This window comes from Ahaetulla prasina, chromosome 1 (genome assembly GCF_028640845.1).
Source record: "Ahaetulla prasina isolate Xishuangbanna chromosome 1, ASM2864084v1, whole genome shotgun sequence".
NCBI lineage: Eukaryota > Metazoa > Chordata > Lepidosauria > Squamata > Colubridae > Ahaetulla > Ahaetulla prasina.
The window spans coordinates 167142871-167200626 of record NC_080539.1 but is presented as its reverse complement, the minus strand read 5'-3'; the positions used below and the strand labels follow the sequence as shown (position 1 = coordinate 167200626).

General features: G+C 40.7%; 1 protein-coding gene across 1 annotated transcript; it reads left to right on the top strand.

Moving 5' to 3' along the window:
• The first annotated feature begins 26277 nt into the window (after positions 1-26277).
• GABRP (gamma-aminobutyric acid type A receptor subunit pi) lies at positions 26278-55874 on the top strand. The gene is made up of 9 exons (XM_058180981.1): positions 26278-26333; positions 32457-32572; positions 34000-34067; positions 39330-39547; positions 40764-40846; positions 47064-47201; positions 47503-47655; positions 49047-49240; positions 55569-55874. Exons 1-9 carry the CDS (start codon positions 26278-26280, stop codon positions 55872-55874), a joined length of 1332 nt encoding a protein of 443 aa, XP_058036964.1.
• Positions 55875-57756: the final 1882 nt, after the last annotated feature.

The window sequence follows — 57756 nt, the reverse complement described above, 5'->3', positions numbered from 1 at the left end:
AACTAGTGTTCTGCAAAATAAAGCACAGCTTCCAATTATCCTAGTGCCCAAAATGTTTTTGATTGCATGTATTCCCTGAAATATTTTTTATAAATAAATATTATGGTGAGTTTTAAGTTTAGCTTTACATTTATGTGTACCCCAAAAAATGAAAGCCAGACCTGCTGAGAAACTCACCAGTTTGCCTTCTAGTAAATGGCGATATTTTTTTGGGCCATGCTCACTATGGCAACCATTTCATAAAAGTGCTAAGATGCTATCAAAATGTCAAATGTGCTCACTGCTCCAAAAAGATTGGGATTCCTACAGTAAACTTATATTTTGGCTTTGAATTGGCTCCGATGTAACATGTTAGTAAAAGGTAAAGGTAAAGGTTCTCCTCGCACATATGTGCTAGTCATTGCCGACTCTAGGGGGCGGTGCTCATCTCCGTTTCAAAGCTGAAGAGCCAGTGCTGTCCGAAGACGTCTCCGTGGTCATGTGGCCGGCATGACTCAATGCCAAAGGCACACGGAACCAGTGGTGGGATTCAAATTTTTTAACAACTGGTTCTGTGGGCGTGGCTTATTTTGGGGTGTGGCTTGGTCATGTGACTAGGTGGGCGTGGCTAGCTGGTCATGTGACTGGGTGGGTGAGCCTAGCTGCTCATGTGACCAGGTGGCCCTGGCTATGGGCATAGAAACTACTCAGAGGGCTAAAAAAAGTCATTTCTGACCGGTCCTCGCACTTATGACCATCCTCACATTTATGCCCATTGCAGCATTTTTAACAACCATGTCACTCATTTCACAACTGCTTCTCTTCACCACGGTTACAAGATAGGGTGCAAAATGTAAAATGTGAGGACAGTTGTAGGTGTGAGGACCGATCAAAAGTGTGAGGACAGGTCAAAAATAACTTTTTCAGCCCTCTGAGTAGTCCCTATGCACAAAATGCTGCAACAGGCATAAATGATTACCGGTCATAAGTGTGAGGACTGGTCAAAAGTGTGAGAACCTGTCAGAAACCACTTTTTTCAGCCATCTGGGTAGTCCCTATGCACATAACTGATAACTCTTTTCTTAGACAGCTTCTAGTTTAATAAATGAATTACAGCATTTACTGTGATGTTTCTAAACGTTGAACAAGCATCAATGCACTTCAAGCATTATCTCACAGAAGCATTTATAAGACTTGCTAGAGAACACCAATCCTGCTTCTTTGAATCTGTTCTCTTTGCCTAATTAGTAGACTATCACCACTGAAAACCTTCATGAAATAGAATTCTGCCTGATATTACACGAAACAAAGCCCCAACAAAAATAGGAAATCTAATCAGACTGGGTGCATTTGTTTCCTTTTGAAATTTTAAAGCAAACATGTGTTGCCCTACTTAATTAATATAGTTGTTATTAGGCCTTCAAAATGATGATGGGGATATCAGCCTTATCGGAACAACTAATTATCCTCAAAGGGTAATTTACAAGATAATAGTGCAGGGCAGGCCAAATGGATTGGACATTGCACAAAACAGGATTACTTTCAAAAGTTTTTGTATTTTTATCATTCTTTTCTTTTACAAGACAAACAATCTTGCCTCGCGGTTGCCTCAGCCCTAGTAATATCTGTTGTTTGTGTGTATATTTTATCATCATGATGAAGCCAGTAAAATCCATGGATGCTGTCAGAATATATATACCCTGTCTGACAACATGAGGTTATGTTGAGATTTACACAAAGAACTTTTACTTTGCCACAGGAGGCTTACGGAAATGTAAAATCCATTTCAGTTCATTTACAAGGTGGAAACCAGTCCTGACATCTGCTCATTTTCAAGCACAGCAAGGACAAAAGAAGTGCTCAAAAATTAAAGAGCACCAAGATGCAGACAGAGGAGATGCAATCTGTGCTATAAATTACATCTGGGGGTGGGTGGGAGAAATCCAACTGCTGTTAAATAATTTGCCATGAATATGTTTAGTTAAAATATAAGGCTTCATCCGTTTTAATGAAAATTCAGGGACCGTTCCCAGGCGAGCAGCCCAAGCAACGGAATGCCGTAATTTCTCACTGGCGATAGCCCATAAAACATTCATGCTTATGTAACAGTATTAGAGTTCTTATTCTTTTCAAAGTGAAGTTGCTATTTATTTAGTTTGATTTATAAAATTGTGAAAGCCACACTTTAACGATGCAAATTTCATCTATGTACACATAGGCATGCACAAAATGTTTAGCCAAAACTGCGAATGGAACCATGGATAGCAATCCAACCTCCATTGTCATGCATCCTTAGACACAACCAGGTTTAGGGAGTCTGATCATCATTCTTGCTGAAGGACACTAGGAAACCCATGGCCCAGTTTAGCCCTCATCTGAAATTATATAGCTGTTACTGACTGTGAATATGGTGCCTCTCAACCTCTTCATATCAGAAGCTCAGTAGAGGAATATTGTAAAATGGAATTGTATATAGAAAGCTGCCTCCAAAGATCAGTTTATTCTAGTGTGATAGACATGATTGGTGTCATCAGATCTTGCCGCTAAAATCTTAACTATGAATAGTTCAGCCTCAGGAATTCATTTTTATGCCATGTAGATGCATAAATCTATTGCAAAAATCAATAAAGGAGAATATTTGTAGCTCAGGGTTCAAATGAGGGGTCCTTGGTGCTCTCTGAACAGCTTGGTTGATTTCTTACAGACGTTTCATTACCCAAACTAGGTATCATCATCAGTCCTAGTCAAGCACTGACTAGCAGTGATGATGTTATTTAGTTTGCATAATGAAATTCCTGCAAGAAAACAACCAAGCTCAGGGAGCACCAAGGATGCCTTATTGCAACAATGGAGATATTTCAGGAAATGTGAGAGCGCACAGAAGAACTAATTCATATAAATTTAATTATTTTTATTTTTTATAAAGTAAAAAACCTTTACTTTCCTGTCTGACTGCTAATCGGTACTATCTCTGGTTTTGGTTAAACTGACAAATGAAAATCTTTTATGCAGGTATGTCAAGGAATTTTAGTAATGAGGATAAGTAATTACACATAGGTACAGAAGAACAGAGATCTCTAAAACAGACACCGATACTATCAAAAAGGAAGGAGGCAAATTCTTCATTTCCCCACAATTAGACACTTTGCAGAACCTGATCTCTGATTTACTAATACTCGGTGTATGTTATAATTCTTTGCTTAACTCTCTTGGTTGCCTCTTTCCCTCACTGTCATTCAGTGTTTTTCAAACTTGACAACTTTATTATGTGTGGACTAACTCCTAGAATTCCCCAGCCAACATGCTAGATGGGGAATTCTGGAAGTTGAAGTCCACACATCCTAAACTTGTGAAGTTTCAAAAAAATACTGCTATAGTTCTTACAATAGGCTCAAGCAGAGTTATAGGAAATAATGCACTCTCATTAATATACTCTTACTCCTATTTTTTAGCCTATCTGGATCTGATCAGTAAGAGATAGTAATAATCAGCGGGGGGATTCACTTACCTTCCCTACTGGTTTGCAAATGCAAGCGTGCAGTTGATAATTTAGTAACATGGTTGTTAAGTGAATCTAGCTTCCCCATTAATTTTGCTTGGCAAAAGGTGATCACATGACCTTGGGACACAGCAACCGTCATAAGTATGAACCAATTGCGAAGCATCTGAATTTTGATTACATGCTTATAAGAATGGTAAAGGTAAAGGTTCCCCTCGCACATACGTGCTAGTCATTGCCGACTCTAGGGGGCGGTGCTCATCTCCATTTCAAAGCCGAAAAGCCAGCGCTGTCCAAAGACTTCTCCATGGTCATGTGGCCAGCATGACTCAAGGCCAAAGGCGCACGGAACGCTATTACCTCCCCACCAAAGGTGGTCCCTATTTTTCTACTTGCATTTTTTTATGTGCTTTCGAAACTGCTAGGTTGGCAGAAGCTGGAACAAGTAACGGGAGCTCACCCTGTTACACGGCAGCACTAGGGATTCGAACCGCCGAGCTGCCGACCTTTCAATCGACAAGCTCAATGTTCTAGCCCCTGAGCCACCTCGTCCCTCTATAAGAATGCTAAAAAGGCTATAAGTGTGAAAAATGATCACAAGTCTCTTTTTTCAGTGCTGTTGTAACTCTGGTCACTAAATGAACTGTTCGAACTCGAGGACTACCTGTATTCCACTTGCTTAATGGATGTGCTTAATTTGTCGTCTTTCCTCTTAAAATCATTCCATATTCCATGTTGTCTCCTGCTTGGGTGGAGTTTGGATTAGATGATCTACAAGCAGGGGTGGGATTCAGCGTGTTAGGACCGGTTCGGGTGAACCGGATGTTAATTTTAATCTGGTTCGCTGAACCAGTAGTTGCAAGGACTGGCTGACCTCTGGAGGGCCTCCGGAGCCCGAGGGAGGCCGTTTTCGATCTCCCAGAGGCTCGAAGAAAGCCTCCGGAGCCTGGGTTCCTGTACCACGCCCCTCCCCTGCCGTGGTGCAGGAAGCTGACTAGGCCATGCCCCCATGACCACACCTACCCAGCAACCAGGCAGAGAAACGGTTGCTAAAATTTTTCAATGCCAGCCCTGCCTACAAGATCCCTTCCAACTCTGTTCTTCTGTTATTCCATCCACAGAAGACTAATTAGAACAGTTACAAAAATAGGATTGCTGTATTTCCCAGTTGAAGCACCAGATGTCACCAAAACCATTCTTTGTGGGCATGGATGTGAAGTATACAACCCTGGTAAAGATTAAACATTAAAACTGTCACCTGTCAATTTCTTAAACTTGGCGAAAGGTGCTGCTCTCTAGGAAATACAGCGCCCTTGCAACAAATAGCCATTTGATTGGCTCCAGCATCGCTAGCATCGTAAGTCTTCAGTAGCAAGCAATCCATCCTGTCCTGTTGCTCATTCATTGCAGTTCCAAGCCTGAGGCAGTTGAACTTGCTGAATTTGTGTCTGTTATCTGTTTAAAAATAAAGTCAGCCCTATGTGGAAACTCACTGCAATAGTCTGTCCAGATGGTAATGAGGGAATAAGGTGCTAAATCCCCTTGCTCTAGATAAAGCCACAACTGGCACAGTAGAAGAAGCTGGACAAAGGTCCCTCTAGCCACAGCTTCTGCTTAAGACTCTTTTAGAGTTAGTGCTTGCTGTCCAGAGATAATTCTGATATCAACACAGATCCCCAATGAACAAATAACAACTCCTTACCTGGGTTAGAGTCAGCCTGTTCCTTCCCATCCAGACATGTCTATGGATATTCTCACCAGCTGTCTGCCCTAAATAGAAGGTCTCTTTTCCACCAAAGTAGCCCATTTGATGCTCCCTGCCATATCTCCTTCAACCTAATTATCCCTGTCCATCTCCTGTTAAGGTGGACAAGTACTCCATCAGAAAGGTACCTCCATATCCCAGCTAGTCCAATCACCCAGGCCTGCTGTTTGAATACTACTTAGCTGGACTTTACAATCAACAATATGTAGACTTGCTCACATACACATACACTTGCTATAATAGATAGATTGATTGATTGAATTTTCATATTTTTGAATCACCTATCTCCCTTAGACAGGGACCCTGGGTGGTGCGTGATAAAAAGTTAAAATATAAAAGCAGCATACAAAAAAATAACAGAAATTTAAAAGGAGAATGGTTAAACACTGTTAAAATTGGTTAAAAAGAAAGGAAGGTCTCTCCAGGCACCAGCAAGTCCCAAGACTGCGTGCTGCTCTCGGCTCCCCACCTAAGGCTGTAGAGCCACGGTTTCACTCCTTTCCAGAAGGCCATGAGAGTGGGCGCCTGTTTCATCTCGGGGAGGGGCAGAACATTTCACAAGACGGAGACGGCAGAGAAGTTTCTCTTGCTAGAACCTGCCAGTTGAGGTTTTAACTGACAGGGTCTGCAAGATACCTTCCCTGCCTGACAGGGTGGGATGAGCTGATGTAATAGCAATAGCACTTAGACCAGTGGTGAAATCCAAATTTTTTTACTGTGGGCGTGGCTTGGTGGGCGTGGTGTGGTTTGGTGGGCGTGACAAGGGGAAGGATACTGCAAAATCTCCACCTCACTCCAGGGGAAGAATACTGCAAAATCCCCATTCCCTCCCTACTCCTGGGGGAAGGATATTGCAAAATCTCCACTTCCCACCCCACTCTGGGGCCAGCCAGAGGGTGGTATTTGCCAGTTCTCCAAACTACTCAAAATTTCCACTATCGGTTCTCCAGAACCTGTTCAGAACCTGCTGGATTTCAACCCTGACTTAGAGTTATATACCTCTTCATAGTGCTTTACAGCCCTCTCTAAGCAGTTTACAGTGTCAGCATATTGCCCCCAACAATTTAGGTTCTCATTTTACTGACCTTGGAAGGATGGAAGGCTGAGTCAACCTTGAGCCGGTGAGAATGGAACTGCCGAACTGCAGGCAGCCAGCAGTCAGAAGAAGTAGCCTGCAGTACTGCATTCTAACTACTGTGCAACAACAGCTCATAATGGAACAAAGATGGCCCCATAGGTAGCCTGGTCCCAGTAATACAAAACTGGAAGCTCTCTACCGCCCAGACACCCTCCCATTGGCATCTGGACAGCTGAGCTTCAACACCTGGCTGCTGTCACCATAGATGAGATGGGGCCTCTTGTGTCCTGACTCACCTTCCACCCCAGCAGATCAGTGGTGAGTTTCAAATTTTTTTACTACCAGTTCTGTGAGTGTGGCTTGATAGGCATGGCTTGGCTTGGTGGGCGTGGCAGGGGAAGGATACTGTAAAATCTCCATTCCCACCCCACTCCAGGGGAAAGTTACTGCAAAATCCCCATTTCTTCCCGATCAGCTGGAACTTGGGAGGCAGAGAATAGATGGGGGGTGGGGCCAGTCAGAATTTTTACTGCCAGTTCTCCAAACTACTCAAAATTTCCACTACCGGTTCTCCAGAACTGGTCAGAACCTGCTGAAACCCACTTCTGCAGCAGATCCTAACAATTCCATGGCAGGAAAATTTATGAGAAAAGCAGTCCCAGGAAGGTATTATTAAGTATTGCTCCACTTCCCACTGCAGGTGGTAGGTATTAAACTGGGTTGCTACTGCTTGTGTGTCCTGTTAGATTAAAAACTGGTTCTATGTTCTAGCTGATGATCGTGAATGAAGTCCTTCAAGTCCTTCTCAGATATATTTTTCCCCCCTGAAAATACACCGTACTTTTGTAGGCCCTTCTTGTCATTTGGGGCAGGCAGTAAGATGAGAAACTGCAACAGCCACAATTGTAGAGATGGAAAGCAGCATTACATGTGAGTACGTTTCTGTGCATGGGTGAGTATGAGAAGGAAAGGTGGAGTATATTGGGGTATGAGTCAGGATGGCAGAGGCAGGAAAGGTGGGGTCTGTAAGGGTGTATCCCAAAATTTATGGAAAGAGTCATAATTAAGTTAGAAATCACAAAAAAATATGTTCATAGGACATGCTTCCCCCTGGACTTCGACAAATACCTGACCTTAGGACCTTCCGCCGCGAACTTAAAACCTACTTATTTCGTCTTGCTGGACTCGCTTAAATTTTAAATTATCAAATTGATTTTATGGTTTTAAATTTTTTGTAAATTTTAGAGGGTAATATTTTATTTATAAGTAGCCATATCGAATAGGTTTTTTAAGGGTTGTTTTTAGTTTTGTATAGTTGTTTTCTTTCTGTATTTTATTCCTGGCTGTACACCGCCCTGAGTCCTTCGGGAGAAGGGCGGTCTATAAATAAAAATATTCTATTCTATTCTATTGCTTATTGAACTATGGTTTACTAATTTAATCCAGTTGTCTCCATTTACATATATTTAGTTTATAGTATAAACTAAACAATTATATTTTAGCCTAGTGTAGGAGGTATCCATCTCAGAAAGAAAAGGATAGACACCACATCATGGATATGCTTTGGAAATGCATGGCTGGGAAAGTTGGGTCATCAGGATGAGTAAGTCTGAATGTTCTGGAGCAGGGGTCTCCAACCTTGGTCCCTTTAAGACTTGTGGACTTCAACTCCCAGAGTTCCTCTGGGACTCTCGGACTTGAAGTCCACAAGTCTTAAAGGGACCAAGGTTGGAGACCCCTGTTCTGGAGCCTTTTCTATAGGCTTAACATAACTATTTTGTCTTTTAATTCTCCTTCTTCCCCCAACAATGATTTTAAATATCACCATACTTCTCTTTCCACTTGATCCAGGAAATGTTCCTTCTGTGAAATGATACACAGAATTGATCTTTCAGTGCTGGTGGGGCGGGGTGGGGGGTGGGGGGAAATGGACTCATTCACCGTCTTATAAACAATTACAGTAAATGTCACCATAGAATCTAGTCTGTTTTGGAAGACAAAGCATCTACTTCCTTGGAATGGACATTTTGAAAGAAAGCAAAAGCTCTGTGATGAGTGAAAATAGTAGGTGAAATTGTTTTCGGCTTTCCCACATTCAACATAATGTGAGAGATGCATTTTACTTTTCAATCTTAGTAACCAAAATGTCACATAACAAAACTCTCTATTGATGTTTGGGGGCTTATGAAGATTGATTTTGGACATCCGTCTTCAAGATTGTTGTCTCAGAGTTTTGCGGTTTCTATGGTGTTTACTACGTGATCTCCTTGAGGTCTTGCCTAGGTTTCCCTCAGGCACTATGTCCTCTGCATGTGGTGGTTTGGCCCATTTCCAGATACAGCAAACGTACCAATATTGTGAACATGTCATCCAGGGACAGTAGATGAGTCATACGCTTACCTTGGACAGAAAGGGAAAGATCAGTCAACATCTGTTTTCTAACATAGGCCTATCCATAACCTCCAGACTTAGAGACAGTTTACCTTATGAAGTGCTGGAAGAATGATGGAAAATGAAGGAAAATATTGGGTTTCTATCAAAAAGAAGGTGCTGAAAAAACAAGATGGCAACTCACTCTCTCTCTCTCTCTCTCTCTCTCTCCCTCTCTCCCTCTCTCTGGATTCCAGACTCTCACTTGAAAAATACCCATTGTCAGACAAAAATCTTGGTTGTCAAGTTCAAATAACATTTGAAGCCTTTTATGTAGCTCTGTGGGTATTGGATCACACAGGCATTCAGTTACTTGGGGGTCTTCCAGGAACTGATTTCGTATTGTCCCATTTATGGCTTTAAGCATGTTACATTTAGAAGCTTTTATGGAATTATTGTGTAGAATAATTTTACTATTATTACACATTGCTTGCAATTGTTTACCACCTTGGGATTTGTTTTCTAATTCTGAAACGTTTGCTAATAAATAAAATAAATTTTGTCTGGAGAAAAATCGTCAAAAGCTCTCAGGAATACATCCAAAGCCATCAACCACTGAGGGCAGCGTCCCTCCCCTGGCTGAATATCTGATTTCTTTGTTAAATTTTTATCTCTTAGAAGCTCAACATGTGTATGAGCCATGTAAATAAACCCCACTGATCACGAGATGTTCAAAATTTCCACCATGTCCTGCCCAATTTGCATAAGCAAAAGATCACAAAGCAGATTGAGGTGTGTCAGGTTCAGAGGCATCTATAAGGAGGCCAAAAGAGGACAAATAATGAAAGCAGGACTGTGATAGTGGAACACTATTTTCATCATTTTGATGAAAACTTAAGAACCTGTTGATTCCTCTGGACACGTGACTTGTGTTAGGCCTAGGTGATCTATCAGAATGCCACCACAATACCCATGTTGGCCATGAAGCCTTGAGTCCTCTCAAACACATAAACCTTGGCAAGGATATCAATATCTCCTGAGACCAGTGGTGGGATTCAAAGAATTTAACAACGGGTTCTCTGCCCTGATGACCAGCTGGGTGGGCGTGGCCATGGTGGGCGTGGCCAGGGGGTGTGACAGGCAGCACTCAGCCTCCTGCACCTCTTGGGAGCAAAAATGGGAAACGCTGCTCCTCCGCACCCCATTTTGGGCCTAGTAGGCCTTCCTGCAGCCTCCTGGGAGTGAAAAGGGGCCATGGGGGGTGCCCCCTGCACCCCATTTTTGGCCTAGGAGGCTCCCTGAAGCCTTCTGGGAGCCAAAATGGGGCATGTGAAACTCCTGAGAGGGGAGGGGAGGGGCCAGCCAGGCAGCAATTTAACTACCGGTTCGCCCAAACTGCCCTGAACTGACTGAATCCCACCACTGCCTGAGACTAAACCTGCACCGTTTCTGAGAGGAACCTCTGAAAGTTCAACTAGATAAATCAGCAGTCTCTCAAGCATAAAATGATCACAACTGTTTATCATTTTCAGATAACAGACTGAGAAATTAGATCTATTCTTTCTAATTTTAGGTGCAAGGTCTTCTATTTTTATTTATTTATTTATTTATTTTTCGTATTTTTATACCGCCCTATCTTCCTAGGGACTCAGGGCGGTTCACAGCCAGATAAAATACATATAAATACAGAATAAAACATACATTAAAAAACTTATTATAAATGGCCGAATAATTAAAATAGCAATACACAAATAAAATCCCCAATTAAAATCAATTCAAATTTAAAAATCTAGTCCAGTCCTGCGCAGATAAATAGATGTGTCTTAAGCTCGCGGCGAAAGGTTCGGAGGTCAGGAAGTTGACGGAGTCCTGGGGGAAGTTCGTTCCAGAGGGTGGGGGCCCCCACAGAGAAGGCCCTTCCCCTGGGTGTTGCCAGCCGGCACTGCCTGACCAATGGCACCCTGAGGAGTCCCTCTCTGTGAGAGCGCATGGGTCGGTGAGAGGTATTCGGTAGCAGCAGACGGTCCCGTAAGTAACCCGGCCTTATTGGAGAGAAAGGTTAGAATCCTACTTACTTTTCATCCAAAGATGAACAGTCTTCCCAATAAAATAAAGGATGCAATTTTTAATTATTTCCCCTCTACATTATTCAGATTTATCAGGAATCTTTTGGGAAAGACTGGGGGGAGGGGGTTGTGGAGCGGTGAAGGAAAGAAGAGAAATTGATAAAAATTGACCCTTCCTCATTGGACTGAACTATCAGCAGAAAAAATCTAATTTGATTCTATGTCAAGAAATATTTTTTGAATATTGAAAAAAATTGATAGATTTATAGTACTAGACTGCTTAGTATTTAATGGCTTTATGAAATTAAAGTCCACGAGTCACTGTTTCATCGACAGGATTCCCACCCAACTTGGTCAAGCGAAATGAGCATGCTGTAGATCCCATCAGCCAAAGAATGTTGGCGGGTGGGAACCAAAGGATGGGGTTTTCTATGGAGGCCCCTACTATATGGAACATCCTCCCTTCGGAGATTAGAATGCCCCCAACCTTGTAAGGCCTTCTGTAAGGCCTAAAAACCTGGCTATGTTCCTGAGCCTGAGGTGCTGAAGGTGCCAGGGGGCCCCATTTCTTGGCTATATTGCTAAAAGGCCAAATATCTTGCTCTTGTGTATCTTGAATTTGATGTTTTTAATTTTTTTTACTGGTTTTACTGTTTTAAAATGTTTTTTATTTTATTTTAATTGTAATATATTTTTTGAATTATAACCTACCCAGAGTCATTGACTAAGATGGGCGGCCATAGAAATTGAACAAAGAAAGAAAGAAAGAAAGAAAGAAAGAAAGAAAGAAAGAAAGAAAGAAAGAAAGAAAGAAAGAAAGAAAGAAAGAAAGAAAGATTTTCAAGCTTCAGTTCCAGACTTTGCTCCTATTTGTGCAACAGTGGCAGTGACTGTAATTCATCTCAGAATTAAAACAAAACAATGCATATGAAACACTTAGACTCTATGCATTTAGTGTTAGTTCGGGGCCTGCAAATTACATTTGAAGATGCTTTTGGACAGAATCACTAGCAACTAAAAATCGCAATTGGAATTTGAGTCAGATTTGTCCTGTTTCTCCCTTCTCAATATATCCTCAATTGTTTGACCCTTAGATTGAGGTTCACTTTAAGTTATTTTGGAAGAAGATTTTGTTGGAAAAGACAGATTTAATAGGATGAAATAAACATTAAGTTGGAAGCTTATACCACATGTTTAGAATACAGGAAACTCAAGTCAGAAAGTTTAGGGTACCATATGAGGGCTGGAGTTTACTTGGTGGGAATTAAGAATCATGTAACGTGAAATAAAGGTTGGCCTTTAAGTCTAAGAAGCAAATGGCTAAGCATCTGTTGACTCAAAACAAGTTAATCTTCTGTGATTATATAACCTCTCTGCAACCAGCATAAAAGCTACTTATGCTAGCATGTCCTTGTAGCTTCTGAATTGGGGGAGGTGGGGTTGAGTTGCTGAAGAGAAGAGATTTATTGCTGGGCCTGAGTGAGACATTCTAATTTCAGGACAGTATGTAATAAATTTGAAGGATTCATGTTTATGACGCAGGAGTTCAAATGTTTGGCACCATCGCTCATCACGAATCTTCTTCCTACAATCTTCCCAATACATTTATATGTTGTAGATGTAGCTGATAGCAGTATGGGAAGGAAGCATTGGTTCAAAGTGATTACACAAAGTCACACAGGTATAAAAATAGGATAACTAACTAACTAACTAACTAACTAACTAACTAATTAGCTAGCTAGCTAAATAAATAAATAGTCTATCTCAATTCTCAAAACTTAATAGAAAATTTGAAATAGCAGCTTTCATTTAAGTGATTCTGGAAAATACGCCCATGTGGTCTTAGGAAGTATCTGAAGCACTCTATAATTAAAGTCTTGCAATGTGATCCTTTTTGAAATCTTTTTAACCTTCTTTCTCACACCCTTAAACATTTTTAAAATAAGAGACACGTTTTGTGAAAAAGGGCATATCATGTAACCGCTAAGACTGCTTCATTCTGTGAAGAATTTTGGATCTTATAGTTAATTCTTTAAATGGTTATGGCCATGTTTTATTTCCCATTATTTGTGTGCTTCTTTTTATAGGAAGCAACAAGGCAGTTGTCCCCTCTTAGGGAAAATGGGCACTTGTCCTGAGAAAGTGTTCCATGTTCCTGTCCCTTTTTACTAATATGGGAAGCACTGCAAAGATTCTGTCAAAGGTCATATGTCATCTCTAAATATATGGCCCCCAGCAGTAAAAACAACAACCATGGGTGTTAAGAAATGGGTGCATTGGTGAGTTGGGTAAACCATTCACTTCTCCAAACAATAAAAATTGATCATGCTTCTAAAATAGTTTTGATCTGAAAGCTGACAAAAGGATTCCAGTGCTTTTCCAAGGCCCAAGTATTGATTACCAAACACAATTCAGTCCTCAACAAACTGAGGATTAATTCATTGTCCAAAACAAAATTCTTAATAACCAGTCCGTCCGCCTTATCACCAACCTTTGATGTCTTTGGCAACCTGCCAAAGGCTTTTCTTGGCAAAACCCCCCACAAAGTTCAAGAGACAGTGAAAAGAAGCACGGAAATCAACATTGCTTTTCTACAAAGAACCCAACGGCTCATTGCTGCTCTTTTAAGCCTTATGGGAGGGGCGAATCATCTTCTGGCCTTACTCCCGTGTTGTCCTTTTTTCTTCAGCTGCTCTTGTCTTCTGGCAGCTCTTCGCATGCGTGCATCAGGAACAGGCTCCTCCTGTTCCTCCGCCTCTCTAATGTCCACCTCCGGAGGCTCTGGAGTCTGCGCATCACTCCCAGATGGCCCTGGCCCCATCTCTGCCTCTGACGCTGAGCCCTTGTCTGGGCCTTCCCCTGATTCCAGGACTGGCCCATTGTCCTCCGCAGCCTCCCCACTGTCCGACTCCACTGCAAGTCCACAGGCTACTGTCGGACAACAACATCCAGACTCAACTAACTTAGGTAAAAACTATGGAAGTAAAGCATGATACTCAACCTTAGAAACCCATTTGTTTCTACAGCTCTCAGAGTGCAACGTCTGAAACTATTTTGAAGTAAAAAGTTCATTTAAAAGGAGAAGGGGGACATGCTGAAGTGCTTCAACAATTCTTGTCCATTTCTCAACTGAGATGCACTTCCACCCTTGTTTGCCGAAAACGTTGCTGTCATGCAATTTATTTGCTTTCATTGATGATCCCTAATCTGTCTCTGTAAAAGTTAGTTCTGAGTCACCACCGAATGATGCCGTCCTGATTAGGTATGTACTGTACCGATTTGGCAAAGCTGTTGGTCATGTTCTCCAGCTTTGTTTCTTGTCCACTTTGCCAATCATGGTGTAGCAGCAGGATCAGTGAGTGTTTGACACCAGGACTCTGGTGGCCTCTTTAGACTGCTTTGCTGGCCTAAGCCTTTATCTCCATTCTGGTCTAACATGAGTTTAATAGAGTGTTTTGAAAAACCAGATGGGACTCATAAAGGGAACTGAGTCTCTTGTAACCTTTCCCAAGGGCAGTGTTTGGTCCCATCATTTCACTGTTCATTATTGCAGCAAAACTGGAAAAAGCAGCAGAAAAAGGTATTCCCTACAATACCAGCAAAAAAATAAATAAAAAACCACTCAACAGGCCCTGTGCCTAGCCCCAAAATAGGCTCCCCAAAATAACACAAAGTCTCCTTTCAATCTAATCCTACCACTGGGGCTAGCAAGCAACGTCCATGTACAGGTCATCCTTGACTTACAATAATTCATTTAGTGACCGTTCAAAGTTACAACAGCACTGAAAAAAATGACTTACGACCGTTTTTCATACTTATAACCATTGCAGCATCCCCACGGTCAGATGATGAAAATTCAGAGAGTGGGCAACTGATTCATAGTTACGACGGTTGCAATGTCCCGGGGTCACGGGATCCCCTTCTGCGACCTTATGAGAAGCAAAGACAATGGGGAAGACAGATTCACTTAACAACCATGTTATTAATTTAACCACTGCTGGGATTCACTTAACAAATGTGGCAAGAAAAGTCATAAAATGGGGCAAAACTCACCTAACAAATTTCTCACTTAACAAGATAAATTTTGGGTTCAGTTGAGGTCGTAAGTCAAGGGCTACCTGCAGGTTTCTTTGTAATAGCGTGGACATGAAATAGGCTTTGGGAGATTGAGGTGGGGGGGGGCGAAGAATAGAATGGGAGCAGAAGAAGCTGACTAAGTGAGAAGGAAAGGAACATGTCCACATCACCCTGATATGTACCCCTGAAGTGCACTCGGAGGCTTCAGTTAGTCCAGAATGCAGCTGCGCTGGTGATTGAGGGAGCCACACGCTGCTCCCGGGTAACACCGCTCCTGCGCAGTTTGCACTGGCTACCTGTGGTCTTTCGGGTGCGCTTCAAGGTGTTGGTTACCACCTTTAAAGCGCTCCATGGCTTAGGGCCCGGGTACTTACGGGACCGCCTGCTGTTACCCTATGCCTCCCACCGACCTGTACGCTCACACAGAGAGGGTCTTCTCAGGGTGCCGTCCGCCAAGCAATGTCGGCTGGTGGCCCACAGGGGAAGGTCCTTCTCTGTAGGAGCACCTACCCTCTGAAACGAACTTCCCCCTGGTTTGCGTCAACTACCTGACCTTCGGACCTTTCGCCGTGAATTGAAAATGTACTTGTTCATCCAAGCGGGACTGGCTTAATTTTTAACTTTTAATTTTTAAATTCTGAAATTTGAATTTTAATAATTTTATATTGGGGTACTGTGTTTTATTGGGGTCAATTTGACGGTTTTACATTTAAACTTTTAAATTTTTCGGCCATTATATAATGTTATTTTAATTTGTTGTTTTAATATTGTATATTGTATATTTTTAATTTGGCTGTACACCGCCCTGACTCCTTCGGGAGAAGGGAGGTATAAAAGTCTAAATAATAAATAAATAAAATAAATAAATAAATGTACAATAGGTGCTCTCTGATAATCTCCACTGCTGGTCTCTTGACTTTCTTTTGCCACCAGTGGTAATGAAGAGTAACAGATTTTATAGATTTTTGGGACTATTGCCCAATGGTGTTAAAATGAGGGGCGGGCAGGGGGATTGTCAGGGTTCCAAGTAACACCCTCAATGAAAGAAGACTCTGAGGCTTGAAGTTTCTCAAAGTTCCATTTTATTAGAGATGTCATATTGGCACATCTGGGAAAACCCGAATCTGAAAACTTCCAGGTTTTTCCCACCCAAAAGAAAGTCCAAGCCCCTGCCCAGCACCCACATGTCCATCAACATGGTCCAATCAAAACACTGTCCCAGCTGGAGATGCCTCCCAGTTCCAGCCCTCCAGGTGCAGGGCAAGATGTCCTTGACTCTCTGAGAAAGGAATGTTATTATGACTAGATATATATCACCCATGCTCCATACAATCCCCCCTCCCAGTTTCCCACAGTGTGGCAGGCCTGAAGGCCCAATGCAAAAGATGGCTTCCAGGCCTGACAGGGACTATTTTAACACCAGTAACACTAAGGGTTAGTGTTGTGTCTTGCCCACTCTCACCACAGCCGGGGTCTGCTTATCTGCTTCCGAACGCTGAAAAATGTCCTCCCGGCCCCAGCCGTGGCTCCATGCCCAGACAGGCTGAGGAGGGGGCATCTCCCGGCCCCAGCCCTGGCTCCATGCCCAATCAGGCTGCAGAGGAGGGAGCACCCCCCGGCCCCAGCCCTGGCTCCATGCCCAGGCAAACGGAGCAGCTAGACCCCTCCCCCTCCTCCACAGCATGTGAGCCTGAGGAAAGTTTATTTCCAACAGCTGCTGATTGGAGTGACCCTCGCATCAGAAGACTGGATAGGCGGAGGCAACAGAAGGAAGGGAGGGGCAGGCCTTAATGAGTGCTGAGTCATGGAGCCACACCCCACGGCCTATATAAAGGATCTGCTTTCTGGCAGTCTCTGAGTCAGGCAAAGTCAAACTTATCTTGCTGAAGTCACTTTCTGGTCTCCTGCCTGCTCTGAGGACTTTGCTAGGACTTTGGGCAGAGCTGCAGAGGCAAGCCTGATTCGGATTTCCCCGACCCGGCCGTCAGCGGAGGAGTGGGACACGACAGTTATTTTTGCCCATCTCCTGAAGTAGAGATGAAATGAAGGAAACATCATGAGGACAGAGGAGGAAATTGCTAGTATCGAAGAACGTCTGTACTTGAGTAAACTGCAAGTGAGAACATAGCCTCAATAATAGCAGAGAACAATATTCCTATGAAATAGGAATGATAAACAGTGGGATTCTCTTGAGAAGAGGGTACAATGGTACGTGGGTGTCCTTTCTAAAATATCAGCTCAGGAGCAATTGTCGGTTATTTTCCTCTCCTACTGAATATTTCCTCACATTTGATAAAAACTGAAGAAACTTTGACTTGATGTTGCATGTACGTAGTAGAGCAAATATTGCCCCTTCTCACTTTTACTTCAAAATATCGTTTAAGTGGAACTTCAAATCAAGAACTTTGTCTAAAAACAGCCACTGTACTACTCTGCAAGTTGGTAGGCTGGGGAAAGCAATTTATATTCTCTAAAACTTTTTTACTACAGTTCCAACAATTCCTTATTTTTCTCATGCTGCTTCTTGCATAAGAATCTCCACAGATTTGGTCTTAACTGAACTGTTCTTTTGTAATACTCCAGCAAAAGGAGAACCATCTGGTGCTCAACAGATATTCAGAATTATAGTTCCCATAACTATCATTGGCGGAAAATGCTGGCTAGGGTTTGTGGAATGTGTACTACAAAATATTTTCAGAGCACTAATGTGGCTACCATTATTTTACCATAGTGCAGGATGGAAAGCAGCCTTCCATTCCTTCTGGATCCAGTCATCTGTGCAGTTGGCCAAAATCAGCCTATCAATCTGTTTCCTCTATCACATATTTTTTAAAGATTTAGCAATTTAAAGAAATCGCTAAGGTAAGATTAGGTTTCCTACGGTTCTGGATGTGACAGTTTCCATGGTAAATACAAGTGTTTCCCACCATTTCAACTCATGGATGACTTCATTGCGGGGAGGAATCTTCCAAAACAGTCTTGCATATTTCACTGATAGCAATAGTTTATTGCTATTGAGTGACACCTGAAGAAATTCCTTAGTATTGGCAAATCAGTCCATGTTTCTGTCTAATTGCAACTGAGAACAGTATGTATCAGCTGATTTTTTAAAAAGAACCTTAAAATCATTTGGAAAATCCATCTTTGTAACAACATGAGTATTTTTGGTGGACTTTGGTGGACTAAAAACTGGATTTTAGGTTGTTATTATTCAAATCACCAGGAAATACATAAATTATATTACAGATGGGGATACTAATTCACAGCTGTTAATACACAAATATATTTCCCTCCTGAAGAATGAAGTAGCCCCTCTCTCTTCCCTGGGCTCCTTTCCACTTTCTACCCTTCACTGAAGAAAGTTATAAACATCTTTGAATCCATTAATTCCCATGTATGAAAAACAAATAAATAAAAAGACATGGGAATCTTTTGAACCTATAGGAATAATTCCCTCTCTCATTTTGAAGTTGAACTGCAAATGCTCGAGTAAATAATGGGGACTAGACAATAGAGATTGTTTGGCCAACAGCTCAGTTTCGCTAAGTTGACAGTCAAAAGCATTGTAGTTTGAGTTTCAGGAAAACTCATTTTTCACCCAGTATAGCTACACAAAATCAAGCATATATTGTTAAATTGCTATTCTAGGCAGCCAGTTATGTCCCCAACCTTAAAATTGGAGAACTCAGTCTGATTAAATTAAATTAAAATGGTTAATGCTTATCTATGAAATCTCTTCTTTCTTCATGGTAGAGAAATCCTCTTGAATGTATTCAATTGGAATATTCAACATTGATTTCATATTAATATTCTATTTATAAGCATCACATTGCTGCTCTTGTTCTATTCTTAATTTTTTTTAAAATCTGGGAGCCACTGTTAAATGCCAGGATAGACACATAGGACAAATACAAACTCATTGCAATCATAAGTTGTGCATTGTAATGTGCAAAATTGTTTCATGCAGCATGTGAACAGTTACCACAAATCAGAAGCTTGCAGTCATGTATATTACTGTGGAAGCCAGGCTGGGAGATGATATGTGGGTCACATGGCTACCATTAAAACTGAATATATGCATTTGTTCCCAACACTCTTATCATAACTAACAGCTCTGCACTTCAAGAAGATCTTCCTTATTCAAGTATGCTAAAGCCTAGACTAATAGATTCAGCCATGGCTGTAATTCTAAGCAGGAAATAAATATTGCTCTCAGCAGCTACTGGAGACTGGTTTGAGAATTGTAGAAGTGCAAGGGCCTTTGGAGTTAACATTGCATTTTCAATGCAAATAATCCAGAGCTCGCCTGTCCCCTCATTTAAGGCTGTCCAGTGTCTCTGCTTACACTATTTCTATAGAAAATATAGCTCGATGATATCCCTGATATACCGTAAGGTTTTTTTATATCAGCGTCCCTTTGTTCCCTTTAATCTTTTCAGAAATACACAGTCGCTTCACTTTAGAAGGCCATGACAAGAACAATTGGACTGATGGTCTTCATCCATGTTGGGTCCAAGTATCCATTGTATTATGACAATAACAGCGGTAGTATTAGTGTCAATAGTAAAAACACCCTTGAGTCAAACTTCACTCATGGCAACTACACTCCCTGTCATCTTCTTGCCAATAGCAGTTTGCCGTCGTGTTCTTTGTCATCATCAACAACAACATAGTTGTCCTCATTCTGACAGCAGCATGTAATACGAACAAAAACGGGTAAGATAGCAAAACCTCAAAGAGGTCCCAATTCTGCCCTATTATGAGCCCATTTCAGCGGGGTTATTTGTATAATGTGTTTGTGTGTGTGAAATACAAATGGGGGAGGATCAGCGTTTTCCCCCCTTCAGAATATAGCTCACCAGGGGTATGGCAACTGAAATTCCAGTAACTCACTCACTGTAAGTAACTCACTCACTGTTTTCAACTGTAAGTGACAGTGGTGGGCCATTTTTCAACTAAAGCCAGTATTCTATGTGTGAAGCTAATATTTATTTACTCTTACTAGTTCTAGAGCAGTAGTCACCAACTGGTGGTCTGCGGACCACTGGTAGTCCGTGAGAAAATGTTGGTGGTCTGTGGCGGACCCAGGTGGGAGGGAGAGAGGGTGAGAGAGAAAGAGATGAGAGAGAGAGAATGAGTGGGGGAGAGAGGGAAGAGAGTGGGGAGAAAGAGAGAGAGAGAGAGAAAGAGGGGGGAGAGAAAGAGATGAGAGAATGAGTGGCAGAGAGAGAAAGAGAGAGGGGGGAGAGAGAATGAGAGAGAAAGAGTGGGAGAGAGAGGGGTGGGGGAGAAAGAGAGAAAGAGAGAGGAGGGACAATGCCTGAAGGACCCCATCCCGTCACTGGGAGTCCAGGCACTTCAGCAAGCGGCGCGCTTGATTCGTATTAGTGGTCCGCGGGATTTAAAATTATGGACTTGGTGGTCCCTGAGGTCCAAAAGGTTGGGGACCCCCATTCAATGCCTGTTTGGGTAGAGGGAAGACCCACTGCTTTCATGGGTAAATGTGCATTGCCACTCATATTGTAAATCTGTCAACAGCACCAGGACGAGATAACAATAGCTGAATAGAGTGTTAAAGTTAGTTACTAACAAGAGTTCCATAGGCTGTTTACTAGCCCACCTCCAGTTGGTGGCTTTAAGATGTGCTGATTATGATTCCTAGCAACTGTCTGAGGATGATGAGAGTTAGTCCTATGTGCCTCCAAGACCGCCATAGGTGGAGGAAAGTTTCAGTGTGACAAAGGACTTAATACACACTGCAGTGTGCATATGATACTATAAAAGGTGCAGCTTATGCCTAAGAACAGAACTTAAATCCACCTGCGAGGAGTTTCTGATGATCTAAGAGAGAAAAATTGTTCGGGTAAAAATGTTGGGACATAAATGATGAATGGGTTAGGACAACAGCAGAGGGAAGAGGTGGGGCCGTGCAAATAGCGTGACAAGTTAAGTTCTAAGCAAGCCTGCAGATTGCTACTCGAACTGCAGTTTATGCCCCTTTGCGGAAAGGGGCTTCGCCCAACTGGTTGGCAATTGAAGCACCAAAACCTATTTTTAAGAAAGGTTAGAAATTGATTGATCTCAGACTGAAGTGACTGGAAGAAGATTAGTTGAAACCAAAAAAAAGGACCATTTGTCTGTGAGAATTTTATTGAAATAATCCAGTTTGTGTAAGAGTTTAAAAAGCAGAGATACAAGTACATAGCCTTTTAGTTAGGCTGAAACTATAAATATATGGACAGCTCAGGAAGATAAGTAGATGATTTGCAGAAGGATGAACGGAAAGTAAGTATTTTTTTTTCTTCCTTTCATCTGTCTTCTTCTTGGGTGGTTTAATTTAGCTGCTTTTGTTTCCAGCACATCACCCTGCAAGAGCTAATGTATTGTTCTGAGAGTTCTGTCTATTTTTTAAAGGGCTTCTCATAGACACAATAGCAGCCCTCTCCAGCCTGGTATCTTCCAGATGTTTTGTATGCATCAGCTTTGATCATTGGTCATGTTGGCTGCCAATGTTAGGAGCTGTAGTCCAATCCACACATATGGAATGAGAAAGAATGGCTCCCAACTTGCTGCTATCCATCATTGCTGCTGACTGAAAGAGAAGGAGAGGAATGAAAATTATAGTTGGAAAGGAGAGGAAGATCTAATGAGACTTATTTCTTCTGTCTCAGTTTGTTTGAAGATTAGCATGGTCTTGCTGTCACTGATAAATTGTAATAACTGGTGAAAAAAAGGAATCCCTTGAATAAGGACGTGTCTGTATTCTGATTATTGTAGATCAAAAGATGGTCTTGGCCAGTCCTTGGGTCCTAACCAGTGGTGGAGTTCATTTTTTTTTACTACCGGTTCTGTGGGCGTGGCTTGGTGGGTGTGGCTTGGTGGGCATGGCAGGGGAAGGATATTGCAAAATCTCCATTCCTACCACACTCTGGGGGCAGCCAGAGGTGGTATTTGCCGGTTCGCCGAACTACTCAAAATTTCCGCAACCTGTCAGAACCTGTTGAATTTCACCCCTGGTCTTAACAACTGGCCATTTTTTGCTATTGATTCAGATTGTCTAATTAATGGTGGATATGAAATTAGATGAAGCAAGATGAAATAGGACAAGATAGGGATAAATAGGACAGATCCTAAAGATACGGTAAATACAAGTGGTTCTTGACTTACGACCACAATTGGGACCAGAATTTCTGTTGCTAAATGAGTTACACGATTTTACAATCTTTATGAACATGGTTCTTAAGCAAATCACTGCAGTTGTTAAGTGAATCACATGGTCATTAAGTGAATCCCCCTCCTCTCCTTCCTCCCCCTCCTCCCATTGACTTTGCTTATTGGAAGCTGACTCAGAAAGTCACAAATGGCCATCACCCAGGCCTGGGATATGCAACCTTTGTAGATACATGCTGGTTACTAAGCACCTGAATTTTGACCATGTGATTATGGGGGATACTGCAAGGTTGTAAGGGTGAGGACTGGTCATTAAGTCACATTGATCTCGAAATCCCTTGCAAGACTTGTTCTTCCCATGACTTCTTGCATTTGGGAAAAAGCAGGGGATACAGCTGGCTAATTTCCATAAACAAAGAATTATTTAGCTCAGTTTTGGGCTCTTTTGCTTTTCAAATGGTTTCACACAACTCTAGCAGTAGTGGGTACCTTCGCTACTGGTTCAGAACTGTGAGTGTGTGTGCGCTTGCTTTGCTCACGACTGGCACTTCTGTGCATGCACATAGTGTCCGTGAGGATGTCTGGGCAGGTGGGCGGAGCCTCCCGCTACCACCAATACTGGTTCGGCCGAACCAGGATGAACCAGTAGAAACCTACCACTGAACTCTAGCCTTACTATACACAGCTTTAGACTCAGGTCCCGTTTCTTGATTTGGCCCACCATGAAGGGCTGACAATTTCAAAGCAAAACAACTTAAAACAAGGGGCATAAGGCTGCCCTGAGTCATTCATCAGAGTTTGTTTTGAAGCCCAATCTTTGGTTCATACAAAACAACAAACTAATATCATATCAGCATGTCATTAAACACTGATTAAATTACCTGCTGTCTGGGAGTTGGAGAAGACAAGAGGCCACATGATTTGAAAGTCTGCTGGGCATGCACTAGCTTTTCCATGCCATGATGTGCAGTCTGGCTGAAAAAAAAATAGCTGTAATTATTCTTATGGTGATGGGTTGTTGTTGTTTTTTAAAGAGAAAATTATGATAGTTTCAACTTCTGAAAAAGGCCAAGAAAAGAAAACTTGCAGATTGGATAATTGCATTGATTTCTGAAATGTTGATGTCTTTTTGTTTTAAAAAATGTTCTGATGATATTGTAGCTCAAGTCTCTAATCAGAGTATTTGCCTGCCTGCCTGCCTGCCTGCCTGCCTGCCTGCCTGCCTGCCTATCTATCTATCTATCTATCTATCTATCTATCTATCTATCTATCTATCTATCTATCTATCTATCTATCTATCTATCTATCTATCATCTACCTATCATCTACCTATCTACCACCTACCTACTTCTCTCTCTATATATCTGCCTCTTTCCCTGTCTGTCTGTCTGTCCGTCTGTCTATCTATTTTCTATGCCACCCATCTCCCCTCCAAGAAGACTCTGGGCTCCTGAATCAGCATCTCAATATATTTCCCCAACTTTTTTCTTCTGATGTCTTTGCATATTTCATGGCATATAGTTAAAATACATTTTGTTACGCTGAATACATTCAAATTGTAGTATGTTTTTAAGGAAAGTTTGTGATAGCAAGCTGCTTTTTTCATTTTGTAAGGTGTTAATCTCATGTAATCAGAAATAACACATGGTGCAAAGATAAGCAAGTTTACTCAAAAAGAAAAATGTATTGTTTCAAAGGCATGGTAAACTAATACTGCATTCCCATGTAGTATTCCATAGCTTCTCACTCTCCAGATGGGTCTGAATACAAAGAAAGACTATGATGTCTGAGCTAAAAAAAATCTGGCCAACTGCTAGACAGCCAGAAACAGAAAGTTTTCTGTATTTCTGCACTGCTGCACTGCAGATTTTTGTAGCCTAGGTATAGAAGCCCTATTACAAATCCCATAATGTTTAGCAAGTAGTCTGGACAATCAACTCAGTATTAGTTGTGGAAGCTATGGTCTAATAATTCATCCGGAGGATGTGTCTTCTGTCCCATTCTAGTTCTTGTCAATATAAATGCTTAAATAAAACTGGAATGGTCTTCTGAATCAAACTGCTATCTGAATTGAGTTTTGTTAAGGATTGGCACTGTAGCCATAGAGTCTTGTCTGTTTAAAGCAGGAATGCATTTAAGGATGAACTTTGAGGGATGTCATTAAATGTTTGTTTTGGAGTGTGGCACAGGCCTCCCTTTAACAACAGAAACAGCAGCAACCTTCATAAACCAAGCAGAGAATGTCTGCTAAACTGGCCAGAATATTTAAACAAGGATTTCAAATGGAATCTTTGGATGGTTAGTGAAATGTCTTAAACCAACAAGAAAATAAGTCCAGTTGCCATGACTCAACTTCCAGACAATTCTGCCTGGATGACTGAGAATCTTCATCAAGGTTCTGAATGGATCTTTTTGCCTTCCCATTGATCAATATTGAGTAATAATATCACCTTAAAAAGAAGGAAGTACAAGCATCTAATTCTTTATTTTGAAATTATCTCTTTTTTTTATAATACAAATGTAAGTAGAAAAAAGAGAACGAGACAGATCAGATGAGGTGATATATCAATGAGTAAGGTTGTCCAACATTATTTTATAATAGTTTTTTTCTCAAGTTCCCAGACATCCTAGTTGAGATTTCCATCCAGCTAAGAATATGCCACAGAAACTAAAGAAAGACACAAATAGATCCATGGTGTTCAAGCTCTGGTCCTCAGTAATTTGCGAGTACATTTTATTTGTTCCTGTGGTGAACCAACATGCAGCCAGATGGCTTTCAGAGAAGTTGGTCACCATTATTGATCTTAGGAAAGAAATTCGCTCCCAGAAAACTCCCAGAAAACTTTCCAAGGACATACCTTTTGAAAGGCCTGAGAAATACACATCCCCTGAGGTAATCTTGTTCCGTTGTTTTCTCTTGGTGAGCAAGAAGGCCTTGCACAACATAAAACAAAGGCAACAGCTATATGCTAAGTGGTCCTATCGTATACCACTCATGGTTGGATGAGTTTTATTTTTTTATATTTTCTAGGCCCAAAGCCAAGGTGCCATTCCCACTCCCAGAAAAGTCAACAGAACCACTTAAAAAACAAGGCATTTTCATACTTTTGTTCCAAATAACAATACCTTTAGAAATGAACCAACAGACTGTGGCAACATCAAAAATCAGCCCTCATATAGAGGTTACTATAACTTGAGTTGCTGACTTTCCACCCTTGTAGTTGAGTTTGTTTTTACTCCAAACTTTTTGAGTCATAATTTCCAGCATCAAATATATAGTACTAGATTTATCTGGAGATAAGAGTGTAAATTTTTCAATCAAAAATTAAAACACTTTTCATGAAATTAAAATGGACAATTATTTGGAATACTTTCTAACATCTTATCATTTTCCATAGCCATAGCTGTATGAATACTTCAATAATCATTCTCTGCAAATATTATTAGTAAATTATTACTAAAATAAATATTGATATATAAAAAACTTGTAAAACGAATTTTTAAATACAGATTGAAATGTATATTTAAGTTAGATTTAAATATGGAACATTGTTAGCTAACTGAAAATATTGCAAGTTAATGTGGAAATGCAAATTATTATGCTAGCACATAATAAGCTGATATAGTCATAAAAGCATTGACTGTTCCATATTTACTTACAGAGAAAAAAAAATCCAAAAACTACAGAATATTTTAGTAGGCCAAATTGTATGATATTAAAGGCAACTTTGGAGTTTTAAGAATGCAGTATTAGGCTCAGGCTGATAGTGGGGAACATATCCAATTGTGCAATGTCTGTTACTAACTGGAGTTATGGGGATCTTTCAGACATGCAAATTAATATCATCCCATCTAAGGTTATAATAAATGTGCTTCCAGAATTTTCTGGGGTATTGAGGTATGCAGAGCTCTTGGTTGAAAGACAGAAGAGAAATCAGATAAGAGAATCTTTATATGAGCAAAACTGGATATGATCTGAATTGTTATATCAGTGTTTCTGAACCTTGGCAACTTGAAAATGAATGGACTTCAACTCCCAGAATTCCCTAGCCAACATAGCCCACACATTTTAAAGCTGACAGGATTGAGAAACACTTTTAGTTTTTTGTTAAAGAATTATCTAATGTGAGAGTAGGTAAATTTTTTTAGTTTTAGTAAGTTGATGTAATGACCTCTTTTGCTATTTTGCTAGAAAATTAAATTTGGCATTTCTCTGCTTTTCTTCATAGACTATAAGTGAAGAATTACACTCAGCACCAAATAATCTTCACAAATGTACCACAGTTATTATTTCTCCAGCCTTGTGTGGCTCTTTATTCTATGTCAAGGGTAAGTTGAAAAATACATTCAACACAAGAGTATATTTATTCAGTTTATTCAGATTTATTCAGTTTATACTTTAATGCAAATCTTCCCAATCTTCGGTTCCTGAACATGAGACCTTTTGAAATTCACTTTATTCTGAATGTTGTGATTCACTTCTCCAATCAAAACATGCATCTAAAATAAATGAATAGAGAAAAAGTACATATAAAAATTCACGGGACAGTGAAATACCCATAGAGAAATATATTATATTAGGGAAATTGCTGCTAAAATGTGCACATTATGTCTGTACTATGAAAAATGAGCAGATTGCTGCAAAAGCAGGACAGAGGGTTTAGTCTGCAAAAATAAGACAATGTGAGAAACTACAATTGCCCCCCCTTTTCTTCATTTTTTTACTACAGGTTCTACATTTACGCAAGAAAAACCAAACACACAGGTATAGTATAGGTCAGGGGTCTCCAACCTTGGCAACTTTAAGCCTGGCGGACTTCAACTCCCAGAATTCCCCCAGCCAGCAAAGCATCCCAGAGTAAGAACAATGTGGAAAACTCTTTTCCCCATGGGATAATTGTTTTATTAATAGGAAGATAATAAACTAATATATCCCAGCTCAGGGTGATCCAAAGCATCTCTTTGTATCAGGGTGGAGGTATCAGTTCATCAAATGTTCCAGCAGCAGTAGCCAGCAGGACTAAAAATGAAGTATTCCGGCTATTATAATTCTACACGTACACACACATTTTGGAATATTATATCTCCAAAGGATGGGGATGACAACTTAGAATACAATGACTGTACATCTCAGCATGAGTTGACTATCAGGATCCTGGACAAGCTAATGGCACATACACACCCACCTCACTGTTCAGGTTCTGTCTGCCAGTTAACAGGCATGTACAAGATGAGCTTAATTTTCTCCGGTCACTCACCTTTGCATATGGAAATTGACAGCCGTCACTCACGCAAACTCCAGATATGCAGACAGAGAGAGGCTGCAATTCTATAGTTAAGTCCTTGTAGTAAATTTAGAGAGACATACTTCCCAGTAGGCAAATAGGATTGCCCAATTCAAATGCCCATTTTCAGGCTGGAGTTTGGTGCTTATTCACCTAGCAATAAATTTCATGGAAGAATAAACCTCCTCAATGTATATTGAAATTCATTTTTAGCTTATGATGTCATGGAATATTAATAAGGAGTTAATCCATAATGTTTGCCCACAGAGATATGCTAGTCACTCTTTCTTTTAGCTGGACACAAACATACATGATGTTACAGATTTTTCTCTCGATCCAAAGTTCAAGTTTCATACTATCATATCCAGGTGACCAGAAAAGAGATAAGGTAATTCTAGGATGCCACTTAGTGGTCATGCCTATCTTTGCAACCTAAGCTTAGCAAGGTGCATAAACTTCATCTCACTCCAACGCATCACCACTACAATGGAAAGTACAGGCCTGTAATTGTGAGATGGAAACTGGTCTGACTACAATTTCATCTCTCTTCTGAGCAGGAAGTAAATTCAGAAAAAACGGTGTATGTAATGTTCTGTGCTTGTGATTTCCCTATTCTCTCTTAAGATGCAAACATCTTTCAAAGATGACTCTTTTCTATATGCACTCCTGTTAATATTTTCTGTTGTTGTTGACATAGTCTTCTGCACCTAGTCAAAAGAATTTTGCTTCAAGTGAATTTTTTTTTTTGGAAACCTCTGTTTTTCTAACTTCTCTTCAGGGATAAGGTTTTTTTTTTTGAGAAAACAATCTGGAGGAAGGCACAGCTTGTTGGCGATCCAGCTTCTAAATTACAAATATCTCAGTCGTTCAAATTAAAAAGTTTTGAAAGAAGACTGAACGTTTCCCAGAAAGAAAGAGTTCCGGTGACTCCGTAGCTTTCAATAGTCATGGCATATTGCCACAGCAATTGTTGTATATGTTTTGGAACATAAATGAGCACAACTGAAGCTTCATCCCAGTCAGGGGATTCCTAGAGAATAGAACCACTGAGATGACTGGTCTGAAAGGATACCTTACCTTAGGCATATATATCTGAATAGTTGTTTCCATTTGAAAACATGGGAGGCATCTGTTTTTTCATGCAAAAAGATCTGGATAGTTTCTTTGTCCAGCATCCTTCTTGGATTGTGTTTATTGACAATAAGAGCAGCTACTCTCAAGCAACAAGAGAAGCAAATCCCTCGCACATTCCTAATGAAAATATTTTATTGTTCAAATCAAAATTCTTCAGTGTGGGCTTTGTCCCTATTTGCTTACAGATTAAAAGTAAAGCCAAAAGAAGCTAATGGTTTATACTGGGAACTGCAGTAGTTCATCTTAAAAAAGATGTCGAGACTCTAGAAAGAGTGCAGAGAAGAGCAACAAAGATGATTAGGGGACTGGAGGCTAAAGCATATGAAGAACGGTTGCAGGACTGGGTTGCAGGAACTGGGTACGTCTAGTTTAATGAAAAGAAGGACTAGGGGAGACATGATAGCAGTGTTCCAATATCTCAGGGGTTGCAACAAAGAAGAAGGAATCAAACTATTCTCCAAAGCACCTGAGGGTAGAACAAGAAGCAACTTAGAACTAAAGAGAAATTTCCTGACAGTTAGAACAATCAATAAGTGGAACAACTTGCCCGCAGAAATTGTGAATGCTCCAACACTGGAAATTTTTAAGAAAATGTTGGATAACCATTTGTCTGAAATGGTGTAGGGTCTCCTGCCTGGGCAGGGGGTTGGACTAGAAGGCCTCCAAGGTCCCTTCCAACTCTGTTGTTGTTGTTGTTGTTTTATTTGCATTTATATCCTGCCCTTCTCCGAAGACTCAGGGCGGCTTACACTATGTCAAGCAATAGTCTTCATCCATTTGTATATTATATACAAAGTCAACTTATTGCCCCCAACAATCTGGGTCCTCATTTTACCTACCTTACAAAGGATGGAAGGCTGAGTCAACCTTGGGCCTGGTGGGGCTTGAATCTGCAGTAATTGCAAGCAGCTGCTGTTAATAACAGACTATCTTACCAGTCTGAGCCACAGAGGCTCAGTTGTTGTTGTTGTTGTTGTTGTTGTTGTTATTAAAAAATCTTTGGGTTCCCATTTATTATAAAATATATTTATGCTTTCTGTCCATTTGGACATATCATACTCTGTCCTACATGTTTGTGGTTGTTGTTGCTGATACCTGAATTCTAACAAATAGACCCCTGAAAACTCTGGTAACTTGGACAATGGGGAGTCATTTATCCCATCCTTTTGATTGTTCTCTTAGGCTAGAGAAAGGTGCAAAGTGCTTGCCTGCTATTGTTTCCTGTCAGAATAAGTCCCTTCCCTTACAGTGGAAACAGATATGGGTAGCCATCACCATCTCTGGCATTATCTAAACAGGATGACTCTGGTAAAATAGATTTGCTTGTATCCTTACGATTTATATTGATATTGATATTGTTTCCTGATTGCTTATTTGTACCCTATAACCCTAAGTGTTATACCTTATGATTCTTGATAAACGTACCTTTTATGTACACTGAGAGCATATCCACCAAGACAAATTCCTTGTGTGTCCAATCACACTTGGCCAAGAAAAAAATTCTATTCTATTCTATTCTATTCTATTCTATTCTATTCTATTCTATTCTATTCTATTCTATTCTATTCTATTCTATTCTATTCTAGAAGCAAAGATTCAGGAGGAGTAAAAAGTGCTGTCAGACTATTATTATTTTTTGCCACCATAGACTATCACAGTTCTTCCCATACAATATTGAGAGCCGGTTTTGTTTAGTCATTAAGGCACCAGGTTAGAATTCAGGAGATTGTAAATTAGGCGCAAAGCCAGCTGGGTCACTTTGGGCCAGTCCCTCTCTCTCAACCCTACAAAGGAGGCAATGACAATCCACTAATGACATTTTGCCAGTAAAACTGCAGGGATACTGATTTGGAAGCATATATGCTATTCCTGCAATGCAGAAGTAGCAGGTTTTTCTCATTGAGGACAGCCTTTCTTATACTACTCTTCCATACTCACCCACATGAACATACACCCATAAAAATATCCCATTTTCTACTCTGACTCTTCATCTCATAAGGGGCAAGCATCTTTTGGGTACTAATATGAAGGATATATTTCAGTCCAATGCTTTCTAGGCTTTGCTCCAAAATCTCTTGTATCATTTTTTTTTAATTTTGTCACATTATATACAAGAACATATATTGAAAGGAAACAATAGGACAGGAACGGTAGGCACTTTTGTGCACTTATGCACGCCCCTTATAGTCCTCTTAGGAATGGGGTGAGGTCAATGATAGACAGTTTTTGGTTAAAGCTTTTGGGAGTTGGAGAAGAGACCAATTGGCAGAAGATTATGTAAAAAGATTTTTTAAAAATATCTAAATATCTTAAATATTTAAATATCTTAAATATTTAAAAATAAACCTTTAAAAATCCCTGTTCCTACTTCCACGTATCCTTATTATCCAAAATCATACTGTCAGAGAGGGCAGGTGAACAAGTTTCTCATCTAAGTACTAGTTGCGTATTTCAAACTCTGGTCTGAAAGCTTCCTCCTCCTCCTCCTCCTCCTCCTCCTGAAAATGACAACCTCTGATTTCCACCTGGAGGGTATTTTTTGATGGCAGATGAGCACTTTTGTGCATTCCATGCCACACTCCAAAAAAAAGGGAGGTATTCAACAATAACTATTACTTGCTTGGGATAAGTAACTTATATCCTTATTAAGAGCATTTGAAGTGCTTTGTTATGCCATTATTTTTAGCCTGGTTACAACTAGAAAAGAAGCTGTATCTCCCAGTGCAGACACAATGGCTTGATGTTCCACACAATGGCTTGAAATTCAAAAGAACCCCTCGGTATGACTATTTTGTCTGCATTCTTCTCACAAAAGAACTCTGAGCCATGCATTCCCTAGATTTTCATAATGAATGATTCCAAGGAAGTGACATCTTGAACCTCTTCCCTAATTAACTGTGCATTATTTGTTGCTTTTGCTCTGCTTATATAGCCTTCGTTCCTTTTCATTGCTCCTTCTGTTGCAATCATCACCTTCTGTCCCCTGCCCTGTTTATCCCTGTTTTCAAGTGGTCCTATCTAATTAGACCTCATCTATTCTGATGAGTCAGTATCAATTATTGTTACTTAATCCAGTTTGGTGGGCAATCCAAATCTGTCAGGACCATAGTTTAAATGCTTTTTCATCCTTCCCTACACATTACTGAAAAGGGGAGCCCTTTTTATTTCAATACACATTTTCACAAAGCAGTCCTTTTTTAATCTTTGCAAAATACTTAAGGAAAATTATTTAAATTCTGCATGGTTCATGTATGGCTGCCTTTGGTCATATACTGATTTGTTGTTGATATTGTTAAATAATTTATTTTATCAAGGTCATTCTATTTTCTCTTCTACCACTATCACTAATTGGGGGATCAATTATTTTAATATTATCAAGGGCTAATTTAATATACCCTCTTATACCCTCTTTTGGAGAACAGTCAATAAATGCTGCAGTTTATATTTAATACTTGATAGGAGGTGAAAATCAGGACTGCAACTTCATAGCCAAGTCAAGAAAAATAATCTTTATTTGGTTTTATTTATTTCTTGGGACGCGGTGGCTCAGTGGCTAGGACGCTGAGCTTGTCGATTGAAAGGTCAGCAGCTCAACGGTTCGAATCCCTAGTGCCGCATAACTGGGTGAGCTCCCATTACTTGTCCCAGCTTCTGCCAACCTAGCAGTTCGAAAGCACGTAAAAAATGCAAGTAGAAAAATAGGGGCCACCTTTGGTGGGAAGGTAACAGTGTTCCGTGCACCTTCGGCATTTAGTCGTGCTGGCCACATGACCACAGAGATGTCTTCAGACAGTGCTGGCTCTTTGGCTTTGAAACAGAGATGAGCACCGCCCCCTAGAGTCAGGAACGACTAGCATATAAGTGCGAGGGGAACCTTTACTTTTACCTTATTTATTTCTTTGTTTACCATATGGCATCTACACATTTGCAATCCCACATTTAGTTTAAAGAAATCTTTATTTGGTTAATGGCCAGCACAATTTCATAACAGATAAGCTATGCTACTACTATACTAATTTTTTTTCCTTTTCAGAAAGTTTATTTTGTGTCAAAAAGTTCACAGTGCTGACTATCCAGTTGCATCCTACCTCCCTGGATTTGGAAACCTTACCAAGGGATACAACAAATATCTACGGCCAAATTTTGGTGGTACGTCATTCCTGTGGTTTCAGTCAAACAAAACATTCATTTGTCCTTGTAGGGAAAATTTATTTTCTTACTTTTCTATAGTAGAATAACTTTAATGTTAGACTTTCGGGTGTGATTTGTTCCTAGCTAGACTATTAATCCTTGCCCATTCCTGTGCCATATGATTCATTTCAACAACTGTGTCTCAATTCTAATTTTAAAGTCAAGGAAGAACCTGGAAAAGTTGTTGAAATGAATGTTTTTATTGGCAAGAAGATTTTGATTCTGAATACGTTCTGAATACAGAATACATTCTGGAAAATGTATTGCAGTCTAAATGCTTAGATCGCCCATTCACTTAAAGAGTATTTTGAACTGATTGGCAGCTGCAACTTTTGCAACCCTGATGCTCTCAAATTGTTCGGACATCAAGTGCCATAATTTCCAGCCCATACAGCTGGATAGCACCAGACTGGAAACAACTGGGCTAGATTGGGGAGCATCTGGACTTTTTGTTCAGTCACTTAATATGGGCAGGCTGGGTAAAGTTTTTAGAACCATCTTTCATAATCCTGACAATTTTTCTTAATGTGCACAAATAAACAGATTATCTATTGTTTGGGTTCAGTGGTTAAAAAAAAGAAAAGAATAAATGATACCCATTTAGTACAAGTTCCTTTTATCCTTAAATGGATACAGGATGAAGACTCAATACATTTGACCAGAAGTGTTATTAATGATTGCTCTTTAGGGATGGGAAGAACTTTTAGGGCTCAATCCAGTCACCAATTCTCATTTCATTTCCCAACTCTCAGCTGTAGAGTCAGAAACATGTTTCTATAAGATTAGCAATAGCACTATAGCACAGACTTATATACTGCTTCAAAGTGCTTTACAGCTCTCTCTAAGTGGTTTACAGAGTCATTATATTTTCCCCAACAATTGGATCCTCATTTTACCAACCTCAGAAGGATGGAAGACTGAGTCAACCTTGAGCTTGGTGAGATTCAATCTGCCAAACTGCTGGCAGCCAGTGATCAGCAGAAGTAGCCTGCAGTACTGCACTCTAACCACTGCACTACTGTGGCTCATTCTCATATTTATTTGTAAAAATATGGCTTTATGGATGTAACCTTCCAGGTATTCTGTGCACAGATAAACACATCCATGCATTAGGGGCATATACCTTTGGTCAATGTAAGGAGTCACATATTGTCCTGCTGAGCTGCAGGGGATTATCAGGGAAAGTGAAATCATGGGTATGGTTTAGGTTACCTAAAGGAATTTCTATAAGCTAGGATGCTGCTTTTGGGCTCCCTTATTGTTCTTCTTGTTCCCTGATTTCCCACTGTCATTGGAGATGTGTGAGAAACATCTGCTGGGTTTCTATGCATGAAACAAGAAATATCATTTTGCTACTATAATGGAACTTTCTTTTCATTTCTTAGGAAAACCTGTGACAATAGCAATGACCCTTGATGTTGCAAGTATTTCCAGCATTTCAGAAAGTGATATGGTAAGCAAATGATCTCAGCTGCGCACATAAGGAAAGAGAACTGCATAGTATGCTACTGCAGCTTTGAGAATACAAAGTCCCTTAGACTGCTAACATTTTGCAATCCAGATTGACCCAGAATTAAGTTCCAGTGTGTTGCTCACTCTCTAGTAAGCGTATTTAGCACTGCAGAAGTACATCTTGAAAGTAGTTTCATGGCTTTAATAACATTTTTTTAATTCCCTCCTTTTAAAATAATAATAATAATAATAATAATATTGGGCATTTGTATCAGTGGTAGAGAAAGCATTTAAGTGAACTGGGTTAGAATAGAACAGAATAGAATAACAGAGTTGGAAGGGACTTTGGAAGTCTTCTAGTCCAAGGTTTTGCTTCACATTCTGGAGTTGACAACCACATTTCATTTTATCATGAGGAACCTCCCCCCCTCCCCCACATCTCCGTGGAATAGATGTACTGGTATATTCAGAGTGGAGATTGTGAGGTAACAGGTCAGGTAAAACCGTTGGCTAAAGTCTCTCAATTGTCTGAAGAACTGCTACTGATTAATTATGCATGAGATTTTATTTTTTACAGTTTCATAATACAGGAACAGTGGGATATCAGCGTTGCTTTAGGGCTCAGTCAAGCCCCCTCTAGCTGTATCATGATGACGACTCAATAGCCATTCTTGAGGGACATATCTGCATCTCCTTTGCCTCATTCCCCAAACCTACGGCTGAAGCCACACAACTTTCTCTTTAGCTGATTCAGTGTTAAAGTGTTGTCTTCTCTCTCCTTCTGGCACAATCCCTGCAACATTCATTATTGTGTGTTTAGTAATAACCAGGGGGTGATTATTCAGGAGTTGGCATCTTCTTGGTTCTACTGGGTTGTTACAAGCAGTCTCCCGTCCTTCTCAGGCTGATGATTTCCCTCTACAACTGTTTTAATTTCAGCAGCAGATGCAACAGGCACTAAATACAGGCTGGGCATTAAACGGGCATTTTGTTAAGACAAAGAGATCAGTCATTGGGTGGGTAGGTGGGTTGTACCACCTGATCTGCAAATGGGAGCTTCCTGAAAAAAAGCAAGTGAGGCAGAGATTCCCATCTGTTCATGGATTATTATTTTTTTATCTCTTTCAACTCCCCTCTCCCTCCCTCCATGCCAGGAAGGTGACTGGAAAATGTACCAATCGCTTTCCATAATTTTTTAACTGTAGCACTGCTCACAAGGAGAATAGAAATTGGCTGGGAGGACAGAGGAAAGATATTTTATTGGTTTATTGCTGCCTCATGGACCAGAGGAGAACAAATGAAGATGTCCTCATAAGAAGAGGTGTGCTCTACCTGCTTCCTTAGCCTGTGGGATATGACTTCTTCTACTCTTTTTCTGCATAATACCAATTTATTATATACAATCAATCATGAAAACCTCTACCATGAAGCGTTGCATTGTTTAGTGAAAACCTTAATTGAGACGTATCATGCGTATCTGGTGCCAACATTAAGACTCAGGAAGGAAAGTTTTTTTCCGCCCCAAGTCTGTTTCATGGGAGTATTTTACAGTTACCTTTCATCCTACATCTTCTATGTTTGTTTATGTTGTGACCTAGGCCCAAACAAACCTATTTTATTGTAACAGCTGAGAATGAACATAATTCATTAGTTCCAATTAGTAGTTCCAATTAGTAGTTCCAATTAGTAGTAAAACAAGTTCTTTGGAAGAAGTCCTTCGGGATAGTCACCAACCTTTATCTTCTTTGACACCCTGCCAAAGGCATTGCTTGGCAAGGCCCCATGAAGTTCAGAAAAAAACAAGAGATGCCAACTGGAAACAGAGATAGCAACGTTGCTTTTCTGAAAAAAGGCCCAAGTGTGTTTGTTTCTCTTTTAAGCCTTATGGGAGGGGCCAATCATCTCCTGGCCTTACTTCCGAGTCGTCCCTTTTGCTTTAGTTGCTCTTGCCTTCTGGCAGCTCTGCGCATGCGTGCACTAGGAACAGGCTCCTCCTGTTCCTCTGCCTCTCTGCTGTCTGACTCTGGGAGTTCCAGAGTTGGCGCATCACTCCAAGGTGGCCCTGGCCCCATCTCTGCCTCCAACACAGAGCCCTCATCTGGGCCTTCCCCAGACTCCAGGACTGGCCCATGTTCCTCCCCAGCCTCCTCACTGTCTGACTCTGCTGCCAGCTCCGCAGGCTGCTGGTGAACCACAACAGTTTATGAAGCTGCTGTTATTGTCACTAATTTGCAGTTTTACCATTATTTCATTGCTAATTTGTTTATGATTTAATTTGAAGTGTATGACATCCAGAGCAGAACAGTTCCATGAAGCAAAATGGTCAACACTTTCAGGTTTGAAATGTTGAAATACATCTTCTTAAAGATGAGGCTGACGCATACATTGGAAGAATCCAGAGCCAATAGCCTTGCCCTTAAAACACCACATTTTTCACCCTAAGGACAGTGCCAAGTAGAAAGGTGTGATCTAACGAGGTTTTTGAACATAAATGTAACATTAGATACAGAGACGGGTTTCAGCAGGTTCTGACCAGTTCTGGAGAACCGGTAGTAGAAATTTTGAATAGTTCAGAGAACCAGTAGTAAAAATTCTGACTGTTCCCGCCCCCATCTATTCTTTGCCTCCCAAGTCCCAGCAGATGGGGAGGAAATGGGGATTTTGCAGTAACCTTCCCCTGGATTGGGGAGGGAATGGAGATTTTACAGTATCCTTCCCCTGCCACATCCACCAAGCCACACCCACAGAACTGGTAGTAAAATTTTTTGAAACCCACCACTGATTAGATAGCTTGACATAATCTTTTATGAAGCTAACTTTTCCGATATACCAAAGCTATTAATCAACATCAAATGTTTTCTGCATCCACTAGTGATTCTTATTGTATATCATGTGTATTGTCTAGGTCTCATGTGGAACATTATATAAATGTGCTCTAGGTCTAGATAAATAATTGAGGTATAAATGGCTCGGGGGGGGGGTTCACCTTCATTGCAGGGCTTAATAATTCATTGCTTTGAAATGCATAATGTTGAATCCTCTCAGTCATTTAGGTGAACAGGTTTTCTTTCTCACAGCACCAAGATAAAATCTGGAAAGTAGCAAAAGTCCAACGCTGAATGCTTTTTCTTTATGCAAACATACATATAATGGGTATGTGGGTATGTGCATGAGTGTATGTGTGCATGTGTGTGTATTTTATTGACATTTTAAAAATTATAACTGATTTCCCCCCAAAATCCTTATAATTAGTAGTGGTTATTTACAGGTTTATGTATAAATATTCATGACTACTACTAATAATCTACCATTTTAATATTTTATTCATGTTTTGTGATACTTGGTGTTGTATGAAATTTTGATTTATGACCAAAGTTAAATATTATTTTTGTATAAAATATTATTTTTGTATAAAATCTATACAAAAACAATAGTACAGTAAAGGAAAGTATTAAAGAAAAAAACTAAACAAAACTATATGTAAACAAACACAAAAAAATAGAAAAGAAAAATAATAATATATTCAAAAGAAACAAAAAGAGACTAACAAAAAAATCAATAAATAAAAATATAAAACAAATTGTCATAGGTATTCTACAATTTTAGAGCCTTAATTCATACAAAGTAATCTATATACATCATTAAAATTCCATTTCAAACAATAATTTGACCCTAGATCATAAACCTGTAAAACAATCTAGCGAATTTTTTCAGCCAGTACTGACATAAAATAAAACTTGATATTTGAATGTTTCATATTTGACTTGACATATGACAACCTAAAAATGTAGGCAGACAAAGAGATTCACCCACACCCAGATTGTATCTGCCTGAAAGGTATGAATTTAAACAATTTTGGGTAGTTTTGCAATGGTCTGGAACAGAAGAAGTGAAACTCTTAGCCCACTAAAACCTGTTTTTTAAACAGAATCTGCATAATTATCTATCAGGGCTGTTGCAATGATTCCTACAGAATGCAAGCAGTTGGATTGGGTGACCGCTTATGCCCTTTCCAACTCTTATGATCCTATGGACAGAAAAAGAAAGAATACAGAGAACTACATGGTTTAGCATGGGTACCTATAAATAGTGCTTATTAAGACAAGGGCCAGAATTTGTTAAATATTCAGTGTTAATTTTGGAGGAAATGGTGAAACCATTACTTGTTGAAAGACCTTGTTTGGTAAATTTTATTTAAATTTCAAAAATTATAGAATAGAATAGAATAGAATTTTTATTGGCCAAGTGTGATTGGACACACAAGGAATTTGTCTTGGTGCATATGCTCTCAGTGTACATAAAAGAAAAGATACGTTCATCAAGGTACAACATTTACAACACAATTGATGATCAATATATCAATATAAATCATAAGGATTGCCAGCAACAAGTTATAGTCATACAGTCATAAGTGGAAAGAGATTGGTGATGGGAACTATGAAACGATTAATAGTAGTGCAGATTCAGTAAATAGTCTGACAGTGTTGAGGAATTATTTGTTTAGCAGAGTGATGGCCTTGGGAAAAACTGTTCTTGTGTCTAGTTGTTCTGGTGTGCAGTGCTCTATAGCGTCGTTTTGAGGGTAGGAGTTGAAACAGTTTATGTCCAGGATGCGAGGGATCTGCAAATATTTTCACGGCCCTCTTCTTGATTCGTGCAGTATACAGGTCCTCAATGGAAGGCAGGTTGGTAGCAATTATTTTTTCTGCAGTTCTAATTATCCTCTGAAGTCTGTGTTTTTCTTGTTGGGTTGCAGAACCGAACCAGACAGTTATAGAGGTGCAAATGACAGACTCAATAATTCCTCTGTAGAATTGGATCAGCAGCTCCTTGGGCAGTTTGAGCTTACTGAGTTGGCGCAGAAAGAACATTCTTTGTTGTCCTTTTTTAATGATGTTTTTGATGTTAGCTGTCCATTTGAGATCTTGCGATATGATAGAACCCAGAAATTTGAAGGTTTTTACTGTTGATACTGTGTTGTCAAGTATTGTGAGAGGTGGAAGTATGGAAGGGTTTCTCCTAAAGTCTACCACCATTTCTACGGTTTTGAGTGTGTTCAGTTCCAGATTGTTTTGGTTGCACCACAAGGCTAGTCGTTCGACCTCTCGTCTATATGCGGATTCGTCATTGTCTCGAATGAGACCAATCACTGTTGTGTCATCTGCAAACTTCAGTAGCTTAACAGATGGATCATTGGAGATGCAGTCATTGGTATACAGAGAGAGATTATAGTCTTGATTCTCATGATTCATCATTCTTCTAGGACTATACTGCAACAATATATTTGCGACAACGCTGGACCGATCCCCGTCTGGTTTTTCAGGGAAACAGAAGTTTTACTCTGGACGCCAGGCTGGTGAAATATCTGTGGGTACCTGACACATATATTGTAGAGTCAAAAAGGTCTTTCTTGCATGAAGTTACAGTAGAGAATCGGCTTATACGGTTGTTCTCCAATGGGACGGTCTTGTATGCTTTGCGGTAAGTCTTGCTTGCCTTCTGATACACCAGTTTTCCACAAGGGTCAGTAAACTGATGTTTAGTCCAGTAAGATGAAGATACAGTTGGAGATCAGGTGGGCTGGTTGGAAAAGTGTGGTTCAACTAACTTTGAAAGGGGCTAATCTTCCCCTAACTCAGTGATGGCTAACTTTTTCCGGACTGAGTGCCCAAAGCGCGCATGCGTGCCCAAGCCCCCAAAATGCAATGAGCGTACGACTCCCGTGCATACACCCCTCTCCCCACACATGCATGACAGAGACCCAAAGACCAGCAGGCCGGTGGGAGGTGCACACGCCTGCGCAGCAGAGCTGAACTGGGGCAATGGCTCGCATGGCATCAGAGAGGGCGCCTGCCATAGGTTCGCCATCACGGCCCTAAAGGATCAAGTTTGAAGCTCCATCTTTGATATTAGAACTACAATGTTCTTTTACATGGAGTGCTTTGTAACAGGTGAGGCTGGCATCCAGGTCCTACCTGGGTAAAGATAGCTTGATTTCCGTGATCTTATTACATCTTCTCATCTAGATTACTGCAGTCAGTACTAGGGATGACAAACCTTTTGGGGCTCAGCATGTCAAAAACTCCTAACTTGAGTCTTCCACCTACCCACTACAACCCCCCAAAAAAAGAAGCAATTCATATTCATTTTTATATAAAAATATGGTCCAACCATGTGCATGATCTCTAGGATCTCCTGTGTGGCACTTATGTGAAGGCTGCACTCCATTCTCGCAGAACCTCAGCAGTTTGTGTCTAATGGAGTAATATCTGGTTCCTCTTATTTTTGTAAGTGAAGCTATTGTAGATGCACAATAACCACCAAAGGAAAGTCCCAAAGGTGCTTTTTCCAAAAGGCAACTAGACTCTTGTTTGTTTTTTTCTTTGAAAATATTTTGCTTCTCATCCAAGAAGTTTCTTCAGTTCTAACTTAGAACCGAAGACGCTTCTTGGATGAAAAGTGAAATGTTTTCAAAGAAAAACCAAGAAAGTCCAGTTGCCTTTTGGAAAAAGCATCTTTGGGACAACCATGACCTGAATGATTGAAAAACTCCATAGACATCAAAGCTTAATTTGCAGCCAGTATAAGTATTAACAGTTGCTTAATCTTTAAAGCAGAAACATTGCCATCTATGGACTGCTATGAAGAATACAGATGCCCCATAATAAATACTTATGTGGCTTCTCTCCTTTTGCAGAATCACCACCACTGTTGCATGTAACATGGATCTGTCCAAATATCCACTGGATACGCAGACTTGTAAGCTGCAGATGGAAAGCTGTAAGTACTTCACTCAAGAGGAAAGTGAACATTTTTTCCTCCTATCTGGTCTGAGTTGTTTAATGCATAATTAGATTACCAAATTGAACATCTCATTTGTACTTTTTGGCTGTAAAGGTTTCTACTTATCCTTTTAATTATGGAATTATTTAATTCACACTAATGTTACAGAAAAACAGTTCTTTTAACTATAATCAAGCAAGCATCTGGAAACAGTGTCCCTTTCTTTAATGCAAACTTTATTGTAGCTGAGCATTACATTTTAAAAAATATTTTATTTATTAGAAAATTTATATTGCCCTCTATTCGCACATGGCGACTCCAGGCATAAAAACAGGGATATAAAAACACCATATGTAAAAAATAAAAACAATAAAAGAAAATAATCAAATAATAAATTAATAAAATAGCCCTTCATCCCAGAGACAACGCATCACACAAGCCATTTAATGGGCTCCAACCTGCTTTGGGTTCCCCAGGCCCGCTGACAAAACCAGGTCTTCAGCACCTTCCGGAAAGAGTGGGACATTTGCTGATATCTACCTAAAAATAAGCTAAACAGGGTGGGGTGCTCTTTTTTTTTCTTCATCATTCCCTATTTTTCAATTTCTGGAAGTCTTGAAAGCCTCTTTCAGAAAATGTGACAGATGTGGCACTAGACTTCCATCCTCAGAGTGAACATTTCTTGGCTTTGGATGAGGCATTCAATAGACGTTTACTATCATTGTTACAGTTTTACAAAACATGGCCCTGTAATAGTTCTTCCTTGTTCAGAGCTACTATTATGGGAGCAAGTTCTCTAGAATTGCCACCACAGCATTTTGGGATATAATGAAGAGCATTGATTGATGCTGAAAATTAAGAAGCCTTCTGCTTCTATAATATACTGGTTTGAAAGATGTCTTCCATTTCAGTCAAATAATCCTCAGGTGGTCAGCATCAATGTAACACTCATGACCCATTTCAGGATCTGCAATTGAAACAAAACAGCATGTAAGGAAGTGAGGAAATATCCTAAGGAATTCAAGTGTAATGAAGGAAATTTTGTCATTCCACATCAAAATAACTCAACTTAAAGGTAAAGGAAGGTTAGGCAAATGAGCTGCCAACATTCTTGGAAGGGCTTCAAACCATCATATATATCTATTTATCAATTGACCTCTTACTTTGACATAGTTAATTAGCAGTTCAGTTAGGGTTCAGCGCAGACAATAATTTGGATGTGACTTCAGTGATGGATTGGGACATTTCTGTGACCTCTGTTTCAGGTGAGGTATAAGATAAATCTATTCCTTGTAAATCCTTCTAAAACAGATTTAACTTCCTTTGGGATCAAATATAAGTGTATCAAAGATCTTTAAAGATATTTTCTATTTCATCTATTTCCAGATTCACAGCATTTGTTGTACTTGATCTCTACTGAATGACCCTTATCGACAGAAGTGATACATACTCAGTGCCAGAGCTAGATTAGAACTTCTAGTCATCAGAATACTGGTTAGCATCGATCTAAAGCAACTTCTCATGATTTGGGGAGATTTTTAACTCACTTTAGTATGAAGAAGTCATACTAAAGTATTCTACTAAAGTATTCTACTTCTACTAGTATTTAGTAGAAGTCCTTTAACTCACTTTAGTATGGCATTTTAAAACAATCTGAACAAGGAAGATGGACCAAAATCTTGTCAACTTTTACTTTAACCTGAGAAATTTCAAACTTGGTGCATGTGCAAGAAAATTTCCTTAGTAGCTAGCTACCTAGCTGAGAGGGAGAGCACCTTAGGAAATAGCACTAGAACTTAGACTTATATACCACTTCACACGGCTTTACAGCCCTCTCTAAGCAGTTTACAGAGTCAGCCTATTGCCCACAACAATCTGGGTCCTCATTTTACCCGCCTCGGAAAGGATGGAAGGCTGAGTCAATGTTGAGCCCTGTCTGGACGGATGCCTTCAATACTGCGTTCTAACCACTGTGCCACCAGGGCTCTTAATCAGCTCAATCAACATCCAGGAAAAAATGCACAAGTGACTATTAAATTGACTTATTATCTGACAGATTTTCTGCCACTGGATTGAGTCTGAAATTGAATCACTTGAAATATATTACAGTACAGCATACTGCCACACATTTTGCTCCAGAGGAGGCTATTGATCCTAACCCCTAAACAACCCTATTCTTTTGCTGGTCTAGACTCTAGATCAGGGGTATCAAACTCAATTTCATTGAGGGCTGCATCAAGGTTGTGTTTGACCTCGGAGGGTTGGCGGGTGAATATTGCAAAGAATATGACTTCAGAAACAGAGTTGTTAATGCTTGGAATACACTACCTGACTCTGTGGTCCCTTCCAAAAATCCCCAAAGCTTCAACCAAAGATTATCTACTATTGACCTCACCCCATTCCTAAGAGGTCTGTAAGGGAAGTGCATAAGAGCACCAGCGTGCCTACCGTTCCTGTCCTATTGTTTCCTTTCATTATATACAATTTATATAGATATTGCATACTCATACTTATATATATATGCTTATATATTGTATAGTTATTTCTTGATTACGCTTATATATACTGTGTGACAAATAAATAAATAAATAAAAAATAGTGGCCACGGTGGGTGTTTGACACAGGCTCAAGATGCATTTTTGTCCCTTCTCTTCTTTCTTTCCACAGTTCTTTACTATAACTATTTTCCTATCTCTTCTACCAGATATTACAGGCAAACATTTGTTACTTATTCTTCATACTCCACTAAACTTTTTATTTCTAAATTTATACTCCATTGTTTATATAGTGAATTGCTTTTCCAGGCAGAAAAGTTATTTATACTATTGTATTTTTATTATTCAACTAATAATAAAAATACAATAGCATAAATAACATGATAATACAAGATCTAACAGCAGAGGTAAATTTCCAGGAGAGTAAGTAGATACGGCTGTCAATTATAGATTGTAGATTAAATGGACCCACAGTATGTAAAATCTGGCATTAAATTGTAACATTAACATAGGATGTTGCTTGTTTTCTATCCAGATCAGGCACTTACTTGAGGCCACATAATTGTAATCCAGTCCTCCTGCAGCACTCTGCCAGCTGAAAACTGGTCTTGCAGAGGCCTTGTGCAGTCCGTTTTTGGCTAGCAGAATGCTGCTGGAGGCCAAAAATGTGCTGTGGGCCATTCCTTTGATATTTCCAGGCTGGACCCGCAGGCCAGATTTAAGCACCCCACGTGCTGGATCACTTGAATCCGGCCTGCAGCTCTTGAGTTTGACACCCCTGCTCTATATGTATTATTTATACCATTTTGGATAACAATGTTACAGCTAAATTTAAGCAGGCTTGCTTGAACATCGTCTGTCTGTCTGTCTGTCTGTTTAGCACTATCTATCCTGATCCTTAGTAGCTTTACTTGTTACATGGCATCTTTTCACCTAAGGGATTTTTTTTAGCACATTTCATCTGAGTAGTATGGTTTTCCAACTTTGCTAGCACCTTTGTAACTTTGCCACTAATTTTTCCTCTTTAAATATGTCCAAAAGAGGTGGCATCATTTCCTCTCTTATTTTGCATCTATTGCAGCCTTTCACATATGGAATGGAAATATTTTCTCATGCTCTTATCAGATAGTTTCTTAAAGGAGTTGACAATATATGCCCACCTAAACTGCTTCTACTTCCTTTCTGACATTTTCTCAATTCTTGCTGTTTGGACACACACATGAAGGCTGAAGAACTTGAAGACTTTTCTCTTTGTTCTTCTCTGTAACAAGTTTGATAATGACTTAAATCTCATTATATGAAGGCCAATTTTTAGTTCTCAGCTACTAGAGTGAAGTTCCAATGGAAGTCACTATTATTTTCACATTAAAATCCTATTAGTTTGTATGATTAACTTTATTTACAATGCAAATAGTAACAATTAATTTTCTTTTTTTAATATATAGGTGGTTTTATCATTTAAAAGAAAGATTGGCATAGGAAAGAGAGGAAATAATTGGTTCTCTATCAAACTTCCATGTAATATTATTCTTATTAAACTATATGCTCATTGCCAACAAGAGAAGCCAGTACGATAAATGTCTAGAATTAATGCAATTTAAATATACTAAATGAACAACCTCTAGATGAAAAATAAATCATTTCTTACATAGTTTCCCTAAGTAACTGCTGCTATCACTGTTATGAGGTAGGCAGAAATTTTGAAAAAAAGAGATTTGGATAAATTGTACTGGGAGAATAAAAACCTCCTGTAGTATTAGATACTTGATTTAATCAAGTTTGCCTAGGGTAAAACACAGTTTCTCACTGTGGGATATTCATCAGGGCTTTTTTCATGACAATATTGTCTTTTTTATTGAATGACAGATCTATACATAAATTACCAAGAAGCTAAAATACTTGCTTGTTTATTGCACTTTGATTTTAGGAGAGCTGCCTGCCTCTTGGATTGTGCAGTGATTTATCTCTGAGGAATGAGGGACCGGACAGACTTGTCCCAATGTCTGAATTGGTTATACAGTTGCATCCTAAGATTTATTTAGTTTGTTATAGAAATAGCTATTTTAGATTGATTGGGAGTCTGATTCAAAGTATTTATCCTCATTATTAAGAGGGAGAGATGGGGGAAGGAAGGAAGGAAGGAAGGAAAGAAGGACGGAAGGAAGGAAGGAAGGAAGGAAGGAAGGAAGGAAGGAAGGAAGGAAGGAAGGAAGGAAGGAAGGAAAATTCATATGACTAGGGTAACTGGCAGTCCTCTTTCTTCCCTTGTTGTTCTAGTCTAATTTTCATGGGCAGCAGCTCAGCCAAGTGATTCCTTAGAGGTGCATTCTTGTACCAGCTGAAAATGAGAACTGAGCAACTCCCCGTTCATTTGCTCTGAAGCAGCAAGGAGGAGCTATTAAAGGTGTCATGCTAAATGTGGCAAGGGAAATATAGGAATCATCCTGCAAGAGATTGGCAATCAGGGAAAACTCTAGGTGGATACCCTACAGTCCATCATAAATTAAAACCTTTCAATCAAGGAAAGATATAGAAGAAATAAAAGAACAGGACAGCTCATAGAGCCAATCAGCTAGGTGGTTGAAGGAGGAGCTATTCCAAGACTCAAAAGAAATGCATGAAACCTGTCTGCATTTTGTGTTTTCCATTTTTTCTATGAAATAGTGAAGAATTTTTGCTTTGAGGTATTATGTCTATACCAGGGGTGTCAAATTCGTAGCCCGCAGGCCATATGCGTCATGTGCTGGCCATGCCCACCTCTGGTTTAGTGAAGGGGGAAAAAGTTGTGCTACGTTATGTGACGACAACATATCATCGCGAGTTTGACACCCCTGGTCTATACCCTTGAAAGTAAATTTCTCTCTAAATGCAAATATTGTTGTTACTACATCTTAAACCTATAATTGGTTTGATTATTTCCCCCTTCCAATTGATAATCAGTCTGAATTAATTACCATGAGCTGGCTTGACATCAATTAGCTGCCCTAGTGGAATGCTGATGCCCATTCCTCTAAAGATAAAGGCAGCATCCCAAAGTAGGGTTGCTGAGGTGGGCTGGTGGAAGTGGCCTTCCCATCTCCCAGCTCTTCTGAATCCAATGCACCTATGATGTTCTGTGAGAATGCTTCTCTCGCAGATGTTTCATTAATTGGCTAGGTACCACCATCAGTGCCATGCACCGGTAATGAAACATCTGCAGGTGGACAAAGAAGCTCACAGAACATCGAAAACCCAACAACTCAATCTTGAGCCACATATATTCTCCATTTTGGTACTCAAGGAAAGGATGTGGGCACGCTTCAGTGGTGGGTTTCAAAATTTTTTACTACTGGTTCTGTGGGTGTGGCTTGGTGGGTGTGGCTTGGGAAGGATACTGTAAAATCTCCATTCCCTCCCCACGTCAGGGGAAGGTTACTGCAAAATCCCCATTTCCTCCTAATCAGATGGGACTTGGAAGGCAGAGAATAGATGGGGGCGGGGCCAATCAGAATTTTTACTACCGGTTCTCCAAACTACTCAAAATTTCCGCTACCGGTTCTCCAGAACTGGTCAGAACCTCCTGAAACTCACCTCTGGCATGCTTGCGTGTTTTCAAGAGCATGGTTCTCATAGAATTTCTAATTAGCTTTTGTTCTTTTCTGCCAATAGCTGGGATGATCTTCACTGGGTGTTCGGCTCCTTACTCAATGACCTTTTCTTCTTTTTAATTTTATGGCTAGGGGGATATGATGAAAACGATGTACGTTTCGTGTGGCTGAGGGGAAATGATTCTGTCCACGGCCTTGAGAACTTGCGGCTCTCGCAGTACACAGTGGAACATTTTTACACGCTTGTAACTAGGTCGCGTCAAGAAACAGGTAACAAATCAGCAGTGGAAGTAAAGATGGTGTGGAGAGCAAGGTTTATGCCAGATCTAACTGTTTTCAGTACCCTAATCAATCCTGAAGCTTTCTCTGAGAAGGAGAGCCTGCAAGTAAAGTTTCTGCAAGATATCCTCTCAAAATCCTATGATCAGCCTTTACACTTGACACTATGTTATATTATTATCATGTCACAAGGACCTTTGGAGTAATCTAGTGCTTATGAGAAGTAGCACATCATTTCCTTCTCTGAAAGAACAGTATAAGAATATGTTATATTTTTTCTTTCTTGGACCAGGCATTTATCCAAGACTGGTCCTGCAATTTGAGCTCAAAAGAAATATCCTTTATTTTATTCTGGAGACTTATGTGCCAAGCAGTCTGCTTGTCATTTTGTCTTGGGTTTCTTTCTGGATCACCCTGGATTCAGTTCCTGCAAGAACGTGTATTGGTGAGTGACATGAAAAAGACACACTTGTTTTATGGATGCAAAGATGAGGGGTGGACTGAGGAGAACTTTGCTTAGATAAAAACACGGGTTATGTTAAATGCAAGAATTAAAACATTATGCAACCAAAATGTCTAGAACTAAATGAATAGCCATCACAATTTCATATTGGTGGAGTTTCCAATTTTCTCAAATTTTGGATGGGAAGTTGTAGATCAGTGGTGAAATTCAAATTTTTTTAACTACTGGTTCTGTGGGTATGGCTTGGTGGGCATGGCAGGGGAAGGATACTGCAAAATCTCCATTCCCACCCCACTCTGGGACCAGCCAGAGATGGTATGTGCCAGTTCTCTGAACTACTCAAAATTTCCACTACCAGTTCTCCAGAACCTGTCAGAACCTGCTGGATTTCACCCGTTGTAGATGTATTCATTATTTGATTTATATCTGGAATATAAAATGATAGATATTGCATGATTTGTTTTGGTTGGCATCACCTGATGACTTTGATTTTGGCATGGTTTATATGTAGAATCTCATAAACTGTAACTTACTGAACATCATTACAGGTATTTTAAAAAGCTGTATTTATTGAAAAATTTAAAATTTAAAATCTCCTTGCATGTCAACCTTAAAGCAACATCAGAATATGGGATAATATGTATGTATATTTTACACTGTCTTCTGAGGATGCTCAAGTGTTCTGGAAATTTATTATCAGATATTTCTCAAATAGAGGGTTAGTAATAGTGGGTCAACTCTCTGAAAATTTCAAATTTCACAAAAGATGTATTGCTCATCATTATATGATTCCTCACATTAATGTTTTCTGTAATATAAAGAAAATAATGTTCTAGAATATCCTTTTCCTTCATATAAGAGTAAGATTCAGTAGTGCCCCTTGCACACGCTATACTTATTCTAAGTCCCTTTGCACTACACTTGAAAAAAAGTTGAATGTTCTTTGAAGGCTGGATGATAGAAAGGACTGACTAAGGATGGATAAAAAGATGGAAAGATAGATACAAAGATGATAGAAATCTTGACAAGGATTTCTTATTTCTTGACAAGGTCACACTTTGAATGAAGATTTTAATCCATCCCTACTTCCACAGTGTAAGTGCTATGGGAAAAAATCTATTTGGTTATATGACTATTTTTTTACTTACTGCATGCTTTCTGCTATCATCTCATCAAAAACTTTCAGGATTTAACAATATGGCCCTAAAAAACAAAAACAGATAGCATTCTCACATATCAGAAACTACCAAGGGTTTATAATAATTCATGGCTTTTCACAAAAAGCTACCCATGAAAGAACCATCTGTTGTGTAAAATTTCAGACGAAAGTATTCCGTGTTCATTTTTTTAAAAAATCCGACTGTATTTTCCAGGTGTAACCACAGTTCTCTCAATGACAACTTTGATGATGGGGTCCCGAAAGTCAATGACAAATGCCAATGGTTTCATAAAAGCCATTGACATTTACCTGGGCATCTGCTTCAGCTTTATATTTGGGGCGTTGGTGGAATATGCAATAGCACATTACATCACATCACAGAAACAAGCGGCTAACGAGACCCAGAAGGTAAACCTTGTTCAATCAGATTATGTAGTGAACAAGCAGTTTCAGTGGATGGATGAATGTATGGATAGCTAGAGAGGTATATAGATAAATAATTACACATGGATTTTGTTAGATTCGGGCAATAACGAGGCAGGAGACCAGGATAGTGACAACAGCTCTTTACTATATGGTGAACCCAGCGACTCGGGCTGGGAAAACCCTCTCTTTATATACAGTTTAGCCAGAGGCTTCATCCAATCAGCAACGTGCTTTTTCCCGCTCAGTTTTCCCTCCACAACTCGTAAAGATACATTACACTCCTTCCCTCCCAGAGAGCACTTTACCAATATTTACATAGAATTAACATCTTATTTTTCAACGTAATCACGCAAGTAGACTGGGCGTCTCCTGACTCTTTCGGACCTGCGCAATTCATTTTCTGGGAGTGAGTCGAGCTGACCGGAGGGACTGTTTGTTCCTCTCAGCTCCTCCTCTAGGCCATCCGGCCCTGAACTATTTGCAGAGTCGTCCCTGCTGTTTTCAGGAGGAACCGGTTGGCGTCGCTGGACCTCCTGGAACTCAGATAAGTCCCGCGTTTGCCCCGGGTTTGAGTCAGCTGTGGGTTCAAACGTTTGATAGTCGGGGCCTGTTTCATCTGATTCTGATTTACCGGTTATGCGTTTCCTTATTTGGTCTATGTGGCGCTTCCATACCCGGCCATCCTCTATCTCTATTAGATATGATTTTGGTCCTGTTGTCTCTAGGATTTTTCCTGCTAACCAGGTCGGGCCCTCGCTGTAGTTGTGTGCCCACACGAGGTCGCCTACTGCCATCCCTCTTGTTTTACCGTGTGCCCCCTTGTACCCGTCTGGTGTGTAGTTTGGGTTTAAACGGTCTAGTGGGCACCTAAGCTTCCGACCCATTAATAACTCTGCCGGGCTGCGGCCAGTTGTTACACAGGGGGTTCTGTGTTGGACGGCTAGGAATGTATCGATTTTTGTTTGCCAATCGCCTGGCCTGATTCTGGACAATGCTTCCTTTGCGCTCCGAACGAAACGTTCTGCAAGGCCGTTCGTCGCAGGGTGGAAAGGCGCCGAGAGGACATGTCGGATGCCCTCCTCTGCCAAGTACCCCTCAAACTGGGTTGCCGTGAATTGTGGGCCGTTATCGGAGACTAAAGTGTCGGGCAACCCGTGGGTTACAAATAGGTGCCGTAGGACTGAAATCACGGCCTCGGCTGTCATGGATCTCATGAGAATGATTTCCAGCCATTTGGAATAGGCATCGACTACTACCAGAAAGGTTTCGCCGTGGAAGGGGCCGGCAAAATCGATATGGATCCTAGACCAAGGGCCCTGGGGTCTCTCCCATTCCCGAATTGGGGCCGTTGGGGGTAGCGGTCTGGACTCCTGGCAGGCTTGGCATTTCCCTACCTTTTCAGCAATTTCCGTGTCCATTAAGGGCCACCACACGTAGCTTCTCGCTAGACCCTTCATTCTCACGATCCCTGGGTGGCCTTCGTGAAGGAGCTCCAATACCTTTTCCCTCAATTTCTCCGGGATCACCACTCGATTCCCCCATAGCAGGCACCCCCCTTGAGCTGAGAGTTCCCCACGTTTTTTTACAAATTCTTTAAAACGCTCGCCCGGCGCAGCGGGCCAACCTCTTTGTACCCAACCAATTACAGTCCTTATTGTAATGTCCTTGTACGAAGCCCGAGCCACCTCTTTGGATGTGACTGGGCCAGAGTCCAAAGAGTCAATTAGCAGAACTGGTGTCCCCGGAGTGGGGTCTTCGATAGTCTCTGGTAACGGGCATCTGCTCAGGGCGTCTGCATGCCCTAATTCCTTCCCTGGCCGGTGTAGTAGTTTGTAAGAATACGCCGCTAGGAAGATAGTCCATCTGGTCAGTCTGGGTGAGAGCGCCACGGGCGTTGGGCGGTCGCCTGCCAACAGGCCTAGCAAAGGTCTATGGTCTGTGATGATTTCGAAATCACGACCAAATACATATTCATGGAATTTCTTTACTCCGGAGACTATAGCCAAGGCTTCCTTATCAAGCTGGCTATAATTCCTTTCAGCTGATGACATGGTTCGGGAGTAATATGCAATAGGGGCTTCTGTGCCATTTGGCAACCTGTGGCTGAGCACAGCCCCCACCCCATAGGGAGATGCATCGCAGCTTAACACTAATGGCAGCGTGCCATTGTATTGGATAAGGAGGCTATCACTCGATAGGAGATTCTTTACCCCTTCGAATGCCCTAGCTTCCGCCTTTCCCCAAGACCATGCAGCCGTCTTTGCTAGTAGTTTATGAAGCGGCTCGGCTACTGTTGCCTTATTTCTTAGAAATACCGCGTAGAAATTGACCAGACCTAAGAATGCCTGCAACTCCGTTTTGTTCTTTGGAACCGGGGCCTTCCTGATGGCCTGTACCTTGCTTTCAGTGGGGTGAATCCCTTTCTTGTCTATCCTGTAGCCTAGGAATTCCACAGATTCAACCCCGATCTGGCATTTGTTCAGTTTAACTGTGAGACCGGCAGACCGGAAAATGCCCAAAACTTTTCGCAGCCTTACCCCTAATTCCTCTAGATTCTCAGCGGATACCAGTACATCGTCAAAGTATGGTACCACCCCTGGTAGTCCCTGCAATAGACGCTCCATTAGGTTCTGAAATAACCCTGGAGCCACACTAACCCCAAACTGTAACCGGGTACACTTAAAAGCCCCTCTGTGAGTCACAATTGTCTGCGCTTCGGCTGTGCTGTTATCTACCGGCAGCTGTTGATAGGCTTGGGCCAAGTCTAGCTTGGCAAAAACTTGCCCTTGCCCCATTGAGTGCAGTAAGTGCTGTACCACCGGAACGGGGTAAGCACTCTTTTGCAACGCTTTGTTAAGCGTTGCCTTATAGTCAGCGTAAATCCGGACCGACCCGTCCGGTTTGACTGGGGTGACTATAGGGGTCTCCCACTTAGCATGGTCAACTGGCACTAGAATTCCCTGGTTTACTAGCTTGTCCAGTTCCCGGTCAATCCTGGGCTTTAGGGCGAACGGGACCCTCCTAGCCTTTAGACGGATGGGGGCAACTTGTGGGTCTAAATTAAAAGAAATAGGGGTCCCCGTGTACTTGCCCAGGCAGTCTCTGAAAATGTCCCCAAATTCTTTCACGAGTGCGTCTTTGAGGTTGACTTCGTTTCTGAAGATTCCAGTCACTCCCATGCCCAATGCTCGGAACCAGTCCAGTCCCAACAAGCTTGGCAGGGTCCCATCGACTATGGTGATGGGCAGAGTTTTCTTATATGGTCCATACTCGACGTGGACTGACGTTACCCCTCGAACAGGGATGCGATTCCCTTGGTAGTCTTGTACCCTTAAGTTCTGTGGTCTCAGCTTGCGCTTTGCGATGGCGGATAAGGCTTTCACGAGAGTGTCCCAGGACATGATCGTGATCGCTGAGCCGGTGTCCACCTCCAATCGGCACGGCACCCCCTCAATCTTTGTTTTCGTAAAGATTTTTTTTTCTAGGCGAGTTGTTGCGTGACCCACTCTCACGACAGTCTGATTCAACTTCGCGCCTTTTTTGAATCGACCAATCACGGGCTGCTTCGCCGTTCCCGCGCTCTGGTTGGTCAGTTTGAATTTTTGGCGGGAAGGTTGGGGTGCTCGACAGACCTGTGCGATGTGCCCCTTCCTTTCGCACCGCCGACAAGTCGCATCCTTAAATCTGCATTGTTGTCGTTGGTGTTGCCCTCCACAACTCGCGCAGTCACCCCGGTCTTCTTTCTCCGGCCTCCCGATGTGGAAGACTCCTTCCTCCTCCTCACCGTCCGACTCGGCCTGGACCTCTTCATTGTGGACCGGGGTTGATTTCGCACCAGCCGTTGGTGCGACCTGCTTTTGTAGGGTTTCCGCCGCTTGGGTAGACATCTCATTAGCCCTGGCTTCATCCAAGGCGTTTGCCAGCGTTAAGTTGCTCTTGGACAGCAGCCGCCGTCGCAAACGGATGTCCCTGACCCCCCGAATGAGTTGCTCCAGCAATGCCTCTTCCAAGTCTCGGAACTCGCAATGGTTCGTGGCTTTCCTCAGGGCTGCCATGTATACGCTGATGGACTCGCCCTCTTGCTGCCTACGCTCCCTGAATTCGTACCGTTGCACATACTTGGACGGCGTTGGTGCATAATGGGCTTTCAATAGGGTCTGTAGAGTCTGCCACGGCACCGATTGTACCGGCGTTGGCTCCGCCAATGATTCTGCGGTGTCGAAAACCTCTGGACCGCAGTGGCTCAGGAAATACGCTCGCTTCCTGTTGTCTGAGACTCCTTGGAGTTCGTTCGCTTCGAGGAAACACTCGAAACGAGCCATGTATGACCCCCATTTTTCCTTAGCTGGGTTGAATGGCGCTGGCGGTGTGTAGCTGGACATCGCTGCTTTCCGCCCCTTGTTTGCTGGGTTCGCGTCTTCCTGGTGACTTCAGCTTTTTTCCTGGCGCTCTTAGCCTCGAGATCCCATCCTCGTCGCCAGTGTTAGATTTGGGCAATAACGAGGCAGGAGACCAGGATAGTGACAACAGCTCTTTACTATATGGTGAACCCAGCGACTCGGGCTGGGAAAACCCTCTCTTTATATACAGTTTAGCCAGAGGCTTCATCCAATCAGCAACGTGCTTTTTCCCGCTCAGTTTTCCCTCCACAACTCTTAAAGATACATTACAGATTTGTTCCCTCTAGGAGTTATGTCAATAAAACAGCTGGAAAGGCTGCATTCAGACTTTAACATTACACAGTGGATTTGTGTAGTTTGCTTGGGGTGGGTGGGAGAGATCCTGGGTTCTCCTTTCTTCCAAACCCAGAAACAGTTCTTGAAGAAACAAGTCACACCAGAAGAAAGAAGATGAATCCTCTCTTTAGTTCAGCCTGTGACCTCCCTTTGGGATTTGGAAGCCAGAGAATCTTCATTGCCCTTCCATTTTTTCCCTATACAAGTTGAGTAGACTAGCAGCTGGATCTTACTCCAAAGCTTTGGTTGGATCATTCTCCTGCCTTGCTCACGAGGAGAGCAGGCTGGCTTAGAAGATGAATATGGTGGAGTCCCATGGACTGTAAAGCTCAATAGAATAGCCAGGGCTACTCTCCCCTCTTTACTGTCTGGTTCCAGAGTCCAAACAGAATTAGCTAGAGCAGCGGTGTCAAACTCAAGGCCCAGGGGCCAGATCCTGCCCGCAGGGTGCTTAGATCTCGCCTGCGAGGCCGCCCTGGAAATAGCAAAGGACTGGCCCGCAGTGCCTCTGCCAGGGAAAACGGAGCTTACGAGGGCCGTACGCAGCCCTCCCGAGCTTCATTTTTGCTATCAGAGGATTGCAGGAGGCCGTCCCAGCTGAAAACGGAGCTTGGATGTCTGTTTTCACTAGCAGAGTGCTTGGGCCACCACAGGCGGTCCCCCGACACGAGTGAGGTCATGCTGGCCATGCCTCCCCTGGCCCCACTGGGGTCAAACATAACCCTGATGTGGCCCTCAATGAAATCAAAAGGATCATGGCATGTTTTTGTGAGCCACCCTAACCCTAATCCTAAAAAATATGCTGCTTGTGGTATTATGAGAGAATTAATTTTATTCAGGTAAGGAGATTACCAAAGTTATGTTTATATTTAGACTATGTTGATTGAATACCTAGATCAGGTATTATTTGTATTATTATTACTATCTCTTTTATTCATTAAACATGAAACTCAGTCAACTGAACATTTAAAAATGTGTCACAAATACGATTGTGCTAATGGTTGATACGGGTTGCTGCCAGCAGCCTAGGTATCAACCAAGTATCTTCTTAAAATATATGATGTTCTGATAGTGCAGTTTTTTGCAGTTCCACTGGTGTTATTGCAGGAAGCTGCAATTTTTTGATGTGTTTTGTAAAATTTTTGGACATGTAACCAAGTGCCCCGATGACAATGGAAATCACTGTTACATGTTTCATCCATAGCCGTGTAGTTTTGATGGCCAGGTCGCGATATTTCATGATTTTTTCCAGTTCTTTTTCTTCAGCTCTGGCATCTCCTGGTACAGCGATATCAATAAAATTATTATTATTTACACAAAATGACAATATACACAGCAAACGAGATAACTATTACTACTACTACTACTACTATTATTCCCTTCTGGCCTTAGTACTGGTAAATCAGAATTTAGCTTTTGCTAAGATTTCTATTGCTTGTTAAAAATCCCAAAGCGAAGTTACATTAGCAGCAATCATACTAAATGTCTGTTCTTTTCAACTGCTTTAAAAAAAATGTAATTTGCTAAGTTACAACATACCTCTGTTGTCTAACTGTAACTTTGGTCTATTCTAGACTTCTACAAAAGATGCCACCAGAGAAACTGAAAATAAAACTACCATCGATATATTCAATACGTCACTCACTGCCAGTTTCAATCAAAAAATAAAGTTTGTCTCTATTGATAATGCCTCTTGCAACAGCTTACCCTTGAGCCCAAAGGATAAAATTCAATACATCTTGAAGAACAAACTTCAGAGACTCGCCAGCTATTTCACAATTCAAAATCCAAGCAAAATTGATTGCTATTCAAAATGGTTATTTCCTTTTCTTTTCATACTAGTCAATCTGTTCTACTGGGGCTATTATTTGATTTTCTAGAAAAGGGCCTTTCCTGTGTAGAAGAGGAACTGAAAATGGGTCAGCACTATGGATTCAGGATTCTACTTTCAATTTATATAGATGTTTGCATGGATGTAGCGAATGCTGGCAATTTGTTATGAAAGAGAAATGAAAGAACCTGTCAACAAGAGGCTTGGGTAGATGGCTTGTCTGTTTTGATTCACACACACACACACACACCGCCCAATGCCAAAATATATTTGCATTACCATATTTTGGATATGGTCCAAAGTATGATGTCCCTGCCCTTAGGTAGAGAAGAGCAAGAGCCACAGACTGTGGGCCAGGAATAATACAGCTTTTCTAATATTCCTTTTCACATGTAGGTTAAGTACCAATGAAAATTTGTTTCTGATTAAAGGTCATAGGACTGTTCTCAGAACCATGTCCAAATTAGCTAGTACATTTTTCTTGTATCTTACAGTTTACAGATATAGGAAGTCTAGTTTAGACCAGAATGGTGTGTGGTGTGTGATAGGATGAATTAACTCATGATCTACAATTGCAATCCCAATTGGTTCCTCATGTTTGCTGTTTATATCATGAGGAGAGAAATCAGAGTTGGCACAAATGAGATTCTTTTCCAGTGAAAATAACAGGTATTAGGGACCCAATGAAGCCTGGATTGCAACAGGATCAAGAGTTAAGCCCCATTATTTAATACAAGATTCTTCACTTAGATCTGCCCATTGCAGATCCTGTTTGCTTTCTGAAAAGCCAATAAGACATAAGGCTAATTGTGACTTGTCCATGGAGAAGAAGTCTAAAATCAGTTGATATTTTTTCAGTAAAGACATAATAATAACAAATTTTCTGGTGTTATGCCATAAATAGGATCCAAAACTTTGAAATATATTCTATATTTAATGTAGGCTCACATTGGATAAATTTCTAAGCCATTTACTGTGTTGATTAACAATTAAGCTGACCAATGATGTCTAATTCAAGAAATGTACTACATATTGTGCAATGAATAAAATAACTAATGCTTCCCATATGGATGGCGTTACTTGATTTCAAAAATTCTCTGGCCCACCAAAGATTCTCCAGTCATTTAACTATATTCATTCTGCAAACATGTTTAATATTGATATACAGAATTTTAAGTAGCGAAGCAGGTAGCTTAGTATGTTTTTTGCATTTCTGTCAACCCAACATTGGTTTCTACCAAAATAGGACAACTGGGCCCTGTAGGGGATTTCTTTTTTAAAAAATAATTTTATTGAAGGTTTTAGAAAACATAGTAAAATCTAATACAAGCAAACTAGAAGGGGAAAAAAAGTAAACGAGAGGTACCAGAAAGACAAAAGCAAAATAAAAAATAAAAAATCAACAAAGACAATAATAAAGAAATGGCTTCCAAACTTCATTACACTAAGGATAAGCTAATATAACTTTTCACCCTCTTTCAAAATTACAAATAAAAAATCCACTTCTTCCAATATTTATTTTATTTATTTATTTATTTTTCAAATTTATATACCGCCCTATCTCCCTAAGGACTCAGGGCGGTTCACAGGCAGTTAAAATACATATAAATACAAATTAAAAAGCAACAATTAAAAAACTTATTCTATTGCCGAATTTAAAAAACAATATAAATAATAAAAAACCCCTTAAAACCAATAACTTTAAAATCTAATCCAGTCCCGCGCAGATGAATAAGTGCGTTTTAAGCTCGCGACGAAAGGTTCGGAGGTCCGGAAGTTGACGAAGTCCTGGGGAGTTCGTTCCAGAGGGTGGGAGCCCCACAGAGAAGGCTCTTCCCTGGGTGTCGCCAGGCGGCACTGCCTAGCTGGCGGCACCCTGAGGAGTCCTCTCTGTGGGAGCGCACGGTCGGTGAGAGGTATTTGGTAGCAGT

What these genes read in the sequence shown, in the direction of transcription:
- GABRP (XM_058180981.1), top strand. Translation starts at nt 26,278, where the DNA reads ATGTACCACAGTTATTATTTCTCCAGCCTTGTGTGGCTCTTTATTCTA. An exon ending in TCTACGGCCAAATTTTGGTG is followed by an intron (nt 32,573 to 33,999) that starts GTACGTCATTCC and finishes TTCATTTCTTAG; the next exon opens with GAAAACCTGTGACAATAGCA. An exon ending in GCATTTCAGAAAGTGATATG is followed by an intron (nt 34,068 to 39,329) that starts GTAAGCAAATGA and finishes TCATTCTTCTAG; the next exon opens with GACTATACTGCAACAATATA.